Source organism: Acyrthosiphon pisum, chromosome A1, assembly GCF_005508785.2.
Source record: "Acyrthosiphon pisum isolate AL4f chromosome A1, pea_aphid_22Mar2018_4r6ur, whole genome shotgun sequence".
Taxonomy (NCBI): domain Eukaryota; kingdom Metazoa; phylum Arthropoda; class Insecta; order Hemiptera; family Aphididae; genus Acyrthosiphon; species Acyrthosiphon pisum.
Window position 1 is genome coordinate 113108715 of NC_042494.1, and position 70233 is coordinate 113178947.

The following is a 70233-nucleotide window of genomic DNA, read 5'->3' on the forward strand; positions in this document are numbered from 1 at the left end:
AGGCTACAGAACTATTATATATTTGTGAAAGTGCAAAATTAAATAGAAACAAAATAATAACTAAAAAATGATTACTTGACTTATTGGAATAGTTAAAATTGTGTTGAAAAAATACTACGAAATATAGGTATGCAGTGTCGGCCTGGCCCAGGCGGCTAGGAGGCGATCGCCTTCGAGGCCCCGACCCGTATTTTTCAAGAAATAAATTAAATTATTTACCAACATTTACATACTATATAATATAGCCTAGTGGTATGCGTTCGGATCCACTAAATAATTGTATAATAATAATATAATATACATTTTATTATTTTAATGATACTAAAATCATAATATCTTGGTTCGTGGTAATAATACAATTATATGATAATTTTGGAATCTATGATTATGTTGAAATACGTACTGTGATGTTTGATCGATATTATATTAATATACATATATATCGATTCATATTATGTGATAAATATCTATAAAACGTTTTTCAATTATTTTTTTGAGATTTGGTATTTTTGAGACGCCCTTTGAATAATTTGCCTCCTGGGTCCTTTAGATCCCAGACCGACACTGTAGGTATGCGCTATTTAAATTAACATAACGTTGACCAAACCAAAAATACAAAAAATTAAAACAATTGTATGTTCTATATTAAGTATATTATACAAGTTGTGTCTTACCATGTATTTCTTCATAGATAAACCTTTTCGAATTAAAATTGTTGATATGTTTTGATTCGCGTGATTATTTGGGTACTATACAATGAAGTCACAAATTAGAATTGTTATCAATATAAACATTTAAAAAAATTGTTTTTGTTTTTTAAAAACCTAAGATAGCAATAATTATAATTAACTATTATGTAAAAATTAAAATCGAGTACAGTATAGGTATAATGTAATAGTGTATAATGTTATACATATACATTATAATAATTATACAGTATATTGCAGGTGTTCGGGTGTTATATAGCATTATTCATTATAATTATAGTTGATGATTTGTTTTGATGATATTTTAAATAAATTAATATAATTTGTTATTTAAATAAACCAAATTGACGATTAAAATTTATTTTTTGTGCATCAGATGGGAAAATTTACTGTTCTGTCATTATTAGGTAGGTACACAAATTATATCATACTGAGATTAACTCTTGTAAGTTGTAAGTACGTCTCAGAAGCATTTCATACACCAACAAACGATAGTTTATTGCTAAATGGTTGCATTATACCAGATAATTATATTATGATTATTTTGAAATACCCCACAATATGTTGGTGAAGGCCGAAGGGTATAATAAATATAATATGCGTATGTGTAAATAACACGAGAACTCTATTCATCATTGTTTAAGAATGGCCAATAAATGAAAGGATTCTAAATACAAACATGAAACGTAATATCTTTTTCCTAATATATTTCCATTTCATGATATTGTGAGTTTAAATTTTTTAATAAAACTATTATAAAATGAAAAAATGTTCAGTTAAATTAAGTTTAGTTGAAAATCACCTAAGTCAAAAAATAATATTTATCTATTTATGATATTAATTACTAGCAAGTTAAAAAATAAATAATATTTTATATTTGCACAGTAGGTAGGTACTGTAAATTTACTAGATTATGTATTACTATTGTATTAATACCCGGTTGGAAACATGTATTTGGAAATAATTATTTTTGCACTATTTAATTTCATTATATAATCTCTCGTATAGTCATTATTTAAATTAATATCACGCGATGTTAAATATTGCACGAATGAGCTGTTCCAATGAATAAATTCCCGACTGTAATAATATTATTAATATGAATATTTCAATAATTATTACGGAGACTTTAACGAAAGTACCCATTATAATCATGATTATAGTGCACTATGTTATCAAATTATTATATTATCCAACAGTACTATGACGTGTCTATGTTGTTGATGCAGATTCAGGTCATCAAAATAACGTAAATTATTTTACAAAACGTTTTCTTTGAAAACCAAAAACTTAAGTTGTAAGTACCTACTTTAAAACTTTTTTTTTGTTTTATGATAATTCATTAATACTTTCTATATATTATAATATAAATTTTTTCATAATTCAAATTTTAGTATTCTTGGCAGTTATAATTCGGACGTTCAATTGGAATTATGTCAAAAAAAGACAGCAACAATAGAATGTAAAAAAATAGATGGAATCCGGTCATAAGAAAAATTTTAGAAAAAATTTGGAAGTTCCTTGTATCATAGTAATATTAAATCTATCTATATATTAGTTGTCAGAACATATTAATATATTATATGTTTATGTGTAGGTGTTTTATTAGAAATTATAATATTATATTATAACTAAACGTATACAAAATATTTACCGACCTAATTACTAATTATAATGATTGACGACTTGGTCATCATTTTTATAAGCAAATATATTTTAAAATGTATACAATATATTATATAAGGTACTTAGATACCTACCTAAGAAAAAGAAACGTTTATTAGTTTAATAAATTTGAAATCTTAACTTTTTAATATATAAACCTATGCACTTAGAAAAGTTTCATTAAAGCCTTCTTATTACTATTTAAATTATTACCAAAAGTTTAATCAAATATTATTGTTTAAGCTTTTAAAGTATTTTATAGTTTTATCTTTTAAGAATGAGAATGGGGTCTTCGATTTTCGAAAGTATTATGGTACGATTTATTGTAGTTTAAAATACAACGGGGCCAATATAAATGAAAACATATTATATACAAACTAAAAACATAAAATAATTTATTGTACGTGTTTTTTTTTTTATAATTATGAATATTCATTTTTATTAAAATAATAATTGTTATAAAAGAATATTGTTTTTGAAGTTATTGTTAATGTAGTTGGAATTAACCTAAGTCAAAATAAAATATCTATTCATCTGATATAATATTTATAGGCAAGTTAAAAAAAAATGTAATATTAAAACTTTCGTTTTACTTGTAATAGATTAATTATTTACTGACAACCGATTAGCTACTATATATAAGTATAACGTTATTAGTTACCTACGACGATTGAAATACCTAGATAAATATTTTTAATTCTTTAGAAAAAGAAAAAAAGTGATTTAAATTATAAACGATACTATGGTAATAAAATAAAAGTATGATAATCATAAATAGCTTATAAAATATTATTTTCAATGTTAAATGAAAAAAAATTCTTATGATCAAATTTTATATTTTTACGATGTTATGGTATTATAACATTGTTTGCCTTTCCCATCCGCGGCAATTCCGTTGGCTGCACTGTGGTGAGTACGTGAAACGATCTCACTCCGGTCAGACAGGTAGGTATGATCAAACAGGTATGGTGAACAGCAGCAGCTATCAACGTGATACTGCCACGCTACACCAGATCCAAAACAATAACACTGCCCAGTCAGGCATAAGGCGATTCTTACGGCCAATACTTACGCGAGTGCGTTGGTTTGAGTATACAGTCGTAAATATTTTTTTGTGATTATCGATTTTGTTTATTGAATGTTTTTCTCTTGAGTGTTATTTATTGTTTATTTTCGTTCCGTTAGTTAAGTTTAGTAAGTGAAGTACGATAATATTGTGAGTGTGTGATGCATACCATTCGAGTCGCCGAGAGCCGCAGGTGACAATATATTATTATATTCAACAGGTGAGTCTGAACAAAAAGATTTTTTTATTTTTACGTTGCGCGGAACGCTATATTAATCGAAAAGATTATTTTTCACGAATAAAATAATGATATTCTAAATCTTTTTTGAAATGAAATACCTCACATGCACTATGCAGTCTGGAAATTGTTTCATTTAATATAACTTTGTTCTTTGATATACTCAATTGAAGCTCTATTATATAGGTAAAACCTATCCCTGATAACCAGTGGTAACGTACTATCGAGAGTTCTACAAATTAATAGTGTCAAATAACATTAATGAAACGTTTTCGTTCACGTCTCACGATTACGAAAAACTCGATTCTAGAGCGGGTTCATACGTATAGGTATTAAAGATTTTAATGCGCGGTCACGAACACTGTGCACAGTGTTTTTTGTTGTCATAAATTATCATTGACATTTTAAAAATAATAATTTCAATTATTTCTGCCAATCTATAGATTTTTTTGTGGCGAACGTATAAACAATGGTTTAAGGTTCCAAGAATCTGGGAGGATTTTTGTTTGTTTTTAAATTTAAAGACGCTCCGGTATCTTACTTTTTTTATATTCTTGGTTTCTTCATCAGTTAAAGGAGGATTACTTTTTATTGATTAAATTTAATTAGGTAGTTTTCATTTTATTTTGGATTTTTCTTACCTATATCTTATACAAAAACCGCAATCAGACCGAAATGGTCTTTATACATTTTTGTTTGAAACCTCATTATTTTTATACGTATAGAGTCAATATTTTTTAATTCTCACTTAATTCAATAGGTAAAATTCGTAACATTTAAATGTCGATGTTAATTTCCCACGGTAAAAAAATATTATGCTGGTAGGTAATTAACTAATGAATTATAATTTTACATCACATTAGTTATATTTAAATAAATAAATGATCGCAATAATTAGATTTAAAAGTTTAATTTCAATTAAATGATTTTATAATATTCATGAAAATAGCCCAATAGTAGTTAAGAATTAATGCCGTTTTAATAGGTAGTAATAAATTTTAAATTGTTTCGAAACAAAAATAATGACCAATTAATTGATGTTTAAAATACTTTAATAACTCGATGTATAAATTTTATAAACATAAAATAATAATAAATGTGTAATGAAAATAATAATTTAAAGATTGTATTTTATAGAAAGAATATTAATTGATAGATAATACATTTAATATAGATACTAGAATTTAAAATAAAATTGATATACCTACCTAAATATATTCATAATTATTACAACGCATTAGGTGAGTGGAAAACTAATGAACTTTGAAGAAAGATTAATCGATATTTTGAATAGTGCTCAATGGTTCTCAAAACCATTATAGTAATAAAAATATAAATATTATACTATGGTATAATTATTCATGGTATCCATTCATGTTAGAAGTTAGAATACGAATAGAAATACAATTGTATAAATTAATCTCAAAAACATATATTTATACTAAATTAGCTGACCTTGATGGACTAATATTTTTTGTAAGTAAACATCTTTTGTATTTACGAAAACCTCATTACCCACACGGCCACACATATTATGTTATAAACTTATAACTCTTAAAACAAATTTTATTTTCTTGACGTTTTGCATTTAAAAATATATAAAACTATAAAACTTAACTTAGGTGTAGGAGGCATGTCGTATGTATAATGTATTTTCATATATTATAAAAATTGTAATTACATTTATATTAACCTTACCTACTCTAAAAGTGCAATTTTCTATGGTACCTACGTAAAGATTACACACCTATTGAAATAATTTAAATTATTGGATAATGCAATTATAATAATCAACATATGATTCTAACTCAAAGCAAGTTCTCGAATCTAGCTACCTAGTATACTATCTAAAATATATGTATGCTATATTTCTATAATATTAAGTTACATTAATAAATTGCCGTTCGTTGCTGGTTAGGTTAGGTACACTAATATGTAATATCAAATTAATATATAATATATTTGAATATTTCAAGACACGTTTTTGGAATATAATTATTTAATTATTATAAATGTATTCTATTCTTTTCGAGACAACTGTAAATAATATTGATTGACGTCGACATACTCATACATTTTAATAATTATGAAGATAAAATTGTGTGAGTTAGGTACTATAAATATTAACCGTTAATTGTATTGGTATAAGTCATCATTATAAAAAGTTATATTATACAAAATAAAACTAACTTTAATAGTTGAGATATGGTTTATTTGGCGCTGGTCTTAATAGTAGTATTAGAACTATACATAATATTAAAATAATCGGTTTCGAACGAAGTATAATAGGAGAGAAAATACGAACATGAAATAAATTGATAACATTAGTTGTAAACATGAACATTGTATAGGTGGGTACGTGACTGCGGTGGGAATAAAATATAATTTGTTTTATGGAAACGGCGAAATGGAATTCGTCCCGGTTTTGAAAACTTTTACTAAAGATCAAAATATGGTTCGATTGATAACGCGTTATAACAATATACCTACATATTATAATAAAATTGAATCAACTAGTAGTTCTGCGTTGCAACTATTTTGATGTGTATTAATAATTATTATTATTATAATCATTGATAGTATACCTATAATAGATACGTATTATAATATTATATTATTATACTGGAATGTTATTTCGTTTCGAGGAGAGGTACAGTATTTTGTTTTTTCTCATTTTTATAATTCCCCGATAATCGTTATAGCGTTTAATTACCTACGTACCTACCTTCTCGAGCCGCTCGGCACTCTGATAGTCTGATTGAATTATCAACGCTTATTTGACGAACGGTATAGTGCAGAGTGTCGCATTCTGTGCGATCGATTTAGGTCGTCTGGCCATTACCGAACATCAATTCACGTGACTCCCAATTATTATAAGCCACCCGCGGGGCCATCGATCATCCACCAAGCATAGGTTATAATAATAATAATAGTGATAATAATAATTATAATAATATTATATCGCATATTATACCTTTAGGGGAGAACGCGCCCTTTTGTACGTGCTGGATTGTCTGTATGTTAGTGTGTGCCTACATAATATACGCGTCGCGGCGCACAATGGGCTCATGCGATCCCGTAATGCTCGTGTTCCGAATGACAATTACTTATTATTATTATTAGTAGTAGTAGGTAGGTTAGACTGTGAAGGTATAGTGCATTGGACTCTGTATCGCTTCTTGTGTTTCCGTGCTACGTTCGGTCGTCCTCGATACGACGATAATATTATTTGCGGGGAAGCGTTGTCAGCGGCGGCGGCGGGTGGGCACGTCGCAATCGCCGACGTATTATATAGGTGTAATATATAGGCGTAGGTCAAGTGCATAATATAATACTAAAAAATGCATACCGGACGTCGTCGACAATAATGCGTTGTGCGTGTGCTGACCGGCGATAGAGGAAGCACGTCGATCGCCATTATTCCGACAGGAAAATATCCCGCAGTCCTGCAGTCTTTGATTACGTCTCTCTTTTTTTTTTTTATCTCTCAACCGTTTTCCATTTTATTTCGTCGTAATTTGTTCACCGCCAAGCTGCAGCCCTGCAAGTGTGCACGTATATTTTAACTATACACGAACGGTCCCAATCCTTTCGTCATCTGAGGAATTCCGCCGACGACTCCGAGCTGCACATCATAATGCATTGTATATATGTAGGTAGACGCGAGTATATTTATAATATATTATAATATGTAAGCGCGTAGTAAATAGTAATCGAATTTTTTCTCGTCGGAATTCAATACACCGCAAAATCAGTCCCCTCGATTGGCGCTAGTCCACTGATTCTCTCCGTCAAAATAATAACGACGACGTACAAATGTCAAATCATCTAGACCCAGACGATGAACGGATTCATCGAGCGGAAAACGTGCAACCGAAATTCTTACCACGGTATTCTAATTTATCCACCAGTCGGGTTATGCGCCGATAGGAAGTGTCTTCGTGTCGTTGAGGTTTATCTACTGATTTTTACAGTATTTTTATCGTCAGAGTTCATTACACCGCGAAATAAGTCTCTACGATTGGCGTGAGTCCAGTGATTCACAATTAAATCATCTGGATCCCGACGAACGGATTCGTCATGCGGTAAACGCGCAAACGAAATTCTTACCGCGGCAGTATTTTAATTTATTTACCAGACGGGTTAAGGTACTATTACACTATCACCGTGTTAATATTGTAAACCGTGTGGTCCATGGTGTATTTTTTTTAGTCGGTTTAAAACTTTATAACTATAGTATATTTAGATGTACATACATTTATTTATATGTAATTTTGCTTTATGATTCATTATTAATTGATCAACAGTTGGTTGCAATGTGTGGTACTGTGGTAACGTGTTAACTAAATTTTGTTAATACAAGTGAATTCGGCTAATAGGATTTCTTAATTCAACACGGTCTACCAAGGAACACGACGATAGTGTAAACTGTGTACACCTTAAAAAGTATATAGCTTTAGGCACCGAGCAAACGTCTTCGTGCTGATGAAGCTTATCTACCCACAATACCCATCGTTATACGTGTCGTATACATCTATCCTTTGCCAATGTTACCTATACCTATATACGAGTTTTAGCGATCTATGATTGACAAAACCGATCACGATTAATACATTAATTAGTGAACGTCTGTAATGGTATGCGACGTGTACTATTGTAAAACTATGTTTACGAACTAGTACACTAAATTATATATGACTTATGTATTATGTGTACATAAAAATGTTAACAGTTAGATACGCATAATATTATTGCACGCGTGCAAGCCAAAAAATGAAACGTTATAGGTAATATCATCGTCCCGATAATATGATATATTTATGTCATGATTATATTATATTATACTGTAATTCACCAGTTAAGTATGCTCAATCCCATTTTTCATTATTATTTAATTTTTCCAAATTCTGATTTTTGGAATTTTTAAGCATATTTAAGGACCATACTTTCAAATACTTAGATTTTTTATACAATTTAATTAGAGTTCGGGGATATAATATAACTTATTTTTTTTTTCAAATGAGAACCAACCTTATTCACTGTACATTTTTTAAAATATTGATGTATTTAAATAACATTTTGAATGAGTAGTTTCTGAGTTATTAAATTGTAACACGATATTCGAGTCCTTAAAAATGGTTTTAAAAAAATGTATAATTAATGTTTTATCAATTAATCTAGTATATATTATTTGGAAAATTTTTAACATTTTTACAAATTATAAAATTTTATTAAATAAATTTTAAATACTAGGTACATTTTATAGCCCCCATGGCCCATATATTCCAAACCTATAATAATTATAATCCACCTCTTATCCTTACTCCTTAGTACACGAAGTTAAATAATTATAAAACTACTCGTTTGAATTTCGATTTTGTTGCTTCAATATTTTCCAAAACGTAAAAGATTTTATACAAAGTTAAGGGTAGTTTTCATTAAAAAAAAAGTTGTTATCGTCACAGGATAAATAGGTAGTATAAAAAAATCTAAGTACCTATTTGAAAATCAGAATTTCAATTAATTTATTATGAAAGGAAAAATAGGGGTGTGCTGGTGAATCAGCATAAACATGCATCATGCTCAAACATTACTCTATTGATTATCGTAGTATCGTCTATTCGTCTCTATAGACTATAATACGGATGAGTCATTTACAAAGATTTGCACACTTCTGTACCTATGCATTATAATGATCTCACGATATATACTAGTTTCACTTAGCTTTATAAAATATAATGTTATTCATGTTCGTGTGAATAACGAATGAAAACTCGAACATTTTCAATTTACAATGTCGTAAATGTTTTACATTAAATTGAATTACTAATGAATTTGTTTAATGAACGCACCATATTCAGTAAATACATGACTTTTCATTTGTATACAGTACCTAATGATTTATAATATGTAATATATTATATTATTATACATAGTTGATGTATATAAATCACAATATACTAGGTACCTACGTACTTTTTATGAAAATACTTATAATTTTAATTTTCTTAATTTTTTCTTAATTTGATTATTTCAAACTTAATATGTGTGTGATTATAAAGTACCGAATTATACATATCAGTTATGCCTTCACTTTTAGTGATTTCCTGTTCCTGCAAATGTTCACACTTTCACAGAATAATACCTACCGTAATATATTATGATATATAAATATCGTTTAGTAGATTATAGAATAGTATTAATTTCTCTTACGACTCATTATAAATGTTAAAATATACTATTTAATATAAAGTATACAACAGTATTAATAAGCTACAGTTTTAATATACACTATAATATTATCCAAGATTATTAATTAATTTCGTTTACTTTGTCTTATGCATATTTCGTTATGTTATATGAATTTATGAAATAATTTTGGGTAGATTTCAGAAAATTATACTATATTCCAATGAGATTATTATTTTTAAGTAAACGCCAATGAACAATATTCAATGTATTTGATCTAAATTGTACATTTTAATCGTGGTATTAATTATAATTCGATGATATTTCCATGTATTATTCAGACAGTTGCTACCTGTAGAGTGTAGAGTGTAGACTATAGTTATATAAACGCAAATTAAAATAATATTTAAGTTGATTCGATACAGAAATTATATAAAAAGTTTTTAGACTATATAATTAGGTTTTAATATGATTATATAAGGCATAAGGTAATGATATGGTATATTATAATAGTATATTTTAACTTTCAGCGAAATAATAATCGTGTGATTTATTTAGGATAATAGCTGGGAAATATTAAATAAAACACTAATTTAGTTTAGCGTGACAGTAAAAAACTCAGTAGTTTTAATAAACAAAATAAATAAACCCTTTTTTATTACTTTCTACAAATGAAATATCTATATTAAACCGTAATATAGTCTAATATACCTAACTACCTGGGTACCTACTAAATTTGTCAAGTCTTATTTGTATCCACTTTCAAAGTATTGAAATTATATTAAACATTTTTAGAACTAATTTCATCATTCAGTAACTAAATCAGTAGATTATAATGTATCACTATTTTTATGTTTTCTCAAATAATCGGTAAACCGTACCGAGTACACCTATTACAGATAATTTGAGGGGAAATTAAAAATAATCAGATGATGATATAATAAAAACCAGAACTTTAATTTAGTGCAAACAAATTGTTCAGACATTAATTTTCTTTCACCTTAGTCAATAAATGACACCTTAATTTTTATAAATTATAATAGATAATATTAATATATACATTTTCAAAATTCCTTCCATTATTTTGAATGTTATTTCATCTGTATAGTATGTTTCATTATTGGTACTTGCATAATACTAGCAAATATTTAAAAATATTACTTTTTCTGTATAATAGTCCGACCACCCAGACAGCATTTTGTAACAATAATATTATAATAGTATTATAATAACGTTATACTAATATTATTCGTGATTATAATGTTATAATATTATATTGTTAAACAAAAAATTGCTGTCTGGGCATGTATTTTTAAGGATACAATGTAAGTACGCTATTTTGTTATTTGTTATTCTAGAAATATAGGTAGAGAAACATCATTAGTATTATGTTATACTCGGTATTACTCAATGGCATGGTCACATATGGGATTGCATTTAATAATAGTAAAATATTAAGTTAAAACGTTCTTGACGAGATTTCAGACTTATGTTCTTTATTTTATAGCTACCGGAATAATACTATTATTTGCTTGAATTACGTATTTGTTATTATTTTTCATTATTCATCAAATAAACATAAGTATAAACAGATACCATCACTTTAAATTAAGACACACAATTACAATTTTACAGTAATATTATACTAATACCTAGATATTCTTTATTTAAAAAAAAAAAATAAGTAAAACATTCTTGTTGGTGATTGCCAATAATGTTACAATAAAATTTGACAAGTGACAACGATATAAAATAATAGTAAACCCAAATTACCCGTTACAGTACGACCAATATCTATTATATGTTAAAATCTTGAATTGACCAATTTGTTATAAAATTAGTAATCACCATTATTATACCTACCCTATATTATGAGTCTCACATTTTCCATAGTTTATTTATGACCAAAACTTAGATATCACGTTATATATCGTTGATTGATATTTAGGTATTTTTTAAATGTTTTGTTTTAGGTAGTTACATTTCTAATACATGTGAACCAAATTCAAGTCACAATATATGTATATTTAATTTTTAAATTATACCTAATTATTAGGTGAAAAATTGTATGTTATGTAGTATAAAAAAGTATAGTAGGTATTAACTGCAGCTTGTAAGCTATACTCTTATGTCCATATTTACTACTTTATTCATGTTCTTGTATACGAAGTTTTATACAACTAGTTATGAACTACATACCAGTAATAATTAAAATACATTAGTAATTAGCAAAAAAATAAAAACATAACTAGAAATTTATTATTAGTAAAAACTATCGTAAAAACAATTCAATACGAAATACCTGCTATTATTTGCATCTAAGTACAGCGTGTTATAGTATTGAATAAAATATATGATTCGTTTTAGGTACTAGAATTATATTTTTTTTTTGTAAATTGTATATAATTAACACCATGTAATAATATTATAATATCTTGTAAAATCGATTTTTAAAAACGTTTATGTTTTTTTTTTCTAGTAATTTTACACAATAGACCTACTGTTGAGTGGTAATATTACATTAATACAATTTAATAGTACCTATCTAGTATCTAATAATCATCATTATTTGTGACGTGTGTCGATTGGTATTTGATTACACTTTGAGTTTATGTAAGCCACGTTTATTGGCCCAAGTTTATAGGTGACCATAATATAATTGTAGGTATGCAGTTCATAGGCGTACATTACCACTACGCTGCTTAGTGCTTACATTCATGTGTATTATATTAGTGTGTGCATTATTGCATTACTCTGAGGTCAATTGGTTCTACGGTATTAGACTGTACTGCATTATAAATATTATTATTATTCAGCGCCCTTGAAACTTGAAAATATTTCCAAACAACATAGTATTATGCATGTACCGATACACATATTATAACACTATCTTAACATTAATTCATTTAGCCACATTCATTTTTAAAATAGTGACATAATGACAAAACACATTGTTTTCATTTAGCAATGAACTTATAACTTATATCAACTTATAGTTAAAATGAAAAAAAAATGTGGAAATAAAATAAAAGGAATAGTTATGATTTTACCGTACCTACCTAATATTTACATGACCGCTTTTTTCTACAATCGTGTTATAAAGGTGGTACTTACGTAGGTATATTATATACTTTACGCAATACATAAATAATATATAATTATATTCGAGTAGGATAATAAGATTTTCACAAAAAAATCGTGTTGTAATTCATAAGTAGGTAGATACTCCAAGTTATACAAATATAATTTTTCAAAAACTTAAAAATTGTATTTGAAAATCAGTATTCTTATTTTAAAAGAATTGCTCCGCAACCTCATAATATGTATTATATTTAATTTTTGCATCAACAAAATTTCTCTCACCAGAAGAAAGAAGTCTTTGATAGTTGTTTTTTTTATATATTTGTATTTTTACATCTCCAATAGGTCGTAAAACTATTGCAATGCAATCCCCATCATCAAGGTTAAGGCCGCTCCGGGTTTTTAAACATCCTATACAGTATTATAATATAGGTAGGTACGTAACGGAATTCGAACGATTCGGATATAATATCACATCCAACTACACTCGGTGGTTCGTATATTAATAATCATTAAGCGCTCTGTCGCCATATTACTATGCACAAGTCGCAACTATAAGAGTAGCGTATATAACGGTTCGGAGATGTCCCAAGAGCCGGCGCGAGTCGACGACGGCGGTTGGAAATTCTTTTAATATTTTTACACTCCTCGTGAAAGGAATGTCGCTATTGATAAGTATACAAAATAATAATAATAATAATAATAAATAAAATAAAAAACCGGTTCCACAAGTGCACGCTGCTGCTGCTCTCTCGTCGCTGCCCGAGCCTACTAACCTTGTTTATTAATGTTCGTGAGTGTATCCACGCAGCCGCCGCCGCCGCCGCGGTGTGCCAGCCTCGCCAAACCGGCAATTATTCCGAAATCGAAAGGGAGAAATTTCTCAAGTACACCGGTGTGAGTATTAGTGTGTGCGTTTTTTTTTTTTGACCGCTGTTTCTTTCTTTTATCGGCTTTTACTTTCTAGTTTTTACAGCCCCGAGGCTTGTTATAGGTGCGTAAAAGTTTTCGAGAATTCCTTTGAATTATGTTTGCTTTTAATTTAAAGTCTAATTTTCCAAATTCTTGTTACATTAAAAAAAAAAAATAATATATTTTCGAAATAAACCGAGAACGTTATTTGATTTTTTGACCTTTTTGCTATAATTCTATTCATTTTTCTTTTAAATAGTAATTACATTCAACACACACACTCTCTCTCTCTCTCTATATATATATATATATATTTTACAATATAATACTCATTCAAATAAAACTAATAAAAAACAATTTTATATTTCAAAAATAATTTTATAAAAAGTATCTGAACCTTACATAATAATAACATTTTTGTTACAATTGGTATAAATATTGTGTATGTAGGTACATCGTTATTATTTTTAAATTAAAGTTTTCCGAAAACTATTTCTTGTTATATTTGATGCTAATAATTACAGACCCTGTATTTAATATTTTACCATCTCATCGATATTAAATTAGATTTAATTTTGTTTTTCATTTATGAAAACACGGGTTATTGAATTTGGCGTTTATAGAATTTCCTTATTTCGTATTTAATGTCTATTCTTTGAAATATTAATAATAATTTGCATAATATTATACCATACTAAGAATAGTTTTATATGTTAGAAAAACAAATACAAAATTGTATGTTTACATTATACATTAATGTCCAAAATAATATATTATTTCCAATACACAGTAACAAATCGTATTAAATTTAGATAATACCTACCTATAATATAATACCTATGCCTATGTTGATAATAATTCGATGAGATGGAGAAAAAAATCAAAATTAGTTGTAACAGATGATTATAATCATAATATGAAAATAACGACACGTTATAATAAATAGGTACCAAATTCTTTATTTCGGAGCCGCCCGATGGAATCCATGGTACTATGGTAGGTCGTAACAGCTGCAGGGAATGGAACTAATAAAATTAATGGCCCATTGTGGTGTTTCGATACTGTATATACGTATAACTATTATGATAAAAATTTATATTTCGGGTTTTCTTTTTTTTTAAACGTCTGGTACGAAACATGATCTCGATGCAGCGGTGCAGTATAATAGCGCCAACGATAATAAAAAAATGCACAACTGCAACGAGGAATTGGTGGCTACCACAACGACGATCGTTTGTTTCGCAAGATCGAAAACTCCGTTTAAAACCCATAATAATATTATGCGTATATAATATTATAATGTATATGATCTTTGACATTTTGCAATAACGCATAAATCAGTGCGTTGACACACAATTGTTGTGCGGAGGCGTTTGTTTTTTATTTTATTTTTTTTCCTTTTCGATCGCGATTCGTGCAGCCAGCAACACCCGTAAATACCTTCCAATGTGTTTTATTGCAAATACAATTTCAAATATTTTTACGTCCCTACAATAGTCTGGCGTGCCTGTGTTTTCGATAAAATTCACTCGAGAGCGTTATAATCAGCGGCTCGCTGTTATAGGACTTGAAGCGATAAACATTCGTTTGATTTCAATTGAATTATGTCGATACAAAAGCGTACCTCATTCGATTTAAGCGTTGGTAGGCACACATAACATCGCACTTTATTATAAACACCAAGACTTCTAAGTTCGAAATTATTTTTACATTTTACAGATATTTAATGATTAAATACAAAGATATGTCTTTCAGCGGAAAATGATCTCCGTATTTTACAACTAAAATAAACGTATGTTTGGTCGTAAATTACCGAGATAAAAATATTATTTTTTATTTATTCCATTGTATTGACTCGTAAATCGTAGAAGTATTTATGAGAAATGATTTTTAATCAGTGTTTTATGACGCAATAAACTTGTAAAATTCGAACTTAACCCTTTTTCTGTTTTCCCGATGATTGACAAACTTTTTTTTTTGTAATCAGTAGAAAGTTTTTTTTCTAAGCCAAATCGATCGTTTCGCCCTTCAACCACATTATTTGTTCAATGACCGTCATTCGATACTATTTTCAAATACACTGAATTTATGTACGTATGAAAAAATAATAGAATAATATGTATATAATATATAAATATATATTATTATGATTAATATGATAATACGCTCTTATTTTTTAACTACTAACTAGACATCGTTATAGTTTCCTTTTTCTGTCAAAAATAATATTTTCTTTTTTTTGCCACAAAAAAAAAAATAAGTACGGTTAAATTCGATCATAAAAACATGAATGTTATGACATTTAATGATGTTATCTTTCATTGAAAACATATTGTTCGTATAAACAAATATGTATATTCCATAACAAAATTAATGTTTTTAGTATTTTTTTACGTGTGCTAGACAAATATATTTAATATTATTTATACATACCGTCACTATAAACTCTATCGATTTTATATAATATTATATGGTGTCAGTAAGTAATAAAATTATTCATGAAATATATGTTTTTACAATATATATATTCAACCTTTATTATTATAGAAAAAAATGGGTTGAAAATGCGGAATGATATTTAAATATATGAATAATATCTACATACACATGCATTTAATGTTTTTATAGATTTAAATTTTCTAAGAAGTAATTTATTTTTAAAAACTACATATTCAAGCTTTTATGCATTTTTAATGTCAACAAATATTTTTTTCTTAGCAAGCACCTTGTTTAAGTTTCAACAAATATGTATATCTCAGTTTTTCACTAATATTCATTATAGCTAACAGCATTAATAACTTTGATAAATTTATTATTTTGAGCTATGGCGTAATTTTTAGTTAAAACCTCGTACATCTAAGACCCGAAAAATAATTTATTTTTAAAAACATGCCTATTGACTATTGTAACATAATAATGATATTATTATTATTAAATTGAATACAAATTATTGATTTGGAAAAACTTTAATTTATTTGTATGTGTTATTAAGTTAAGATATAATCATAATGTATCAGTTTAACATTGTAACTTCATTTAATAATTTAATTTAAGTTTCGATAAGATTTCAATATATATACCCAATTTTTTTTTCTCATAAGCTTTAACAATGCATATTTCAGCAAAAAAAGGTTGGCATTTCTGTTTCATATGATGGACCGAACGGTGGTCTTTTAATAATAATAATATGTAAAACAAGTTTTGTAAAAATAATTTGCAACTCAAATTCTGTATGTAAATAAATTACAGCCCGTCGACTTGTTATGCGAAATACCGAAATGTCCAACTGTCTATGGGCTTAACAGTTTATTGACAATTCTGCAGAGAGGCGTTTCGGGTAGAATAAAATAATATTACACCCCAACAGTTTCACTGATATTAAAAGAGGATAGAATTAGACATCCTTTGTGTTGTAGTATAATATATAATATATGTAATATAGGCGGCGCTTATATCAACGCTATTGTGTATCTTACAATATTATAAACTAAGTGAATACAATATAATATACGTTTAGTATATAATATAGGCACTTGACGTTTTAATCTAATAATATTATATTACTGTCTCGACTGCGCTCTTTGAATCGTTTCGTACTTGGTTTTTTTTTTTAATTGTATAAATACGCGTTTTTCACGTTTACGAGATTTAATGATAGAAATTGTTTTCATTTTCAGGCCAACAGTCTCGAGATGTTAATGGCATGACTGGAACTCAAGTCACAATGTCCACCGCGCAACCCACGCTGACACTCAGCGAACTCCAAAAGGTACGGCTCCAAGTATTATTTCATTACTAACATAATAATAATAATATAATATAGGACGCTGCAGAAACAATGCACACATCGACGTCTCTTTGAAACTATAAATACACAACAGTGTATATAATTATATACATATAATTGTGCGTTGATCGTGTAGGAGTAACTCGTGTGTTAATATTTTACCTTATCATAATCAAATATATAGAGTATGCACTGAATATACTTACATGGTTTAATGGTTATATGCTCATATAATGTACCTACATTTAACCGTGTTTTACTCTATCCTGTATCAGTTTAGTATAATATAATATGTGCATAGTGTCTAATTTCAAAAAAACAAATTGGACATCGTGAGCCTTGTCGAGGATAATGGTCGCCGGATTCTTTAACTTAATAAATAGCTTTACTTATCTGATTTGAGGGGACGTTACGGACTTACAGCTGCAACACGCGTGTTTTATGACCGTCGTCAGCCACACTCGAGCCTTAGAAAAAACGAGTCCACGCAGACCTATTTTGAATTTGGTCTTGGATATAGTATCATAAATAACGTCTAACCCGATGATATTAAAATGGTAACATGTTTTCAAGACTATGCGTTATAATACCTAATTGCGTGACTAAACCCTATAAAATAAAAAAATTAGGAAAACAGTCACACCGGGCAAAAGTGACTCAGAATGGCAAAAACGGTCTTCAATTCCTTTTTTTATTTAAAGAATTTCATGCAGTTTGTACAACAAAACATTAGGTAATGAATAAGTTATTCATTCAATTTATTGCTCGACTAATTTTTATTCTTGCTTCGCTTGAAAACTAATTATGTTTTTTTTTAATATCAACAATATAATACATACATTAATTATATTTTCATTCGGACTTCATTCCACAAAATAGTTTTATTCAGGCCTAAACTTAAAGTATAATTGTATGGGTTGTTGTTCCAGAGGCGTGTCCAGGATGAAAATGCAGGTTATAAGAAAAATTTGAACAATATACTCATTTTTTTAAGGGAATTTTTAATATATTTTTTTAAATGGTCAATCAATCATAATATAAGCTAATATTAATATTATATATATTTCTAATTTCAATCGTATAATATTATGGTTGTTCTGTGTGTTAATACAAAAAATAAATATACAATTTTTTGGTTTTTTGATTTAAAATCATTTATTTAAAAATTCATATTTTGTGTATATTATAAGGGTTAAAAATCAGGGTATAGTTGTATGCTCGGGCCTACCAAGCCTACCCACTGGCCACGCGACTGTGTTGTGCGTGGATGGAAACTGGCAAGACACACCATGGTTAATCATTTATTCAAATTAACTATATACTAATAAATGAGTACTGATCAATTAAAATGATAACATTTCGAAGATAAAATACAATTATCTATTTTTAACGGAGGAGAAATTATTTTACTTCTACTCCGAGACCTGAGGATTCCAGCGTACCTGTAAAGAATAATTTAAAGGTGACACTTTTTAAGTGCAGTCAGAGGTAGCAGACCTAACCTAACCCCTCATTGCATCCCCCATTTTAACGCGTGTGCATTGTAGCCTGTGACGTAGGTACATTACTGTGTATGTCTTGGATTTTTTTTTTAAGATTTAACCTTAGATAGTATTGTGTATTTACTGTGGTTGATGTGAATGAAATGTATAAGGTATAATAAAGACCGGTTTGCAACATTTTAAATTAATATTATAGCATTTACAATAAACATTAAAATCGTAACGTACGTTTTCTCATACACTTTCAAACAATAACTATTATATTTTATGTGAAACTCAAAGTAAATTAGTATAAAACAATAATTTCAATTCGGGAATAATACGTAACGTAATAATACCAATATATTTGGCATTCCATTTTATGCCGATAGTTTTGCCAATAATAATATATTAGGTAAATATTGTCATTACTATAAAATTGTTATCCAATAATAAGTATTCCGAACATATATTATAGACTTACTAACAAAACTGGAGTGTTATTTTTACCATTACTTGAATAAAATATGATTATTGTGAGTAAAATGAAAGTTAATATTAAAATGTATTATCTTCATTTATAATTGTTTTATTGCTGATCAACTGCTTCAAACAAATTATTAATGTATATTATTGTAAATCGGTGGTTGAGTTACGTGGGCGTAATAGGTTTTATGAGACAGCACTTTCTAACGTTTTAAAAATATATAAATTGGGCATTTTACTATGTTATGGGTCCCTTTATTGATTTTAAGATCAAAATATTAGTCTATCACAAAAGTATATAATAATATATTTTCTTGAATAATTCTTAATTAACTGTCAAAGTATGTTGGTAGGTAGTGTAGCGAGCGCCAAAGGGAATCTTGTATGACTAAACCAACCAATGGCTATAGTCTATAGATAATAACAATAATCAACCCTCACAAAATATAATTTATTATTATATTATCATAAAGGAACGGGTATTTTATAAATAGAACAGGAAGGGGACCCTTTTGCGTAGAAGGGTGGGTCGAGGTTGAATGTAATAATGATCATTGTCTGTTTGATATGTGAGCATAAACAAACGAGCGTAAATTAATCTACACGTTCAACCTTCAGGTCCATAATCGATCAACCGTGAATTTAAATGTTTTAATTGCTGCAACCGCGTAATCATGTAAGCTGGCAACAGTTTTAGTTCAACCGAATTAACATAATCAAAAACACGGAAAAAATGTGCGTACCTATAGTTTTAAATGGGCTCGATCGCTGTGTATATGTTATATTAAAAATTAAAAAAATTAAAATTAAAATGATAAATGTTAAGACAGTCCAACCATATATGTTATTCTCGTCCCGATTTGAGTCGAAACGACAAATATACAATAATGTATTATAATGTTTCGTAGAGAGAAAATTGTTTTTGTTTTTATGTTGCTTACACATTTTATAAAAATATAAAATAGTACATGCCAACGACCAATATTAAAAATGAAGATCGGGTCAGTGTAGTCAATGAACATTTCACAAGGATGCATTCTGTTATAACCCATTGCGCACTACATTATACTGATTCTTTTTTATAGAAGTTGGGTGCAGTATTTGAGGCCATGGTATATTTTTATTATTAAAATGTCAAATGATATATAAGAAATCGTTTATAAAAGACCATTTTGCGTGGACTTGAATAGTACATTGTAAATTTGTGTTTTATTTAATTTTTTTTTCTACACTATTATTATACTTTTCTAAGGTCTCTATTATTATTATTGTTTTTATTATTTTTATAAAATAATGCAACAATCTATACTGTATATCTCGGCGATATTAAATTCCAAATGAGGACGTCGCTAACCTGACCTAACCTTCCGTTAAAAAATATATATCGAAACATGTTTTTTACTCATTAAATTATTATAGTCTCCTATCGTTGAGTACCTATTAATTATTATATTTGTGTAAATAAACTGTTTGATAAATTATAAATTACTTAAATAAACACGATTTTTAACTTTTATTATTTTTATTGCGTTTTACGTTCATTAATCATTATATCTCTTAAAAGTTATTAATTTTTCCCGGAAATTGAATTTGTGTATTTATGTATTCTTATTTGATTAGTGGTAGTATAATATTATCTTTTTTTCCATTGAGAATAAATTTAATTCCAAGTCATTAGCCATTGACAGCATTAATTTGAAACACTATAGTCTTAATCATAACTTTTACTGTTTCTTTGAAGCATTGTGTTCATTATATACGTTGAATATATGGGATCAGAACTTACTGTCTATATGATTACACAACGATTTCTTTTTGGTATTCCGTTAGTTGTTTATTACTTGAGACAGTTAATACATATAATAGCCAACATCCATAATTTAAAATCATTCAAAATATTTGTTATATTTTACTAATAAATTATTCTTAATTATCATTATCCATATAATTGATCTCTATAATTTCAACTGTTGTAAATATTTTAAATGCTATCTTTATTTGTAGAATGTAGATACGCGTTAATGGATAATGACTTTCAATATTAATCATTTTACCAACATATAATATTCTTAAAAAAAAATATTTCCTTAATGACATTTATATCATAATATAATATGTAGTTTATATAAAATGACCTATATTATTTCTTTAATAACTAACAGAGTTTCTATACGATGAATATAACATTATTTGACGTCAAAGACTCGGGGAGAGAGATGTGTAGACGATAACTCGTTTTCTAAACACAAATATGCTATATACAGCATCCTTAATATGAACTCAAGTTAACTTTTGTTAAGTAGTTTTTCCTATATCAGATAAGTCTTAGACAGCGAGTAATATTGGTAGGCATTGTTAAGGAGTATAATTTTCGGATCAGAGGGTTTGAATGGATGATTAATTTGTCAAGATTTTTTTAGTAGTGTGCCATATTATAGTAAGTTTGTCAATAGACGGCAAGTGAAGATCATTATGCAAGGGAATGTCCGTTATATCTTATAATATACCGCGAAACATCAATAATAAGCTTTTATGAAATTGGTGGGAAAACTTATTGTGGGAACTGAAGTCCGATCAAAGGTTTGGTAGACTGAACGGCCAGACATAGTCAATTACAGACTAGTGATGTTATAAAATATCATTATAATTCCTAATTTAATTTTAGATCTCACAATGGGATCAAAGAATGGTGAATTTTCTATTTGTTCGCGTATTAGCTTTGATGATGACTTATCTTGTTTTTGTGTAATAATCACCATGTCAACAATTATACGTACTTTAGTATTTCATAATAATATTTAAGTTAAAATGAGAATTGACGTAAATATATTGTATAGTAAAAACAATGAAATAAAATTTACAAAATTTACAAAATTTACAAAATACACCATATAAATATGGATGTGCAATGTGCTTTATTAAATATATGTATTTACGCCATATAGATACATACGATATCTAAACGATTGTATACTATGAATGTAAACTATAATTATTGATATTGTTTGCTATCAACTAATAATTATTACCGAAATATATTAGTATTAATTACGTAAATAAACTAGTTAAAAATATTTTAATATTTTGTGCTATTTGCATTTACAAACATAATCTAATACTAAATAATTTATTTTTACGTCATCATATTATTCTAAGTAGTCGTCTGATACTTACTAATATGATGTGTACTTTACTGACTACTATACCTATATTATATTCAATTCGGTTTAAGATGGTTGGAAAAATAAATATTTTTGACTTCCCAGATGAAAATTAAACGTGGAAGTAGCAACACATTTTGACTAGAACTTATACTTAAATTATTATTTATTAAGTAGGTACTCGTTTAATATACATTTGATAAACTATGTTGTAGAAATATTAATTAAATTATTTATTCTTGGTATTTTCTGAAAATATCAACACAAACGAGATTTGGCAGTTCCATTAAAGCAGTTCTTGAATATACATAATATATATATTATAGTTATTGCATAATTAAAATAGATATTTATGTATTTGTTATTACTGTACAGTACCGTAGCCAGGGAGTGGGCACTGGGGGCACGTGCCCCCCCCTTCCCCCCGACATTTTTTTAGCTTGTTTTATATTATATTATATGTTTGATAAAAATTAAAAGTTAAGGCTGTCGAAGTGAACCATTTTGAAGGGGTCGGATTTAGGAAATATTGTACATCCGCATCGTTAGTTCTATATCTATGTGTGTAGTGACTGATCATTAGTGTGTGCGAGTTCCCCGAACGCTTTATGCAATTTAAGATCAATGAAGGCTAAGATTCTTGAACCCCAGTAAAGTACATACGCGCAGTCACGTCATTATATTTTATGATAAAAAAATGTTCAACTTACATGTGCCACAAAACTCCCAAAAAGTGGAAGACAAATTCTCCCAGTACCAATAGCCCTTTTGGCTATTTTAATTTTGAAAACATATATTTGAATTCCTTAATCTCTTTTCTAGATTATGTAGGAAATGGATCTATGATCTGTAGTATTGTTTAATTAGTATTATAGTACCAGAGTAATTTTTTTTTTTTTTCAATATTCACTTTTAATTTTGAATTACTAAAAAAAAAAAATCACTTTCAACAAAACACACAAAAATCAGAGAAATTGTTATGTTTTTTTCGAAATTAAAATTGTATTTTTGGAAGTACATTTTTTCCGCTTATTGACCTAATTGCACGAAAAAACTACCATCTTTCAACAGTCCTAATATATTCTTGTATTTTTGTTAGTAAATTTTAATAATATTCAAACCAAAAATGAAATGTTTTGTTTACAACACATTTTGATATAATGATAATAATATTGATGAATACATTAACCTATTGTTTACAATAATACTAATACATTGTTATATTAAAATGTAGCCAGTGTAGGTACCTACCATACTTGTAAACATAAATATAATATAGTCGTAAAACGAGTAGTAGATACACTTTATGAACAAAGGGGTCATAATTAGATATTCTAGCATTTCAAAGGCTAGAGAAAAAAAATTAAGTGCCCCCCCCCCCAACATTTTTTTCTGGCTACGACACTGTTACTGTATATGTGTATGATACGCATTTAAGGTATGGATAAAATTAAATTATATGTAAATTATCTTAGTAAACACGTTTACTAGTAAAATATTAGGCCCGTTGTATATGCAATTAATAACAGTTTAATGAAAAAATGCACGCGGTGTTGTGACATATTTTAATATCATGTTTATTATAATTTATAAAATTTTACACGGTTCTCCTCGCAGAAGGCAGAACATCACTCAAACTCTGTGATCTCATAATATTGTAATCGCGAACAGGTCGCGTTATCCCACTTGAGGTTATACACTTATATCTCATGTTAATATGTATAATGTATATAGGTATGCAGACAAAATTGGGCTAAATAATATTATTATTATGTTTCAATGTCTGTTAGATTTTCAATAAGTTACCTCCCGGTTCCCATTAATCTCAAATGTTTGTGTCAATGCCCAATGGTATCATTTTCTCAAATTTAAATGTACTCGTCACCTAACTAAATGTTATTTATATTATTATATTTAATTATTGCTAAGTTAATTTCGTAATTGTTTTGTGTTCTGTGTGTATAATATGCCACCCTTTATAATATTAATATTATGATTAGAATACTTGTCACTTGTAAATTTGGCATTACTAGATTTCCAGTCGACATTTTAATCAATCAAACAAATTTGTTGGCACGTTGTTAGTGATTATTAAACAATTTTCCAGATTATTTGGACTTTAATTTCGACGCTAGGATTTATTTTTTTTACTTCAACCTCGTTTCTTGGTTTATTAGAAATGTTGGACATCTTTCAAAGTTTGTTGGTACTTATTTTCGACGCTCGACAATTTATTATTTGTAATTTTGTGTTTCTTCCACAGTAGCAGAGCAATAGAATAAATGTACATTTTTGTGCTGTTACTGCGAATGTAGCATCGCAAAAATTGAAACTAACCTATAGCTTCGAAAATAATATTTGTATCAAACTTTGAAAGTTGTCTAACAATGGTCTCTCATAACTTTCTACCTACCCAATTGGTTGGACTTACTTAAATATTGACTGCTAATGTTACGCGGCACATGGGTTTCATAATATTTAATTTATACAATATTATTATATTGTTTCGATGATGAGGTGGATACAACAACTATGTATAATTATTTAGAGCATCGTACGACGGCATAACTCGTGCAACATTGCATTATTTGGTACGATATTGAATTTTAAACCATTTGTTATTCCATGTTAGTGGATTTTATTTTATTTTTTTAATCGTTCACGCTCAGCGTACCTTGACTGCTGCCGCCACTGTAGCCACATGCGGGTTCGTCATCCCCTCCTCTCTTTCTCCACTCCCCACCCAGATGCCCTTCCGCCCAGAGACCCTTGGACGATTTCCCGTTCGCGTTGTACAGACCGAAGAATCGCGTTCATTAACAGGTGTGCACCCACGCACACACATAAACACATGTTCATAATATACATATTATATTCATATTAATCTATACATATATATATATATATATATATACATATATTACGTTGTACATGGACTAGCACGCACCATCATTACATAGGTACATAATATTATCATGTGTAAAACCGTATGCCGACCCATCGGACGCGCGCCAGTGTGTGTGCCCGTTGTTTGATAATGATAACAATTATTATACGGTTCGACGTACTTTACCGTATATACGCGCATAATGGTGCATTATTACATAGTTGTCCGAAAACCACACGTACGTGCGCACGTACGCGTTCGCGGTTCGCGTTTCGATATAGTATGATATAGTTCGTACATAATAATATTATAGTAATATAAATTTTGTTAAAATATATCCCGCGCGCGTCGGGGTTGTGGAAATGTGTGATTGTCGTACTATGTTCTAAACACTGACGAAAAATTACGGGTTTATGCGATAAAATATGGTTTTTTGGTAAATAAAAAAATTTTAAATATCGTCCGGGACGTCTCCTCCGACGTACCTCGGCGGGTCGCGTCGTTTTTAGTGCGCGTTTGTTGTTCCGTATACTATAATAATATTATGTATAATATTTTATTGCGACTGATCGAAACGGTGGCATCGGTTATAATACCTACGGCCATATTATAGTAACAATAATATTAATACTAAAATCCGAGTTGGGCAACGATTTTCCAATCGCGATGAATTGCGCCGTCGAGTTGTGCGTATCTATAATAATTAATAATATCATAGTACCCTATCGTAACCTATCGTAATACTCTGTACTATTATATTATCAGGTGAAATTTAGGTTTTCCAGTACGGTACGCGAAACGCTGGCGCGTAATCACGTTATTCGATCACTCCAAAATCATGTATACATACGTCTTTTACCTACGTCATATTATTATTATTATAACGCGATTTATACGTTCCAAACTTGATTATATGCGTCGGTCGCTGACGTTCGAAATTAAATCGTAACAAAACGTATTGTTTTATACACCAGGTATATGGTTTACAGACCAGGTTTATGTTTATATCACGTACAATTTTATTAATAATATTATTAACCCTGCCGCCCCCAAAACGACAGTACTAGGCGATGATGGCAATGCGCGAAGTATGGTAATATATTTCATATTATAATGGCATGTTTTATTATTTATGGTAAATAATAATAATTCGCCGAAAAGATCGATTTGCATTTCGCGTTTTCCGGTTCCTCTGCAGTGCACGGCGACGACGACGACGGTCACGCGCGCAGTCAGCTCTTGTTTGCCACATAATAAAATTATTATGATATTATTATTGTGCAGATATACAATAATAATTAATATTATTATACCATTCGGTTCGTCTCGTTAATGTTCTTGTAGTCTTATTATTATATTATATATAGTATCATATTATATACACGTGCGCTATTATTGTAATATTATTATTCCTTTAACGGTCTTTGGAATACGCTGCAGGACACGTCGTGTGCGCGCTGTTATAATATTATAGAAAGCGAGTCTTAGTCGTACCATGTAATAATATATGTATCGATTTTGTAACATTATAAAATAATTTCCTCCGTTGTATTAAATTATTAAAATTACATCGAAATTAACTACATGCTATACATATTATACAAGATGCATTATACTCGAGTCTCGAGGAACCAGGTTAATTGATATTTGATAAATGATATACTTGATATCGATAACCGAGATAACCTGCATAATATTATATCGTCGAGAAATTCAAAATCTAAAACACTACCGAAAATAATCAAACGATATATAATTCGACCCTCGTCGTGTAAGATCATCATCCTTTTTTTGGGTATTATTAGAGCAACGTGTACAGCAAAACACATTACCTACAATCAGTATAATCTATATTATATTTTAGGTATACCTACTATTTTCATGGAAATTTCCACCGAGTATCTCGGGATTCATTGATTATTGTAATCTTGCAGAACGTTTGAAAAAGTTCATTGTTGTAGAATGTATCCCTCCATTTTATTAGAAAATTTAAAATACAATTCTAGCAGTGTTATCAAATAGTGCTTTACTGCTTTAGTTATCACTATATGTATGTATATGAATCAACATTTGTATATATATTATATATTATTTGTTCAAATAAAATATCACTCGAACACATAGTCGTGGAAAACACGTTTTTGTTATTGACGGTGAATAAATTAGACTTATTTTATGAATATCTCGAATATGTGATAGTAGTAATTTGTAAGAGGGAATATAATGCTTCAGTGATAGCCACTCGAAAAGTGAAATATACTCAATAAATATATATTTTATAATGAACACTTTAACTCAAATTCCAATTTGTTGAATGGTTACGATTTTCAATACAATTATAACATCAATGTATAGGTATAAAACGAATTTTCTCTATTATTAAGTAAAGAAAATGACATTTTAACCGAGCGTTATGTTCATAAAATTGATTTTCATTATGAAATCACATTTTGACCTACTTACTGTGTTTTTGCAAAATAACTGTGAAAATTCCAATAATTTTTTATTCACGAGAATAGCATACCAGCTTATAAGTTTTATTACCTATTCTATAGTTTATAAATTTAAATTTGATTTAAGTCTCATAAAATATTTCTGAAACATAATAATATATCAACACGCTCATCACCACCGCTGTACACTCTATAAAGCTACACAGTCATGATATATCTTTTGATATTATACAAATATAATATAAGATTATGTTATTTAAACTTTCATAGATAAATACTGTGCAAGTCAGATCAGAGTATACTTTTCGCAACAATTTCGACGAGTGTCGTTCCTATCGGTGGAACCCCGCTTTGCCACAGAACGATAATCGGGTGTACCGGGAGGAAGAAACCTTTCGGGGTAAAGATTTTCGCATTTCGCTACTGGTCGACTACAAAGTGAAAGCGAAACCACTCGGCGCAGATAACAGCTACACCTATAATAGGAGCTGGAAAGAAACGCGTATAATATAGCGGCCACCGTGTCGCGTCACGGACGTTTGATTCGGTTTTAAAACGTTTTTTCAACACCGAATGGGTTCCACGAGTATATTATAATAGCATCCAAGTATTGTTATATATATACATATAGTATATTCACGTAGCGCCTCATAACTCGCACCGGGCGACGGCGACATGACCGGCATTTCCTTCTAGCCCGAACGGCTCCACTATAATATAATATACCTACCTACGTCATAACAACGTCTCGGCGAAGTTCCGGTCTCCGAGGCCGATACAATAATATTGTACACGCGATACCTACCTGTATACAAGATACAGAACGCATTACCTGTTGTACACGAATACACCCTACGAGATCGATGTAATGACGTCGACACCGGTGTAAATAATATAATAATTTAACGTTATTCGGCGACCGATATCGATGTCCGGCCGCGGTTGGGGTGCGGTGAGAGAGGACAGATGAAACGGAACGCGATCAGCCAGTGGGAGCTGTCGGATCATTTCTGGGCGGAAAGCGATCCGCCGGAACCGTGCGCGGCGGCTAAGAGCTTTCTGCAAAAATGTGCCCGACAGTTCGACCGGTTGATGGCCGACAACCGCCGGGTCAAGTACCGGTTGACCGCCGGCGGCCGCGACACCCTGCCGGAGCCGACGACCCGTCCTCCTCGTCCGCCGTGGAGATCGATGGACCGTGTTCACGGTTGCGGTTGCTGCGGTATTGACGGTCGGACCACCGGTGCCGCTACCGATAACGCGATTATTTTTGTCAACGATGGCAGTGGCAATCGCGATTACAGCAGCAAAGACATGACGCCACTGCAGCCCCAACACCCTCCGCCGTGCGTAATCAGACGAGCCGGCGACGATTACGCGGCCGCCAACGCCACTGACCGCGGTGGAACCGGAACGTTTGATACCGTCCCGTACCGCGAGGTTAGTACCTATGCTTACACATTATAATATAATATTATCACAGTTATATTATAATATGGTTATGCACATAATATAACCAGGGCTGCCTATTATAGCACTTGCAGGGCCTAAAACTGTAGATTAATACAGATGAAATAGAAAAATAATTAAATGTAGCGTACTGACTAAAAATTAAAATTAAATTCATTATTTGTGTGATTATAGTTAGTAAAAATAAAAATGAAATTAAGATAATTTATCCCTTTAGATTTTAGAAGGAATTTATCTACGTGAAAAACAGTAAACTTCATCATATAATTAATATATAATGATAAATTGATAATAAAATATCGTACATAATAATATCATCGTTATATTATCGCGTTACTCCGCTTGTAATTCGCCTATTATCAAATTGAAAGGTAATATTATCTAGACCCCACGTAGATGTTAAAATGTTGATGTAACTTTGAGCGTTTTCAAATTTATAAAAAATGTACAGTTTTAAAATTCTCATAATAAATTTTACATTGAATAATTTTTAACTTAAATTAATAGATTATAGTAATAAAATATTGATACTAATATATAGCAGTACCGTTGCTGTTCAGAATTAATATGATGTCATGTACGATTTATTAATTGATGTATTTAATCAATTACGTTTTATTGAATTTAACTATATCACGTAGGTATAAAACCGGAATATATAGTTGCCTATCAATCATAATAAAATATAAATACACATGTCTGCATGTTGTGTATTTATTACATTAATATGCACTATGCACGACTGATTTTTTTAATTATAATTATTCAACTAATAATATTATTACGTATTTAACGTTTCGAATATTGTTCATAGCGTATACCACTGAAATACTGAATATAGGTTAAACAATCCATTTTCATACGTATATCATGTATAAATACATGTTTATCGTCTGTATAAGTTATTTATTAAGTAAAATTACCCGTCGTATAATATAAAGGAAAATTATGTGTGATGTGTGCTGAAACAATCATTAACGAAAAGAGAAAACAAAAAGTGGGTGTACCTTCGTTAGGTCGGGTTCGGCGTTCGCTGTATACCGCTGGCGCCAAACTGTTATACCATGTTATCGCTATAGACATAAGTCGTCGATATTTTTTTCCCCTATTCGTTCTCGATTTACGATCAGCGTGATACAAAAATTATAACTGTGCAAGCGACGCGGAGGCCTATGATCGTCGTCGTTTTTGTCCCTCGGGAAACGTGCGAAAAAAAACGGGAACTGGGACGGTCGATCGTCTTTGCGATTCCCCTTGGAAAATGATAGTTAAACCGCTATTATTTTGTACTGTTCGTTCGTTTGTTTGGTTTTTTATTTTTATTTTTTTTAATCGGTTTTTGTTAATCCTAAGTGAACAAAACGACCACGAACGATTGTATAGTTATAACTTAAATTCAATGTATTGTATTATGTAGAGGGATGCGAATGGCATCGTTTCCGAGCAACGAATTGTGAAATGAATGAGAAAAATTAAACTATAACAATAAACTATGAAGGGTGTATATTGTATGCATACTCATATGTATAATATATAATTGGTATATGTGACATGTGTATATACTATATACTATATATTAATCATACGACTAATAACTGTTCGTATTATTTTAAAAGTATGATGTTGTTTTTTTTACCGCTTATATTTTTTATATTTTTCAAAAGACGATTTGATTCAATTGTTTCTACATTATCGAGTTTGTTGTCTAATATCAAATCCATTTACGAACTGCATTCATCCTTCATACGTTCTTTGAATTACCTTATCGATGGTATTATTTATCGTTCAAAAGTTAGCCGACCGATAGATTTTTTTATCGGGATTTATATATAAATGTTTTTTAATATTATCAATTTTGTCTCATATACAACAAACAATAAATGCTCGTAACTCTCAATGTTTTCGTGTATAATATAATGTGTAATATTATCCAATTGAATAATAATAATATCTTTTTTATATATTTTTGTTTAGTTTTATATTTTTCATCGATTTTGGTTCATATGTTCCGTATATAACGTAAAATGTAAGTTTAATATTCATTTTGTTTTCATGGATTATGTCGCTTAAATGTACATACAATTTATTATTATTATTTTTGCGGTGTTATTCAATCACTTTAACAGACGTTTTATTTTCGAGGATTTTAAAATATATTTTATCATATCCGTAAACATTTTTTAATAAACAACATTTTAAATCCATGCATGTAAGATAAATTATTAAACCATATTTATGATGTTTCAAATGTGTGTAGTCAATTTCTCTACGAGCATCCATTATTCACATCCATAATATATATTGATGTTATTTGGCAACAAAAAGCACAAATGCACATTTTAGATTATAACATTTAACAGAGTAGCACTACAAACTGACTTCATAACAACTCATTTATTTACAAGCTTGCACACACACAAACATATATTAAGTGGTGTGTGGTACACTCTATAAATAATATCATACTATAAATAAATGGACAAATTAAATATAAAATATAAATAAAGAAAACCTTTTGAGTTTTAAAACGTTAAATAATTATTACTGTTTTTTAGTACATTTTTTGAAACTCAACTTTAATAAGTTTATGTTTTTTTAATGTAATATTATAAAAAGTTTAAAATAAAAATTAATTCCTATGAGTCACATACACAAACAGTAAAATCTGAATTTCTCTTGAGGGTTTGAATAAATAAGTTAATTTACCATTCCTTCTCATGATATTTACACAATTTAATTCATGGGTTTGTAAATTAAACATTGTGCTCGATCGGACGTCTAAATAGCCAACAAATAAACAAATTATTTACTATTTAATTAGTCTCGTTTTAAACGAATTATAACTTCCAAAAACTAAACTTAAAACTGGTATATTTAATAAAAACATTTAAAAACATATTTGTTTGGTTAAATACATGTTACAAACTAAAAATATATATGTATATATATATGGACCTATATAGTACTATATGGGTCATTTGTTGGAAAATCAACATTTGTACTTAATCATATCAAAACTTTATACAAGAACTGGGATACATTTTTAGGTTTAATAACGATTAATTTCGTATAAACTTGTTTTAACTTTTGAAAAGTTAAAAAATTTAAAAAATATTATTTAGGTAACATAATACATAATAATATAAAATACAATATGATATAATAATAATATAAAGGTTAAGTCATATAGATATATTTTGTTGCAATATTAACAGCATACACAAATATTTGGATATAACTGAAATGCGTTTTGCTTGAAACTTTGAAACTGTGTAACCATTAAGATTTGTTTCAATATCTCCTAGGGGCTTTGTAAACTCTTTCGACAGGACTCGCATTTTACTCAAAAAGTATTTACAAATAGTAATAATAAAAAAACACATCATTATAAAACATAGTCTTCTCAGATATTAAAATGTACTTATTTGTGTATACAATTTTATAACATCAACAAAATAAATGAAAATATATTCCTTTGATTCGCATTGAATTTGGAACGTTTCGTAACACGTCATTACAATGTGTGAATAATTACCATACTACATAAAATAGGCACTATAATATATATATATATATATTATATTTATTTATTTATATTATATAAATTACCTACAATTGAAATAAAAATTGTCATCTAATAGTATGTAAAATAAAGGTAATAAATAATAATGTATGACTATTGAATAATAAAAAATACTTACGTTGGGCCACTATGGTAGGCACTCCCAAACATTTTTGGAATACAAAAAAACTATAATGTCTTATGTATACATATTTAATTTTCATAAAAGAATCTTTTAAAGTTTATCACTTTGTTATTATGAAACCACTGGATAACTATTATTCTGACTTATGAGGTACACCCGATGTGATAAGCTTCAGCTAATGATTGGGTAGGTATTAATTAACTTTGAATTTCCTTAACTTAAAATTGTAAAGATATTCACATCTAATAGTTTCATACATGGTTTACTACATCGTATACTCTCCTATAATGGCGTTTAATGGCATCACTGTATATTTTTATACAAATAAAAAATCTAAATAAATTCAAGATAATCATACATTTTGTGGACAATTGTGTAAAAAAAAACTACAAAAACCATCTAACATTAAATTTTGAAAAAGGATATTTTTAAATTTTTGGAAGATACGATCACCAATAATACATTTTATTTTAAAAGTTTAACCTGAAGCCGTTTTTAGTATCTATGGTTCCTCCATAATAAATTAAAGTAGAAAATATACTTTGAACAATTAAATACTTACACATGCGGTGTACGAATTGGAATTGCAGGATGTACATTTTGAAATCAAAAATATCATAGTTTATATGTAGGGAACATTGTTCAATTTAAATTTAATTATAAATAATTGTACAATATAAAATTCTAATTAAAATTCTCTTACAAACGCACAATGCACATATATCTGTTTTATTTTAGATTCCGAGCGGACTAATAATTTATTGATTTTACAATGATGCGTGTTTTTATCTCATAGGAAAAAAACTCTGATCATCAACTTTGATGAATGTTACTTGTGGCAAATTTGAAAATAAAAATTGAAAATTCTCAGTACTTTTTGAAATAATCGTGATAAACAAAAATAATTGGAACATTTGTTGAAATTGTAATATAATATTATTAGAATAATTGTTTGGTAAACTTGGGTACAACAAAGTTCGATAGTCTTCTTTTTTTTCTTTATTTTTATGTAACTTGACACCTTCTGTATAGCAGAGCGGTTACCAACTTTTTATAATTTATTTTTGATTAATTAAAAGAAAATTACAATTTAATTTGTTTTTCAATTATAGTTTAACTATGTATTGTATTTGAATATCTAATTGAAATACACCATCATAACATACCTCTTATAATTAATAAATAGTTATGGATTCTCTTGAATTGTTTGATATTTCTGATCATTCATGAGTATTCCCAGGATTAAACTACATCTAGGTTCCCTCCAATTTACTACTCTAGGACTACAGTGTCTTACCGTTTTACTATTTAACATTTTTCTACATTTGTGATGTGATATTTTATGTATCTTCAATATGCATTTATTCATTACTGAAAAATGAGATCATAGGTTAAACTTTTCATTAATATTTACACAGTGTGGGTATTGGGCAAAGCACTTCACGTTAGTCACATTACTTAAAAATATATATTTAAAATATTTTCTAATTCATTAACTTAAAAACCAAATTTAATTCTCGACATGATTCTTTATACGAAGTATCTCCCGAGAATTTCCTAATTTTGAAATGACAAACTAATGGAATCAATATTGCTCTGCCACTTTAAATTAGCATACTCTCGTGAGACCTCTGTATATTGTAATTCTTAAAAAAAATAAGAAATACAGTATAGGTATGCATTTAATGTTTACTTACAAAAGCAATTATTAGGTAATCACTAATAAGTATCTTTTGTTGGAGAATTTTTTAATCACTTTTGTTTACCATTCTAATATACAATTTGTTGTCTACGATTTAACATAAAAACGTCTAATATTAACAATATCATTATTATATTTATAATATAAGTCTTAAATCTTTCTAATTTCTGGATGTTCTATAAAACAAAATACCAATTAAGGCAGGTACTTAAGATAAATTAAATGCTTCAAATATTTTATTGCGTAGATTTTGTACACTTTCATCGCTATGTATTGCATGAGCAATGAATATAAAATGTATTGCTATCATGCCATGTTAATATTTACGTCAAGTTGTTATTCATATAAAAAGACATTTCGTGATTGCGTTGAGTGATTAAACTCATTATAGACCTAATTCATGATTAATTTATACAAATAAAATAATTTACACACTGATTATTATCAAGTGTTTATTTTCTATAAAGAGCCGAGCCGTTAAGAAATCCAAGTACATACTCAATTTTTAATTTATTGGGTCACATATTGTTAGTTATTATTTGAATTTCTGGTACGAAGATACCTTAATTAGTTAAATAGAAACTGAAACAACAAACTCCGACCATTAAAAATGCTTTGACTTAAATTTTAAATGATATATGTTTTTAATATTAAATTCATAACTTAACTACGTGTTAATAATGATAATATTTGATTATATTTAATTTGTTTCGATATTATAGTGTACTTGCAACAGTATTACATAAATTCACAAAATAATGATAGTTTACCGTTTCAATCAATATAATATGTGTCCGTGAAAAATGATATTGGAATCGCAACGAGTGTATATTTTTATATTTTCCACTTTCCTATTATTGTTTTAGAAAGTTAAAGCTGAAGTGTTATTCAGGTACCTACTCCCAAAATGATATAAAATCTAAACAGTATCTGCTGGGTGTTGGAAAATGGTTATACTTATTATGCTTATAATGTATCTCTTACAATAGGTACCTAATGCAAAAATAAATTAACATCCTTTATTACTATCCTTTCTGGAAATTTCCAAGCTACTTATCATTGTTTTTAAACATTTTTATTACCAAGACATTTTGTGCGGTCGCCTAACAACAGTAAAAAATTATACGTCCCATAATTCCCGAGCATGTTTGTATAACTTCAACAATATTTCTACGTATTATTATTATTATTATTTTTTTTTTTGCTTGGAGTTTCCGGCTACTGTCTCGTGTATCCGGAATTAAATCGTTGATACAACCGTTATTTATTTAGAATTATTATTAGATAGGTCTTGGGTCTAAGGCCATCTGTTATTGTATTATACGGCTCAATTTGTCATGATATTTATTGCATCCGTTTTAATGATCATATTACTTGTAATCGATTTACATTATATAAAAAAAAATATTTCATTCTATAAACATTATGGGATATATGGGTATTGCGTATTCTGAAGTTTTATCTATCTACAATCTACATAGCCCCGATAATAATTGTATTTCAAATCGATACCAAACTGCAGTTTGCAGTGCAATAAGTATACGTTATTTATTGTTATATTTCGTCTGAACTGAAAAAAAAAACTGTTTTATTGTTAGCATATTTTTACGTAGTAGGTATGTATGAAAATGTAAATACCATATATTATGTCCATATGTAAAAAAATTTAAAAAAATATTTGAATGAAATTTAAACCAATTGAGTTAAAAGAAAAAAATATTTAATTATAGACCTCGGCGATGAATGTACAAGTGCATATTATGTGTGCTTGTTATTGCATTTATAAATCAAATAAAGATATAATGACCAATTATTTCGAAATGTAATATTCCACTTATATTTAATATATAAGTATAATGGTAAATAAAAATCTATATGTATGGTATAAATGTTATTATTATTTATGGTAATAATACTAAGAAGAACACAGAACCACTTTATCATTATAGAGTAAACGCATATATTATAAATTATAATATTCGAATTTTGAACTTATAATTATGAAGTAAAACATACATTTATGTGTAAATGTCGTCTTGAACGCATAAACGGAGAAAAACATTTTTAATCGCTACATAATATTTTATTATTTGTTTTAGGGTGAGCTTGTGTGGTTTGACCCAGGTGTTGGTCATGTCTTACCAGGAGAAGTTTTGGAGTACCACAAGCCTGCGCAAGTACTCACTGTGCAGGCTGTTATTGCGGGGAAAGTAAGTCCTGAGTTAAATATTTGCTTTTGCGATCGTATTATTATAATATTTTTAAACTCAACAGACACAAATTTTCTCACTTACAAGTTCCAACGGTGTTAACCGGCGGCAAGATCTTGGTCAAAATGGTATTGAAGACATGATTCAACTTACGTAAGCATTTTTTTTTTAAATAACAAAATAAATAGAGTTGAATTCTTATACGTAAATGTACTTTTAGGGACTTGAACGAGGCTTCGTTATTGTGGAATTTGAAAATTCGATACGACAAAGAACTTATATATGTAAGTATCTGAGCTCATTATAACGTACGTGAGCAATGAACATTGCTCGTTTGTAAAAAAAAAAACAGTTTAAAAAACAAATGACAAAATTGACAGAATCGTTCTGTAAGGACGATTTTTTTCTGGAACATATTGTAACTGCACCTACGTATATTATATTAATTTATCGTTGTTTTTTAGACGTATACTGGAAGCATATTAGTGGCAGTGAACCCTTACAAAATGTACGACATGTATGGGTTAGACATGGTGAAAAAATACGAGGGCCAAATTTTAGGAACATTACCACCGTGAGTGCACTCATAATCGATGTTAATTATTTCATCAGAAATGAAAAATTATTTTATGCTAATGAACAAAAAATTTATTTAATCGGTTTTTCTTTCAGCCATTTATTCGCAGTTGGTTCCGCAGCTTACGGAATGCTTCCTAGAGGAAATCAAGTAGTCGTAATTTCTGGCGAATCTGGTTCTGGTAAAACGGAATCCACTAAGCTTATTATGCAGTATTTAGCAGCTGTTAATAAATCGCCATCCAATCTCATTACTGAACAAATTTTAGAAGCGTCCCCATTACTGGAAAGTTTTGGTAACGCCAAAACTGTGCGTAATGACAATTCATCCCGGTTTGGAAAGTTTTTAGAAGTCCATTTCAAACAGTAAGTGATAGTTTTAAATACACTATAATAGTTATATACCAATTATCGCGTTAATTGAAAATGTTGGGTGAAACACGAATACAGACAAACGATATTTTTTGTGCCTCAAATGACACGAATATGTATACAATTTAATGCAATGTTTTCGCGTTGTTGTATCGGTGAAAGAAATTCCATTTGAAATGCACTTAAATTAAATTTAAAAATCAGCAGTTCACTTGCACTTTGCAGTTATAACTAATGTTGGGCACCTAGTTACTTTTAGATTGCAGTTATGAGCACTTAATATCTGCTGCTCTATTTGTTTGTATTGAGTATCATTATATGGATATGCTCAACGAGACTCACAAATGTTTATCAAACGTCATTAGAATACTAATACTACGGTTTTTATTTGCACCTATATACTAACCAGTTACTATTTTATATACATACAACCCATCTTACCGCTTACGTCTTAATCGATGTATTTCTATGTTGACAAGAATTAAGTCTTCACCACGATCCGATGAAATTATTTGTTTTGAATTTTCCATAATGATATTAAAGAAAAATACTAAAAAATTTTTTAGTAATTCCGTTTTCATAAACATTTTGATATCAGCTTAGGCCTTGGTGCTTAAAGGCTCTGTCAAACAGAACGCGTAATAACGTCGCGTTGTAACAAATTACAAAATCACGTGACGTGAAAATAACGCTTTCTGTTTGACAGAGCCTTAAATTATGCACTGCATTATAGTACTTTATTAATTTGATATAGTTTATAGGTACTCATAATCGTAGCAGTAATATACGATTAAACTCGTACATGTTTATAAATTTAGAGATGCTATATAACAATTTGTCCGTTATTGTGGATCATTATTAAAATGTTTAAACCTTAAATTTGATAAAAATAAAAATAATTATTATTTAACGATTTTGTTTAAAAAACAATTAATATAAAATATTGAAATTTCAGAGGAGTTATATTGGGCGCTAAAGTTACAGAATATCTTCTAGAAAAATCTCGAATAGTAACACAAGCTCCAGAAGAACGAAATTATCATGTGTTTTATGAACTATTGGCGGGTCTCGCTGACGAGGAGAAACTTAAATATGGTTTGTTATCGGCTGACAAATATTTTTATTTAAATCAAGGTGGGAATTGTGAAATTGATGGAAAATATGATGGAGAAGATTTTCAATCACTTATGTCTGCGATGCAAGTTCTTGGATTCACATCGGAAGAACAAGACACAATATTTCGAATACTTGCTTCAGGTAAAATATTATATAAAATAACAGTATTTTCTATACATTTTAAATGTTATTTTATGTGTGTATTTGATTTTATTACTTGTTAATATTGTTTATTTATAAACATTGTAATAAGATACAGATACAGGTATTACATAAAACTTTTAAAAAATGTGAGATACAGAATTTGAATTATCAATTAGCCCATTGAAAAAAACTTTTCCAAAAATAACCTTTATTTAATATAGGTACCATGTTTTGGGTTTTTTCTGTATAAGTGCTGTATAAAACATATTGAGCTTTTTATATTGATCCAATAACAGCGATTCTAAAAACATACACATACAAAAGCATGCACCATTGTAATGATGAAATAGCCTCCTCCTTCTCCTCAGAATCTAAAATGTATTAGACCCGTGTTAAATTATAATAAAATAAATTATAAAGGGTTCTCGATATGAAAAAAAACAAGTCACGCAGACGTAACACATTTTGAATAATGCATATATATAACTACATATATTTGTTATACGCATACTCGTATCAATATTTGCACTTTAATTACGGACGAAATTAATATTTATTTAAATTTGTTGTACATAGTTCTACACTTGGGAAATGTTTATTTCCATCGTAAACAGCTAAAACACGGACAAGAAGGCGTTGAAATTGGTTCTGATGCAGAAATCAGATGGACAGGGCATTTACTCCGATTGGATGTGGATGGTATCAAAGAAGCATTAACGACCAAAACCACTGTTCGTATTCAATTATTGACGATCAATTTTTATGGATCAATTGTGTTTATTATTTATTTTCTGTTTTACGCAGGAAGCTCGTAATGAACGTGTGTTAACAGCACTAAATATTGATCAAGCATTGGACGCTAGAGATGCATTTGCTAAGGCATTATATAGTTCACTTTTTACGTGGCTCGTGGCAAGGATTAATCACATTGTGTACAAGGGAACTAAAAAGACAACGGCTATATCGATTTTAGATATATTTGGTTTTGAAGATTTCAAGGTAACGTTATAAACTAATGTATTTCCCGAACAAGATTGACTTATTAAAATTTTGTTTGACTACAGGAAAACAGTTTCGAACAATTATGTATTAACTACGCCAACGAAAATTTACAAGTATACTTCAATAAACACATATTTAAACTAGAACAACAGGAGTACGCCAAGGAAAAAATCCAATGGCAAAACATTGCATACAATGTAAACACAATACAATAATAATAAACTTACATACGGTATATTGTTTTTTTGAAATCTTAGGTTTAATGGATTATCTATTTTCAGGATAATTTGCCAGTGATTCAGTTGCTATCGAAAAAGCCTGTCGGAATATTGCACCTTCTAGACGACGAGTCTAATTTCCCACGCGCCACTGATGTATCGTTTTTAGAAAAGTGCCATTACAACCACGCGTTGAACGAATTATACTCTAGGCCCAGATTAAATGGTCCAGAATTTGGTGTTCGCCATTATGCCGGACCGGTGTGGTACAACGTCGATGGGTTTCTAGACAAGAATCGCGACACGTTAAGGCCCGATGTCGTGCAACTATTAATATCGAGCTCTTTACCCGTGAGTATTCGTGTTCACTGTACAGTGATAAACGTTGAGATTTTTTGTATTGTTCATCCCTCCACCATTGCTTATAGATGTTGAGTAAAATGTTCAGCTCTTTACGGAATAATTTTGAAGCTTCAAAAACGTTAAACAAGGCCAACGGCAGATTCGTTACCATGAAGCCAAGAACGCCGACTGTTGCGGCCAGGTTTCATGATTCACTACAACAGCTCTTGGAGTCTATATCTGGGTAAGTTTTTTTTTACGTGCGTTTCAATTTATGTCCTAAACACTGCCATTTCGTGGTTTAGGTGCCATCCATGGTTCGTGCGTTGCATCAAACCAAATTGTGAGAAGGTATCGATGAAATTCGATATGCCCACGGTATTGGAACAGCTTCGATATTCGGGAATGTTGGAAACGATACGGATCCGTAAACTGGGGTATCCAGTGCGCATGAAGTTCAGTGAATTCGTAGACAGATATCGCGTTTTGGTGCGAAAACGAAAACTTCCGCCGAAAGGCACGCCAAACAGGTATATTATACTAAATCATTAAATTATTAGTTTAAAAATGAATTGATATAATTATCAATTCATTTAGTATAATGATAATATTATTAAAAATATATTTTCTTGTCCGGAAACAGAGAAATCTGTCAAGCAATATTGGAAAAACACTCGGACGAATATCAGTTAGGCACAAGTCGGGTGTTTCTGCGGGAAAGCCTAGAACGGCACTTAGAACGAGAAAGAGCTGCCATTCTGAACACGGCGGCGATCACACTCCAGCGGAACGTCCGAGGATTCCTTGCCCGGACCAGGTACACCGCAAAAAGGCAGAGCGCTATCAAGTTGCAAGCGTCCGTGCGCGGATGGATGCAAAGGAGGAGATACGAGACTTTTAAACGTGGTGTGATTATAGCGCAAGCTACTTTCAGAGGTAGACAGCAGCGAAAACAATACAACCAACTGAAGGTATGTACACATATGATTAGTATACAGTTGGTAAATTATATTAAATGTCGATGGTGTTTAATTTAACAGGAGGAAATGAAACGAAAAGCTAGCTTGGCAAAAGAGAGGGCGAGAGTGAAGGCCCAAAAGGAAGAACAAGAAAGAAATGCTAGGCCACAAACAGTACCAACTCTGAATACGTTGGATATCCCAGCAGAACTCGCGTTAATATTTAATAAAATCGAAGGTAAACAGTTTTCAGACTTGATAAAACCTGATAATTATTTAAATGTATGTTCATTGTATTATTTACCTAGGTAATTTGTTCATTTATTTTATACGTCACTGTAACGATCCATCGAGAGCGGAGGTCACTTCCAATATTTGCATTCATTTTGTTATTTGTAATACTCTAATTTTGTTTTTGTTATCTATATATCTTGGTTAGACTTATTTCCCGGAATAATTAAATAGTTAAATAGCGACTACATTAACAATAATGGTTTAAAACGTTTATAATTTATGTTTAAAAAAGGCTTCTCTAAGTTTTAATTTATCTTCAATTGATATATTATTGGTATTTTCTCGTAATACTTGTTATTGGATAAAACATACATATTTAATTTATTATTGATGTCCATTTTAATAAATAGGTTCTTTTCACTATTGGTGTTGTACTTACTCATTAGAAAACGGAATGAAAATATTAGATTTTCGTCTGTAGCGTAACGACTATTCATTTTTTATAACGTAGGTATAATAATATTCCTTTAACTTTTATACGTTCTTAGAATATTAATTATATAAATGCTTTAAAATATAAATTATCATTTAGATCTGAGTGGTTTTATCTGTCTCTCTCAATACGTGTTTCGATCTCTTTTCTTTTATCTTAAATCCATTTTAGTTAATTTAGACATACTTTTTAGAGGCTGTGTGCAAAGTTTGGAAGGTAGATTCGGACTGCAATTTATACCACTATACGCATACAATGAAATAGTTTATCTTACACCACCTTCCACATATCCACTGTATCATGCTATAAAATCATTATGCGACTAGTTTTATCTTATCTAAAATAAAGGGAGGTTAAATTAATTTCCTCTGGCCTAATCCCAGATAAATCCCTAATGTCTGAATGACTTTTATTCCTTTAAAAATAAAAATATAGGTACTATGCTGATAATTGTTTGTCCTAGTGTAAATAAATACCATTTTCTGATAATACGTTTTATAATAATCGCTTGAAAATGTTGACTAATACTTTCGGCTTATAGAATGGCAGCCATTACACAATAAAAGGCAGTTGGTAAAAGTTGTCGGTCCAATCGTTGAAATTCAAGAACAATATGCCTTACCAAATGATATTGATCAACATGCATTTTCGAAGTTCACAAATATCTATTTCAAAGTAATATACATAATATATATTAAAATATTATATTATCATGTAATATGTTTGCAAAGAACAGTATTTAAACTATATTAATTCTTGTTTCAGTCACATGTTTGGGGAATGAAAAAAGAACCCATAAAAACTCCATTTCTCCACAAAAGTAAAGATTCCGATTACATGGATTCGATTGCGATTTTCAAATTAATACTAAGATTCATGAACGACGTGTCATTATCTCCCAAAAGAGAACAGGCACTTGCAGACTACATCATTCACAAAGTACATTATTTTTGTTTATTTAATACCTAACGATTTATTTTATTATATTATTAAAAATGATAACAGTTACAGATGATAATATTTAAAAACTTACACGATTAACCAGTTGGTTATTGATGTAAAAACATTATAACCTATTTGTTCCATAACATTGTAATCGACCGGACATTAACTTCCTAAATATACACCATTATTTACTGTACATTTTACAACCAATTATGATGTTATTGCTACATCGACTGATTAACAGCGTTAATAGCTATTTATTAAATAAGAACCTATCGTTATAGTCTTGTAGGTATTAGTAGTATATTATAGTTTTAGATATTAAAATATGTGTATAGAATTGAACTAATAATAGCATATTTTAAGTTATATTTATTACCTACCTATAAATGGAGTATTGTTTAATATCAAATGAAACGTGACCATAAAAAACCCGAACTCTGGATAATAATAAAAATATATATATATATAAAACCACGGAAACACTTAATAACTGGTAAGAATGTTAACATTATTCATAAACAAATATTGTGTAATTTTCGAAATTGACTGATGATTACGTCACTGTTCGTATTACCACCCATTAACCTGTAGTATAAAGTATTGTTTTTATCAATATGTACCAGGCTATAACTTTATTGTTATTATTATTAGATGTTGGTCGATTTCAGAACTTAGCTATTTTTATCTTGAGGATTATTATTGAATACTAGATAATGTCTCATGGCACACACCCGTGTAGTGCTGCTTAGATTCTCAGTCCTCAAGTGTTGGTCACTCATCTAAAAAGGGACAACTATCTAACGAGTAACGGAGTACCTGCCGTGTACACGTTTGTCCGATTTTGTTGATATCATCGTTAGTCGTTATCATTAACCAATAACAGTGTTAATCATAGATGCTTACTATATTTGTCTCAATATACATGACACGTATTACATTGTAGTTTTAGTCAAATTACTTAAATCATTATATTTATATAATATATTTTGTAATTTATAATCAATATCCAAATTTTCTTCTAGGGGTTGGCCAACGAACGGCTGAGGGATGAAATTCTGTGTCAATTGGTGAACCAAACGTGGCGCAACGACGTAGAAGCAAATAACGAAAGATGCTGGCTGCTGATGGCCAGCTGTCTGTCGGCGTTCCCTCCTACTGGACCGCTGTACAAATACTTGTTAAAGTAAATGAAACACACGCTATACAAATGATAATAATAATAATAAATGTACTGTTACGAAATCGTAGTCTGTCGTACGGCAATCGTTTAAAACGCATCCCAAAGTCAATTCATTATATCTATGTACATCGTCGCAATTGGTTGGAAAGGTTTTTTTGTAAGAAAACATATTTTCCTCATTTATCTACAGGTACGTTTCCGATCACGGTTACGACGGCTACAAAAGCGTGTGCCAGAGAAAGCTGCTGTCAGGGCACACTTGCACGCCACCGGCACGGTCTTCGGCTCCATGTCTACTGGAGTGGCGGGCTAACCGGAAGCGGTTCAACACGGCACTGGAATTCGCGATGCCCGACGGTGAGACGATGACCGCCGGCGTCGAATCATGGACGCGGTGTCACGCTGTGGCATCCGCGCTGCTGGCCGAGAGGGGCATCGCCGAGTGCAACGGATGGACTGTGGCGCTGGACAATGACCAGAGAAACGGGTTTGATTACGTGTTTGACTCCATATCCGAAGTGGAAACGCCACCTGGATATCCGGTCGGCAGACAGCCGCCCCACTCACCGCAACCGTCGTCGCCGATGACGCCCGTTTCGAAGGTATCGTGTACAATTACTGCGTGTTTCTTACCTTCCGTTTAAATGCGCGCACGTGTTATCTTTTATATATCTGATTATTTTTTACCTTTAAAATAACAGCTTTCAAATAAACTTTCTGTTTCGTTTATATACATATCAACATCGGCTACTCATAAGTATCTTTTTTCCATCGGGTCCTCTTCGATCCCATCTTCCTCCGTGCGCATACCCTGCACACAATATTAATTTTCTTTTTAATATTTATTTTATTATGTTGAACCCTTAAAAAATCAATAATGTGCAATATACACGCACGCACTAATTTCCGTCCGCGTTCTAAAATCGTGTTTTCGATGCCAACAGGTGGAACCCGTGTCCGTGAACCGCAGACCGACCGTACCGCCACCCCAACCACCAGTAGTGAAACCGGTAAGTCAAAAAGTTTGATTTAGGACGTTTTATCATAGATTGCCATGATGTGACGTAAAAATGGTTTGATATTGTACAATGTTATAACATATTATTTGGTAATACCTACCGTTTACTACGACATATTATTTCAGCTTTTATAAGACGAGAAACTATGCTATTCAATTCGTTCTAAACGCGCGGAATAACTAAATTGTCTTCGGTTAATTACGTTCGTCCTAGAAACAAATTCGTAAATTGTAAAATATTTTCTGTTTTAGTTTTTCGTTGGCCCATCTGTACATTATATGTATACGAGTATTATATGAATAGATGAATGATATTCTAAAGAAACGTCCAATAATACTTATATGTCATTATATAATGAGTTTAATTCTTAAATTTTGGTATCTCAAGGTGTTGTGTGTTTGGCTTAGATACATTTTATTCGTATATGATATAGATAGACGTTGAATTAATGATAGAGAACAACTAAGAGATTTACTAATATATATAGTTATATAATAGTTTAAAGGCGTGATACAAATGTTTTACTCATAGTCATAGGTTATTATATCTAAAAATACATCTTGCTAGGTTATCTGTTTCTTTGGTTTAATTCTTATATCAAATATTTAGCAAAAAGTAAGATCAGTATCTCGAGATCATAGCGCAGAAAACGGTCTTTCACGGCAGTCTGCTTTAAATGACAGATACTTTGAGAAGACTAGTCGATCCAGAAGTCTCGACAATTTAATAACACCGGTGAGTTATGAATTCGATCATCATACCTATGTAAGACGTAAACATAACATTGCAATATATTTACTACAGGTACCGCAAACCGCTATTGCTCCGAAAAAACTAGATTCATTGGGCCTATCGCATAGCAAGCTGAACGAACGATACATGTCAATGGAGCGTATACAAGAAACTGAAAAAGACACAGACAGTGAGGATGAGAACGATGACGACGACGACGGGGACGATGATGACGACGATGATGATGACGACATCGCCAAGTCTGTTGATGACGATAATTTAGAGTCGGTCAGCCAAAGGGGTGAAACGAGAAACTATAATGGGTATTTTTATTGTTTATAATAATATTATGTCTTACTACTGTTATAAGTGTTTAATTAATGAAACAATTATTATTGACGTTTATCTACGATTATCGAAATAAATCACTATTTTTTGTGAAAACTTTACAGTGCATCGTCAGACGTGATGTCCCATAGTCAAATAGATTTTGACTATCCAGATATAAATGCTAGAAGTGAAGACGACAAAGGCTCATACATGAAAGGCCATCCCAGGTAAATAAAAAATACATCTCATTACTCATAGTAGTGTGATATGATATATTTTAATATTTATAATAAAGACAATGATTACTAAATAGAAAACGTGATTGGATTGGATTACACAATATAAGCTTAATATTGCTGGGTGATATCGACAAAATAATATAAAACTGTTATTTTTCACAGATTTATTAAATCACAGTATGCGGGCAAACGTGGTTCGCATTCTATTAAATCGCAAATGGATAACAAACATTCTGACAAGTCTGAGGCGAGAAGCTGTGCCATGTCTGATACGAGCGAAGCTCCGTCTTTGGGTAACTATAAAACATATCATTATTAAGTTGTATAATAGTACAGTTATTATAATCAGTCCACCTGACAATGTAATGTGAATACAAAAATAATTATTATTACGCGTCTACTAGCAAGATTTCGGTAAAAAAAAACAAAACGATGCTTACGAATAAAAATAAAATGAATTAATTCAGCAAAGAGAAAAATTTAAGCATCTAATTGACAATTGTTTTTGCGAATCTTAAGTTTTCCTAAACAAACGAATCCAGTTATATTAGAAATGTATTCAACTTTTTGGCTAACAATATTCCCACAGTCATGTGAATGGTAAACAGGCAGTGTTTGCGGGTATTTTGACCTTGCGTTATACATACGTCATACATGTGTATGTAAATGTAGTACATAGTAGTAGTATTATTATTATAGTTGCATTAAATAAGTGTTATTTCTAAAGACGAGCCGCAGCGTAGATTCAAGGCGATTTTCTTTGAATTAAAACGACACACTAATTTACAGCCTTCCACTTTGTTGTTTCCTTCTTGCCACAACTATAATAATTAATATTATTAATGAATTATGTCGATTACTGTTTCGGATCAGCTTCGCACGTCAGACGGGTACGTGTACCGTCGCAGGCGTCGGACGTGGATCAATTCCTCGACGATTTGTTCAATCCAGTTCTGGACCATATGTCTGACGCCAGATCGCTAGCCGCGTCCATCAAAGGTTCGTCGAAGAGCAAGTCTGTGGAAGACTGTGAGTCTGTGGACTCTCGGGACTTTGTCAAGAGGATAAAGGGTGGAGGACAGTCGACAGGAACTAGCCGGGCTTCGAGGTCCAATGAGAGTCCGTCGCAAGACGGAGAATTTGATCCATCGTCGTTAGACATCTCGATGTTTGCAAGAACCGTGAAGGGTGGCGGTCGGGGCGTCGCTTCCCAGCAACAGGTATTAATATAAGATATATCGTAATATATTGACGACGGAGAAGAATAACGAGGTGGGCGTTTTGCACCCTATTTCGCGTACGGTTGACACGGAAAGACAGTGTTTCCGTAATCTGTGGTGGGTGTATTTGCACCGTGACATTTTATAGGGGGGAAAATATATCGTTTTTGCTCATTGTATTAAGCTTTGATTCATTGAATATTACAACACAACATTTTTTTTTGTTTTTAATCATTATGCTCGAGCTTGAATTTTTCTGAGTTACTTTTATATAATTATTATTTATTAACTATTAATTTGTCACTAAAATAGTTTATATTGTATAGATTTATAATTGGTAAATTATTTGAAGAGTAGAAGGGTGTTACCTGTTCCCTCACTATATTTTTAGATACAATAAGTAAAAGATATGTATTATATTACCTCTCCCTAAAAAGAGAAATAAAATTACTCTCGAGTTACGCCACTGGGTGATTTCCACCCTGTACTACCATGTATTGTTGTATTCAATTGTATCATTACGAGTGTGTCTTTATTGAAAACTGCATACAATATTTATATTTTCTAAATATTTATCGTGTACGTTTATGTTTTCGCAGAATGGTTCCGGACAGTCCGGAAACGCTTCGTTCGGCATGTCACCACTGATCGGCTCGCCACCGGTGTTGCCCACCATCCTTTCGCCGCCGTCGTTACTCATGCCCCCCATGAACTCACAGAACATGTTCAACACTCCGAACGGCGGTTAGTCTGACGCATTGTTTGCGTTCGGTTTTTTTTTTATTTCTAAATGTTAACAACGACAGCGCGATATACGCAAAACGATACCATTATTATTATTATTATCATCATCATTAACGCGGTCGCACAAGACGAAGACAATGGCCTGAGAGAGTTCACATGCAGACGACGGACGCCGCGATGCGTGCGCTCTAAATAAATTTCTCCTGCAGCCCCGTTTCCTGCTGGCTACGCACCGTCGACGTCATTCGACGGATCGACGCGCAACGCCGTCAACGCGTCGCGTACACAATAATGATAAACAATAATAACACAATCACTTAATAATAACATATTATCGAGTCCCGTACGTTACGGCAATACTAATAATAATAATAATAATTATATCATTTTGCGATTTTTTTCGCGTTCGCAACGATTGTTGCCGGTTTTTTTTACGTTTCGTTTTTACGCCCATTGTTTTACAATAATAATAATAATAACGATAATATGGGATTTGATTTTACCGTCGCAGGTCTCGGCGTACCGGCAAACGCGTCCAACAACACCAGCAACGGGTCGTCGGGCGACAGCATGCTCGCGTACCAGACAAACTTGCACCAAGCGTTCTTGCAATCCGCCATGGCGCAAAACATCCAAATCCAACAGCAAATACTCGCGCAGAACCAGGCCCTCCACCAGTTACTCCAACAGCAACAGCTTTTGCCACCGGTATGTGCTTCGTTCGAGAACATAATCGGGTGTTATTCGTGTGATTCGGAAGTGCAGTGTTAAATTAGACTACCTACCCGACGATCGTCATTTTTACGACATTTTTTATCTTCATAATCTACCCGTGACATGCTTATATTATGTAATATTAAGACTTCAACAGATCAAATAGTTTAAAATAACAACCTTATACATTATCTCGTAGGTCTGTTTTAAAGTATGCAATAATCAAAATTTAATTTACACGATGATAAAAACACTTGAATAATACAAATAGTATATCTACTGTTATCAGTGTTATTATATATTGTGCATTATGAATTCAAACATAAAATACAATTTATTAATGATAAAACAGTTATATATCGGGGGAAAACATTAATTCAATCATTTGTATTCTGTAGTAGTTATAAATATACACGTAGGTATATATTATTAATTACACAAGCGTATATTAAAAAATATTCTATAGTAGGCACCAAATAAAACGTTATTAATAATATTTTAAAACAATAATTTAGTTTGTTGTTGTTCCGGGTTTTTAGTTTCAACTGAACAAGACTGGAAGTAATAAACATTGAAATTTGCATACGAATAGTATTATGTTTTTATTTATTTTACTGTCTTGAATGAATGGTTGTAATAATATTTAATTACACAATCAAGTGATCAACGCATTTTATTCCAGTAAACACAATAGTAACAATTCCCCAAATTATTTATTTAAATATTATGATTGAATACTAACGAAAAAATATTCATTTTAATCCAATTGTAATGTAGGTTGGTCCTGAAAATACATCAGGAGCTTGGAACAATTCACCTCCTAAACATAAGTCTACGCCCACTAATAAGTCTCAAGTGAGTACTCAAATATAGTCTATTACAGTATTACGTACCAATGTTATATATTGGTCATGATATAATTTTTGACTAACGCATTCTAGGGACTCCGCGCAGGATCACCACATTCAACGTTTACAAATGTTTTGAGTGAGTTAAAGAGCAGAAAATCATCCATGGATTCTAACGTTGGAAAGGTAATAAGTAATAACATTTATACCTGACAGTGTTAGGCTATCACATTGTTGTTTTCATTGATGTTTGAATATTATATATTATTGTATGTGACTATAATTTCTATACATTTGAATCGTATAGAGTTCTGTACCTCCGCCGCCTCCCATGCCACCGCCACCAGACTTATGCGATCCTAGCGAGGTAAGGCCGTTCATGGATCCGTATGGCCGAGCGAAAACAGTGCGCATTGGTAAATGGAGATGGCCACCACCAAGCGATGGCACTAGCAATGGAGTGCCTGGTGACATGAACGGTTTTCCGTCACACCAAAGTTTTTTGCAATTTAAAATGTCCAAACAACAACAAATCCAAAGACACAAGCAATCACAAGTGAGCTTAAATCATAATGCCTGGATTAAATTTAATTTTGAAACCATAGTACTACGTACCTATTACAATCTTTAGACAAGTTTCCTTAATTAACATAGTTTAAAATACATTCGATGCATAAACATTAAATATATTATTATACTATAATATAATACCAATAATAATTCACCTCGGTTACTCGAAAGTCGGGATTGACTGATCTAAATATTATAATAACATGTTATATCACATTCTGTGTTTAGGATTCGAGTCAAGACGGAGAACTGAATGGAGTGGAATGGGAGGAATACGAAATACAACAGTCCGAAGCAATGAAACAACCGTCACCTAAAGAGCAAACAGAAGTCCACAAATCATCGTATAAATCATTGGAAGTTGGCGCTTTGAGACCTAGTCCGGGCAGCGTGGGCAAACTAAGGATCAGCAATGAAATGAAGCACAAATTGGAAATGGTCACAGCAAACCACAGTCTGCGATCGACGACCAGCAAACCCAGACCGCAAGCCATGAACAACATGCCGACGCCTTTACCAACAGCTGGAAAACTAGACACCGATAGACGACTGTTGTTACAGCAACAACTAGGTAAGAAAACTATTATTGAAATATTTAAATTATCCATTCATCGTGATCAGGGTCTTCCTTAGGGGAGGTGGGGAAACTCACATAATCTGGGCCTTGCATTCAATAAAATAAAATTAGATAAATTGGTTTCAAACATTATATTATTTCAAGTATTCAAAGACACATACGCAACAAATTAATTTCTTGGAGTTAAAGTAGCTATAAACATTGTATTATATAGTAAGTAACGAACTGCCGTGGTTAAGCATAATATAATGATGGGGTAAATATGATAGAAAAAAACCAAGGGGTTCAGTAAACACTAAACCCTAGAGATTTGTTTGCTCCGTGCACTGCTCATAGCCTTAATTTACTTTTTGGAAATATGGTATTGTCCATACCGTGTCTATGACTAAAAATGAAATTCAAAGACCACGCACTATATTTTTTGATTCTCCCGAAATATGATAAGCAATTTTCAAGTTCGTTTCTTTTAAAACCGTTAATATGAACAGTAAAAAAGTGGGTATTTTAAAGACACATTTATTGTAAATAGAAATTTATGTTTGGCTTTACAATAGAACCTAGGAAGGTCCTAATCGTAGTATTGTAGTTTGGCAAAAAAATATACATGGGTAGGTATATTTAAAGTGTATGAAACTAAATGTAACTTGCAAATAGAATTGTTTTTTGTTCTTTCATGTAACGACAATATTATTTTTAGCCGGGAGATGGGGTAGCGTGGACAGTGTTGATTCTCAGAGCGTGGTCAAAGAGGACGCATCTGACGTGCAACCAAACCACATGATACGAAATCAAGTGGAACGCATCGAGAGCTCCGGCTGGCGGTTGCCACCACCACCAATCACTCCATCAAGATCCAACAGCTTTTACAATCAAAACATGTGAGTCACAATCGATAATAAATGATAGTAATATGGTGTCGTTATAATAAATTGTTATCACATTTTGGTCGTCCATTCAAACGAACACCTATTGTAATAATATAATTTGGATAAAATTGTATCACTTCAAAATCTTTTTCGTTAGGAAAAAGAACAGTACCAGTCCTCCGGCTCCCATACAGCCCGTGACTCGCGAATATGACCAGAACAATATGTTCCGTAATGCGGTACCAAACAACTACACCGCTGAACCACAGCACGAGGTCGAAAAAGGCCCTGAGTTCAACGGTCGTCCCGAAGCTAGAATACAATCGCCGACGCAAAACGAAGACGGACAGTCCACGAAACTGCTGCAAACGCCGGCCAACTCTTATTTCACGTATAACCGTGTGCCTTGGAAGTTAAACATCCGGAAGGAAGTAAGTAACCCATGTGAGACCTGAGTTACGGACTCCGTCTAAGTGATACCTACGGGTGTAATTATATTATACTAACGATATTTTCTGTTGTTTTCGTCAGGTTTTTACTCCCAAAGAATCGATGTCCAGTCCGTTGGTACTGCATTTAATATTCTGTCAAATAGTCGGCGATATGTTTAACAAATTCCATTCGGTCCACGCCAGAATATCCGCCGACGAACGCGAAGAGATGTTAGACGTATGTGTATATGTATAAAAATAAATAAATTTATATATTTTAAAACCGTTCAAAAATATTATTGTCAACCTTTAAAATGAAAATAATAGTACCACATAAAACTGTCTTCATGTCGTTATCGTTCTTTATTTATTTATAACCGAATAACACGTAAATGTTTTAGTTATTGGATCGTTTTGGAGTAACGGCCAGCAACATGCAAACGGGTCACCACAAAGCCAGCACCAAACGCTCCATCGTCGAGCTGGCTCGTCAGTGGCCATTGTATTTTTCACGCATATTTCCTGTCTCGGTATGTTTAATATTGTGTGTTATATTAATTATCAAAACTCACGATCGTTGATCGGTGAACGATAGAGTGATATTAAATGTCTTGCTTGTTATAATGTTATTGCAGTGTGGTTATCAGCACAGAGATGTCGAATACTTGGCCATTGCTCACGCGGGCCTTCATTTACTGCGCAAAGAGGAAAACCAATATCAAATCATGCAAACACTAACGTAAGTGAGAAATCTAGTCGTGTTTAATGTTTAAACAATTTCAATAATTTCTATCGATTGTATATTATGTAATATAATATACTAATAAATATAATTAAAACGTCGGATTTTCGGTTTTACCAGTTTTGAAGACATTGCCGATGTCTCGATGGGCAAGGCTGGAGGCTCTGTACAGCTCACTATAATGTCGGGTGAAACCATACCGTTCCATTCAAATAGATCCAGGCAAATACACTCAATGATGAGCTCATTCTGGAAGGACGCGGCACCACTTGGTCGACTTCCCCGTCAAGCGGTAAGCGAGTTAAATATTTTTAATTTATTTATTCACAAGCTCAAAACTATGAGGCATACACGAAACATAGATTTTAACGATATTTCCACATCAAGAGAAATTATGTGTATTACTTTTTCTTCTCATATTTTTATTTTTTTTTATTTCTATAAATTAAATCATATACATTTTAATTATTTTAGGATGAAAAGATCCGAACTGCTGAACACAAGGGTAAATAAATAAAATTGTACTTCATTGTAGTCGCTTGTAATAAGCTATATAAAATATTTTATAAACTTATATGGTGTAGGTACAATTGTTACATTACATAAATATTTTTATTATTTTATTTTTAGGGTGGCAACAAACAAACACGAAGTATTCCAAACCAACTTCGCCGTATAAACAACATGAATCACCACCACCTATTCACTTTGTACGAACAAATTATCCATGTTTTTGAAAAAATAAAAATATTCTGACGATTTTCACTCATGTTTGCATTAAAATGTTTTAAATTTATTTGTATACAGGCTGCAGATGACGGTAAACATTCGTTACTTCAATTCGCAATGTATAATTTCAGACATAGTTCGGAGAAGTAATTCAAATTATTTATCAAATGTTATTTTACAAAAATATACTCAAATGTTTATCGTTTGATGTGCATCTAGGTTTGACATGCTGAAATCTGCGAATGGTGAAATAAACGGTTCGTTAAAAGTCATACAAAACTCAAAAAAGAAGAGTGACGATTGGACGTGGAAAGAACAACTGGAGATGGTAAAATACACAAACGTCCCGATACCCGAATCGCTGTTAAAATTAGACCCAGAGTTAGACGCACTAGCCATCGAATGCTTCGAGTGCGTTATGAGGTACATGGGCGATTTGCCTACAACGCCCGAGTTCACAGAAGTCAAATGCGTTTACACCATTCTCATGGTAATATTTTGGATACCGTGTAGAGTATAAACTTTATAAATAATACAACATTTTTCGCGTGTGTGTTTAGCATTGCCATAAATTTGAGAGCTTGAGAGACGAAGTCTACTGTCAGCTAATGAAGCAAACGACCAACAACAAGACGGAGACGTGTCAACGAGGATGGCGTTTGCTCAGCATCGTTGCGGCGTATTTCACGTGCTCCGAGAACCTGAGACCTTTCTTACTCAAGTATTTGGAGACAGCTGCTTACGACAAGAGGAGAGCTTTCCACGGTAATAAGTAATAACTATAATAACGTATTATATATTGTCGTGTTGACGCGATGACGTATAACCATCGTCTAATCATCTAGTTCATGGTAGGCTATAAAAAGAAAAAGAAATTATATTTAATTAAAAGTTAAAGTTTGACATTTCCTTATCACCAATAAAAAATTGTCAGGCATCCGAATTCAGTTGTTATATTTTATCTCAGCTTTAAACTGCTGTCAGCACTTTGGAGGAAATATCTGATAGGGCTAAAGAAAATTTTCTTTTGTTTTAAGTAGTTCCAAGTATTTGACTTTATTTATAAATTATTGTCATATAATATTAACACGTTAGATATACAACTTTAAACAACTCATCATTATTTAATTATGACAATTAAATTAAATTAATTTTAAATCTTAACTCATTTACGGCCAACGATATGTTTAGCTGTACATCATACTATGTCGAGCCAGTTGTGCGTGATATTAAACGCGGTTTTTTTTATCCAGGCACCGCAAACGTGTGCCTGCAGAACTTACGGAAGACGTTAAGATACGGTGGCCGGAAAAACGTGCCCAGTGTTGAGGAGGTGACCGCCGTGTCTGCCGGTCGTAATTCCAAGAGACAGATGTACCGGTTGCCGGGTGGCAGCGAGACCGTGGTCAACACGAAGTCCACAACCGTGGTAGCCGACGTAATCGCCGGCATGTGTTCGCTGATCAATGTCAACGACCCGTTGGAAATGGAAGAATTCTCATTGTACTGTATCGTCGAGGGCGATGCGTTCACGATGCCATTGGCCGCAGACGAGTACATACTGGACGTGACTACTGAGCTTCACAAAAACCAACAGGTAATTACCACGTGGGCCAAGATCTTAAGTCAAATTATATTTTTTATTGTTTTTGTCGTTGTCGTTCAGGTGTTTTACTTGATATTCTGCCGGTCCGTTTGGTATTTCCCGCTGCGACTAGACAGTCAACTGTACGTCCAAGTGCTGTTCAACCAAATCGCACCCGACTACTTGGAAGGCCTACTGTTGGTTTTGCCCTTCGGCCAGTTACCACAAGATTTATTGGTGAGTCGGCGTTATAATTAATATATTTAATAATATTAATTAGGTAATTAGTTTATTTCTCCATACTCGAATAACGTGGAATTTTGATTTTTTCCCAGTACGAAGTGTGCAGAATAGCTGCTCTGCTTCATCGAGCAGCTGACATGGTTCAGCCACCAACATTAAAAGAAACGAAATTCCTTTTGCCCAAACCAGCACTCATGCAAAATGAAGTGAATCCTCAGCAGCTGGTGCAAATGGTTCAAAACAATTGGCCGGAAATCGAAACATTACACAGCGTGGAAGCTAAAGCTCAATTTTTAGGTAAGTAATCAATAATTATCGAATTCACAAATAGCTGTCGTGGAATCGCAGATTTTCCAGCCTAAATTAAAATGTATTATACTGTCATGTTAATAGTTTAAATTACAATTGTGTATGCAGACACCCTTGAATAGTACTATATTCTTGACTTTTACCCTATTAGATAATCATATTAATATAAAAATTATAGGTACTTAATATCAAATTATTTTAATTATTATACATTTTCATATTTTTAAACTTTTAAGAATTTTCACAAAATTGTATGGAATAAAATGTTGTACCTATATTTTAATGACATCGATAAATATTTAAAACCCAAAAATAATATAGTAAATTAAAAAAAAAATGATGACATGATTTACATTTATAATAATTTGATTTTCCTTTGATCAAAAGTATATGTGACACAGCGTATATGATCTGTAACTTAAAACACATTTCCCTCCAAATTTAGAATAATTTATTTTAAATAAATGTATACTTAATAATATTCTACCTAACATATTTACATATTATGTTAATATTCTGATAAGAATAAATGCATAGGTAATTTTAAATATTATAACTGTTACACTTTTAATAAATATGTTGTTTTTTTGTATTTTAGTTAGTTAATTTGTTCATTTTCTGTAATAAAATATTTAAGCGAGGTTACGTAAGGTTACTCGTATACTGTAGGTACTTACTACTGTTTATTGGTAGATAAAATTAATAGCCACGACATAGCTAATTTCTGACCTACTCTGTGTATTTTATTGTGATTACACGACACTCAACTGTTTTTTTATTATTCCAAAACTGTAGAAACTAACACGGCAAACTCATCATTCTTATGCAAGCCATCATATTATACCTGTAATACTGCAATTCTTATGTCTCGTTTTAAATTTTTTGACGCTGTGTCAATGTGTCTCTGTCGTCTCGGTCTTGAGGATATTTTTAGTCAGTCAATAAACGGTTATGGTCTATTGTCCTGTGTGGCAGACTTTTTGGGGATGTAGATTTTTTTTTTTTTGCACTTTTTCAGTATTATCTCGCATCCTTTTCTTGGCGTTACCTCTACCCTATAGGAAAAATATACGGATGGTCCAGGGTTATCTATAGATACTCGAATGTTAAACATTTTAAAACAAAATATCGAAGAATCTTTTATTTTTACGTCTTAGTATTCATTAAAACTACATTATCGAATGAAATATACTGTTTACTGGGTAATTCGAGAAAATCGATAATGTCGTGCTGTTGAATGTATATAATATTATGTACTTGCCTCATTTGCGGATATTTATATTAGATATTCCATCACTGCTGTTGTGGAAAATCAGTCGAAAAAAATATTTTATTTCTACTTAACCTATGTTTGGTTAATTTATGAGTCAACATTGAACATATTTATTGCTAAGGTAATATTGGTGGCATAGTCGCTTAGGTATCATCTTGATTTCGTATTTTTATTCATTATAAAAAAACCTTATAATCCAACTAAAATGAGTAATGTCAGAAAAATATAACTTAAGATACGAATAAATCTGCTGAATTCAAGTTTTCGTCACACACGAGGTGTAGAATATCACTGTAGGAGTAGGAGTAGGATTTATATACAACTTTTACATAATAGTAAGATATAGAAATAATTTTGTAAACATTTTGTAAAAACATAATATGTAAACATAATACACAGTTAAATTGTAACTTTTAAACGTCAAACACAATGATTTATTATGAATTTAAATATTATAAAGTATTATTTTAAAAGAAACCAACGTTATTCAAATGTAATATACAATGAAATAACAAGGTACACCTATTTTCAGTTTTAAAAATTACCCATGGATACGATTCTTAATGTATTATTGTATTCGTTAAAGCTCTATTCGACATCGTTGGATTTTATTACGAGTACTTAAATGCTGTACATTCTCCGGGAGATAAACTATAATGACAATTTTTAAACACTGTACTTATATATATTTGGTTAGACTGTAATGTGTTATTGTCTCAGCTGACGCGTCACCACTGTTAAAAGTTTTAAAACATACCATAAAATGTGAATTGTTCATGTATACAGTTGAAATATAAAATATTCATTACCTAGGTATACTATTCGAGGTACGCAAAAATATGCAAAATGAAAAATATGACACTAGTTTCAACGTGACACGATTTATTGACATAACTTACCAAAATGCATATTATATTTTATAAGCTGGAAAACCCTACTTATAAGTTATAACGTCTGACGTTCTCGATAACCTTCGACAAAAAAAATTTTCAACATATAACTGCATGGCTTTGCGAGTAGCTATTCAACTAAATTATCTGAATTATAAGTACTTTTATGTTGAGTAATATGATAATAGTTTATTGTGTAAATTTTTGGCAGAATTATTAAGCAAATGGCCGCTGTTTGGGTCCAGCTTCTTTGCGGTCAAACGCAGCGGAGATCAACAGATATTGGCTCTGAACAGAACCGGTGTCCATTTCCTTCATATTGTTACCCATGTGAGTTATTTTTTCACAAATTGAATAAATGAACATAATATTTTATACCCTTTTATTATATCTCTAATACCTACAAAATATGTAATAATTCTACGACGTTTACGTGTTTTTAGAAAACCTTATCGACAGTGCCATTTAGTGAAGTGATATCGACTAGAAAAGTGAGAGCTGGCGAAGGTGCCACTCTCTACTTAGAGCTCAAGTGTGGCAACCTGTTCCAGCAACGTGTGGCTAGACTACAAACTGACCAGGCCCATGAAATTGCCCGGCTCGTCAGACAATATATAACCATGCACCGACGTGAGTTTCTTTAATAATACATAGGTAATTAATAATTCGTCTCCGACACACGTACCTATACCTTATAGTTTCGTTCGACAATGACTTTTTGTGTTTCGCATCTAACGCTCTAATATCGATACGTATTTATGCGTTGATAATACCGTTGTCAACTCGCGCGTTTTATTTATTTTTGAAATACCTAGCTAGGTACTTTCTTTATTTTCTTCTACAAACGTTTGAGTTTTGCTTGACTATATTATGATAAGTATCGAACTTCGTGTAACGAGTAACGACATAATATGAAATGTGTAATAAAACGATAACCATTGACAGCAGGTAAACTGTTTGGCTTAAAAACTAAAAAATAATTTCAGATCAATGTGATGGGTGAACAGTGTAGATAAACGAAAATATCGTAAAAGTTTTACTTTGGATTTTTCAAACAATAATCGTATTTTTATTTTTTAACTTAAAATATTCTCGGTATTATTTTATTGCGTTTGTCCCACTCGAATATTCGATTGATTCTTTATTTTTTGCTCCGATTGTTTTTTTGATTAACCTCTGGTATAACCTATATATTATTTACATAAAATCAATAACAATTTAATTAATATAAATAATATTAAATCATCGGTGGCAAGGAGAAAGAGCAAAGAGGTATCCTGCGAGACACGAAAATACTAGTTTCAAACAAATTTTATCCACACGTAAAAACGGGTTATTTAAAATATGGTTTTTATGGAAATTGTTTTATGCATATAATGATATGAACTATGAAGTACTAATACATATTCAAACGTCTTGCTTATTTTATTTTTAGACAATGTCGGTGGCCATTGAGACAACAGCAACAATTCGAGGAATGAAAACATTTTTAAGGTTGTGCTCAAACAAAATATAGTGTGGTAATATTAAATGTTTAAATCCAGGTTTGCACCGTTCAACAAAAAAAACTCTGTAAAATATCATTGTTGGTAGGTACTACAAAAGAACAACGCATCTTTTAAATACAACAGAAATTTGTATGGTGTTTTTTAAAAATAAACAGGCCAAATCCAAAAGTTAAGACTAAATTATTATACTAATATTGATACAAAAATGATTACCTAGTTGTGTAATATTAAATAATCATAGAATTATTATTTAAATTTATTTATTTATTATTTTTTTTATTTCATGAAATAAATCAGTTTATATTAAATTACATAGAAGTTATATATAGGTACATATTTAATATAGTAGATGTTGTTTTAATTTTTTACCATTTACAATAAATATGAATAGTATATTATCATTTTTAAATTGTATGTGTCATATTTTATAATACCAACCCAAAATTCTAAAGCTGTACCTACATACCTAATCTACTTTTCGGTTATTAATCTGGTATTGCTCACATTTTTGTACAATTAAAAATTGATTATTTTACAGATGTGGAGTAAAAAAAAAAATAATATTACAGCACAACAGCAGGTACCTTTCAAATGTTTTAGTAACTAAACTAGAAAATATATTCTAAGCCCAATGGCCAGTACATCGTAAGTATAGCGATTAATGCTATCAAAATTTCAAACTACACACCATCAAAATTACTATAGTTCTTATACTTAAGAGGATGCTATACCCGCATGCGTTGTCTCCGTCTTACGTAAACGTGATATTATGTCGAATAACATAGCAAATTGTTCATTCTGAATAATTCATCTAACTTTGTTATGTTTATTTTAAGGTGAATCGACATATAATCAAATTTTGAAGCATAATAATATTGTCTAGTCGATGACGTAAAGTTTTTTTTTTTAATTAAAAAATCAAAAAATCAAATCTATGTCATTGACTGGATAATATTCTCATTTCTAAATGTTATAATAGGTCAATTCACTCCAAAATTAAACATATTTGACTGAGTTCAATGATTAATTCGGAACTTACAACTTGCTATGTTATACGTATGTAAGACGGATACAACGCATAACGTCCTTTTAATCATAAACCGTGTTCGTTTGTGCAATTATTTTGTTTTGATCCTCAAATTCTCGAATATGTTCACAGCCATTTTATTTCACGCACTAACTAACCTATTATAAGTCCTTCGCATGTCTACATTTCCTGTATCTTTATCAACTAGTTGTTTTTTATACGCCCTTGGGCTATTCTAACTGTAACTCAACCTTTCCAAACTCGTCTCATTAAACACTAAACACATACGAAATTGATGGAAGATATTCAAATTTATTAAGGTCATGTATTTTTGCGGATGATTTAATAATAATTGTACAAAATACCCAACCATCATGTAAAACATACCTGTTGCTCATTAATTAATTGCGTATTATCGACAACTTACTTACACATATTGACATTATTTCTATTAATCCTTGGACACGTAGGTACATATTATAATATATTTTGTATTTTTGCATCTATTCTTAATAACAAGTAGGTACCTATTATTGAAGACTGTAGGTACATTTTATTTTGGATGATTATTAGCTTTGTTTATGTACTTACCAATATAAATACGAATGCGTTGGTATAACGTACCTATACAGTCAATGTTTAATTGTATATTTAATAAGCTAATTCACACAGTATACACTATAGAGTATTTCTAAAGATAGAAAATATAATAAATTATTATTGGTTTTTTTTTTATAATATTAATTTGCTATGCTTTTTTTTTCAAGCTCAAAAATATATTGTTTTCGTATAAATACTTTATTTCGAACATTTTTTTCTATTCTCAAATGTAACTTACCTTGTATTTTGGTTGTTTTATATAATTTATGCTGGTTTAAGAATATTGCGTTACTAGGTATAATTTTACGAACAGAAAATAGAAATTAAATATTAATTCTAAAACATATCACCACTCTATAGCAGTTTGCAGAGTACAATTATAAACGTATTGCTATGATAATATAGTATGTATCCATATAAATAACTTATCATTACAGTATCATTTTATTAGTCGTATAGCTTAAAATCAATAAATTCAACCGGTCTTTAAATTTAAAAAAAAAAAACATTTATAAGCAAGACTTACGAGCAACGTTTTCTAGTAAATTAGGAAAATGACTTTATCCACAAATTTAAATTAAAAGTTTTAAAACTTGATAAAATAGCTTAAAAATTATATTTGTATTACGAACTAAACTAAAATCCAATAATCGGATTCACCATTATTTACTGGACCAACAGTAATAATTTATAGTTATACGAAGAAACATTTTTTCAACATAATATTTCAATGGATTTAATTGATTTTCTAATTAATTTTACAAAATAATGATAAATAAATACTGTTTTTACAAATTTCTAACTGCATAATATTATTCTACAAACATTTATTTTAAATTTTAATGTTTAAAAATTAAATGCTTTTTACGTTTTTTGAGACAATTTAAATTGTTTACATGGGTTTCTCTGTTTCGGATTACGCGAATGTTTCAAAGGTCCTCTAGTACTGTGCCATCAATAAATTTGAAATTTAACGCAGGTTGAATACTTTGAATAGATAATTATAGTTATTACCGCAAATTAAAAAAATAATAAAAGTGAAATATATGGCACCATTTCCGTTTGTAATGATATCTATTTTGTTTTTTGCCTTAATCACCTATTCATACTTACAGAAAACAATAACATTTACTATCTTACCCACTATATGTCATGTTTCATCGATTATTAATTATTTTATTTTTGACGTTTTATAATATTTTGAACGTTAACATAGTACATAATTCTAACTATTATTCAAAACAAAAATCCCGTGTCTCGTATATTATATAATTATTTTTTATTTTTTTTTGATAAAATCTAAACGAATTTACCAACATTTGTATTATTATTATAATTTAAAATTTTGTATTTTATTTTTCTATCATGATTAAAATTAATCATTTCCATTTAACCTTTATATAGTATTACTTAGCATTTAATTCGGTATTTGTTTAATCAATTTTCGAAGACAAACAGTCTTCAGTCGTTCTCTCAAAACACTCGTCATTCAATCGTTTTTCGTTTTATTTTCATTTGTACTTGCAGGGTAATATTTTTAGCAAGTATTTCATATAAAAATACCTACCTATAAGATTATATTATTATTATACAACACATATTTGTGTACACCTGTTCAGTATATTATAATATATTATTCAATATTTCCGGAAAACCTTTAATCATAAATTTCTTAAGTTCAACATTTTATTCACCCCAGTAGCCATCTCTCATTTTTTATAATTTATACTACATTATGCGTTTAAACCGCATTACATCGAAGTAGTAACAACAATTTTGAACCCAACTTCGGAAGTATACGTACATAAAGCATGTTATTACACCAATACGATTAGCTAGGTATAGATTTTAGTATGTACTCTTTATATATATATAAAGAATACATACTAAAATATGTATATATATATATATATAAATTTAAAATAAAATATAAATAAATAGGTATAAGTTCTATCTGTATAATATATTATTTGACAGTAAAATTAAATTCACTTTTTCATTTTTAAATATTAATATTCACTGACAATCTTTATTACGGCATTCCAGACCACAATCACCTACCTATACCGGTCGACCAGTATAATATTACGATACGCCATTTCGGTCATTGAATCGTAAAAACATCGAAAAACGTATCCGAAGAATTTAGACAAATGCAAAGTTAGAAAGAAAAGTTTAACTGAGTCGTTTTTGCTGTCGTAAACCCAGAATTACATGAATTTCCATAAAGACGAAGCAGTGAAGTGAAATGTAAGATAAAACGAATATTTAATTTCGCATTTTACCGTATCCCTCTAAAACAAATGTTAACTTATTATAGGTACGCATAACATTATTACAGTGTACAGCATAGAAACTAAGTCCGGTTCAAACTATTTATTAAACTTCTCAATAAAACTTAAACGCATGCGCATATAACAACATAAGAAAGTTCCTTTAATCTACACAACGTTTTTTTTCCCACACATTTTTGGATATTTGACCGTATTAGCCGCCGTGCGTATTATACGTAATATTATATCATTTAGCTTTTTGTTGTGCAAACCTGTTGTGCAAATCATTATACCCCGACGAGCAGAGGCACGATTTCAATGAAAACACTGGGGATGCTGAAGCCCTCCAATTTTTTCGCTTATTCATATGATCACAGATTACATGGTGATCAACTTTAACCCCTCTGCTGGCCACCCGACATTTAACAATCGTAATTAATTATTGAATAATGGCTTTGAACTGTATATAATAATATGTGTTTATATAAAAGAAGATCTATAAATTCTACAACTACATACAGCGTGGCATCAATTATGAGGGCTCTATTTTCAAAGGGAAGTACTAAACACACTCAACCCTCGCCCTCCTACCTAATTGTGCATCCTCCAACAATTAGTTCTAAATTTAATATCAATCAAACACGCTATCATAAAACAACACGGATTTAGACTATATTAATCCGAGTAAAACGGTGCCGCGCACTATTATTATGGTCCTTTGGCTGAACAAAACCCGAACTATAAAAAAAAACGTTGTGTAAGCAAATAGGATAAACGTGACAATACGATAACTAGGAAAAAAGACAACAAATTAGCGCCGCGACTCTTTTGACGCGGCAGAAAAAGAATAAATATCCATCATATTGTATACACACAAAATAATGTTTTTAACTCGCCATCCGTAAGAAAGTAACGAGCCCTAGCTACTATAATATTGTGTACCTAGTAGAAAATATTATTATACCTATTATATTATCGTGTCCGCCTCGCTGAATCCAAATACAGACGAAAAAATTTCTCTTTCTCTGATTCGTGTAGGTATATTGTATATATATTATGTATACAGGCTCGGCACAATATATGAGTACATAATATTATATATTATTATCGCGTCCGGTCGGAATCGTAATAACACCGTCTTCGAATTCCATGTTAGCAGACGAGTCTCCTAAACGAGCAGGCTAGACGACGGTTATAATTTTGACGAAATTCCTAAAACCAGACATCGTCGTTTATGTGAATTTATACTTATTACGATATGGACATATAATATGGACACCTAAAATATTTTAATACGTCGTTCGCAGGGCTAGTTAATATATTATAATAATATATAATTTGGCTGAAATGCATATGGATATTTAAACATGTCTAATACATTTCCCAATTTTAGACATCTGGTTAGTTTTAACTGTTTAGTTAATAATATTCTTAGAAACACAATTTATGATAAACTATATCACAGAAAATTGAAATATCGTAAAACAAAAAAACCAACGTACAAATAGTTGTACAATTAATTTTCTTACAACTTTAATTTTAATATTAGATAAATTCACTATAATATTAAAGCTAACAACATAAAATTGGTTCTGCTGGTCACACAGTTACTATGTTGAGCGTTGATCAGAGACAGAAAACCAGTAGTGTCCTTACGTACTCTTAAATAATATAAATTCATCGAAACGATCGGTTATAGTTTCTCGTTCAAATGATGTATGCTTTGGTCGTCTAAATTTTGGGTCATTCGCCCAAATTAATTACACCCCCCCCCCCCCCCCTGAACCATCAGAAATATTATTATATAATACCAGTAATTTATTGTAGAATAGATCCGTGTTTGCCGTAGTTGCTCACAGTAATCATAACTATCGTGGCGAATAAAATATAATATTGTAATGCGTATTTGGCCTAAAACGTACGGAACGATGTCATATTTTCCAGCCAATCCGTTTTGTTTCGACTGTTGATTTAATTTTTTTATTAGCTTAATCCGCATTGTCAGATCACTGAATCCATAGTTTCAAATTGTATACATTTAACTAAATAATATAATTTCAGAATACGAATTATACATCAACTTCTCTAGGTTTTTCTCAATTTTGTCTATTAATCCATCAACCCAGCTTGACTGGAGTTCTAAATTATAGATCCAAAATCTAATAGTGAACGGATCAATGCAAAGTATATTATTATCATCGGGTCGTACTAATAATGAATATTATTTTTTTTTACACCCACACACGGTTCCAATGATAATCGCCACCCGTGACCGATCTAGCCCGGGGAAGTGCGCGAGATTAGCCTGCAAAGCACTTTCCCTGACGTTGATTCGAGCGCATAAGACGCGTGTCACTTTTTGAAGAAAATTCGAAACCACACGACTATTTTAAATTACACATTATCAGCGCGTCCCAGTCGTGGCTAACAAGAATGAAAGTAACCGATTACCGTGTGGGCGGTATACAGGGTTATTTTCGCTTTTAGATCAATATACCTATTTTATACGTTTATCGCGCCCCCGCAATTATCGTATTTGCGTCTTAATCGAGCAAAACTACCACCACTGCACTCCACCATCGATAGTTGCGTTAAAAAGACGTAGTATAAAATCACTTCACGGCGGTCTTCTGTGACATTATTTTAATGACAAATATATGGTTTCACCGAAACTTTTTTTTCTTTGAAAAACTATTATTTAAACGCCGCCTGGCTGCAGGCATGCCTATTATTATCATTTATCATCCTTTCTAAACACATACGCATCAAGATAATATCATACCGCCGCGCCGTTGATATGTACTGCAGCCATTATACAGTTTAAATATATGCAAAACAAAACAAATTCAAAGCGGGACGGCGAATCCGGTATTGAGCACTCAGTCTCGTTTTAGCCGCCTCGGTCGGTATTTATTACATTTGAATAGTTATTTATATACATATATACAGCAGGTAGGTATATAACGTGGGAATTATTACGATTTGGGTAGGTCATCATCATTTGCAGGTCGGGCGTGTTAGAGGTATGTCGTATTTTAAAATGTTAAAGCGATTATTCACCGCATTCTTTAAAATGGTTCCGAACCAAAGTCAGCGGTGTATAATAATATTATATTATATTATATAGTCACCGTAATTTATATGTGTTTCATTTGCCACCACGCGTAGTTTTGAAATATTGTCCCCGTTAAATTATTGATATTATTTGCAATAGTTTTGGACGGCACTCCCTGCACACTGATGTCACGTTACATTTAAAAGTGGTCCTGATGGAGATAAAGTTGTACGTATAATATATGTGACAAAGTTTGGTACCTATATGTATGAACTAGTTAAAAAGTTAAAAATGTAATTTTCAAAGTAACTTAATAACTTAACTAGATTAAACTTCCATTGCAATAACTTATCTTTTTTCGGTTATTTTGAAAAATAATATGTACGTTAAGTAAAGTCATGTTCATACCTGTACTTAGAATTTTAAAAATATTTTGTGTTGTTTAATTACGCTATAGACATTGTTTTGAAATGAAAGTAAAACAATTAGGTAATATTTCATGATTTGATAACTTAATGATGTAAACATACATTTACCTAATCCACTAGAAATAGTATAGGCTTGAGGTTTTAAACATTTTTTAACAAAATGTCAAGTTAATTTTAATAAAAAGGGAAAATTCAAAGTTATACAATCACTTTATTGTTGCCTTTAAGTTGAAATGAAAAAAAAAATTAAGTTAATATTTAAATATTTTTTTCTGCTTTAACTTTTTTATTTAAATATAATATTATTTGGTTGCTTTATTAACCGTTTGGTAGGTACTTATAAAATAGGTGTAGATAATATATAAAAAATAATATTATATTCGGCCACGCATTGGAAGCATACAAAACAATAAAATTCAATAAAAAATTAATCAAATATAAAACACGAGAAGCGTAGTGTATCGTGTATGTGAACACTTTAGGATTACAATAATGAATAAAGGTTTAAAGCTCGGTGTTAACTCAATTGCAGTTATCACACACACACACGCGTGCACGTCATATATTATTTATAAATATAATATTTTATTTAACAGTGGAAAATGTAGATGGTAAGTTTTTTATTTTATTCCAACTTTAATAAAATAATATGTTCTGGCAAGTTACAGAGCCGTAAAAAGAAAACAATTATACATTTAATGTGAACGTCGTTATATATTGTTTCAGCGAATCATACCCAGTCTGGTGTAAATATGTAATTAATAAGACAGGATATAACCATGAATAATCGTCTTAAACTTTAAACGGTTATGCTACATTTCAACACTTGTACAACAAGCACTAAAGGTTAGTGCTTATGGTGTGATTAGTAGTAAAAAAAAAATTTAGCTTTAACGAGAAATTTAGCACAGCGTTACAATAAGGGTACCCACTACCCATACAACAATTTAGAGATTAAACCATAAGCCTGCCCCATTGGCCACAACATAGTTGCACTAAAGAATAATATTATGGTAGGTATATTTAAAAAAAATTTTGTTCCAGCTATAGCCTACAGTTCTTAGAGAATAGGGTTTCTTTTATGTTTATATTAAAATTGTATCAATTATAATTAATCTGAAACGTGTTCGGTAAGTATAGTATATAAATACTGCTGCCTATACCTACAAATTACAATTGCATACCTACTGAAATATGCAAAAATTAGATGAAAATTAGTATGTATTAAATTAAATTAACAAACATTAATTGTTTTCTCTTTCAAACAGTCCACTATAATTAATTCGAAAAAAGAAAAATTAAATTAAATAATTACACTTTCTAATTAGTTACCGATGAATCCCTAAATCGTCACATGCCGAGTTTTCAATTCCCGCCGATAAATTACGATCTACAATGCGCGTAATAAAAAATTGTACGATTCGTTTATTGTGAAATTATCAGATAAGGCAATAACCTAAAAGTTCGATGGTTTATTTATTGAATAGCAAAATATAAATTAAGGCGAAACAATTACTAAATGTATGCAAATGTAAATGTAATATTTATTATTATCGTTATCAGCCGTATTTAATAATAAATATCATAAGCTGTATTGAAATCAATTACATTTTAAAGTATTTAGGGTCCATTCCTATAGAGTGAGGATTCCTGTAGGGCGTAAACTTGAAATTTGTATTATGCTGAGTAAAGCAATAATAATGTATTGATTTTGTAACGATAATATTATGGTTTTTATTCTTTAGTTAATTAGTTTAGTCCGTTATTGGATTTTCTAGTAAGAAAGAGTAAGTACTGCGAAAGTTTTCAGGAAAGTTTATATATTGTAAACATAATATTAACCAGTGACTAGTTGATATTTGAGATGTTATTTTTTGATCTTTTAAGCAGTTAGCCTGTGAAAAAAATTACAAAATAATATACATTATTCCATTTTAAACAAAATCAATTTTGTAGGTTATTATTATTGTTATCTATAGCAAAACTAATTACCCCATAGATTTATAATAATAATAATACACCACGGGCCTGCGTTCAGATCATCGCCATGAAGCAAGTGCCCAACACCACACTTGATCTCTAAATCTTATCTGTTTTTAGTTTTTGGTTTGAGTTTCCCAATCCACAATGTTTGCGGGTTTTTTTTTAGGCATTTGATGACATTGATAAGTTTAATTTCCAATACAAAATGCGTCGTTCGATATGAATTGTCACTGCAAATTAACTTGGGTACCTATGCGTAGGTATATGAATATACAATCGACAAATGTTAATGCAATATTATGTTGACGTATATACTCTATCCTTCAAACGAGAACGCAAATTAATCGAATATAATATGATATCCTTAATAGTGACATGAATTTGAAAGTTATTCCGTAAATATTTGTAGGTTCTTACACTAAGAACAGAAAACAAAACAAAAATATAAAGTGTATGTACAATAATATTTCAGTCAAAACATTCTGCATGTGCTTAACATATTTAGTATTAAG

The 70233-nt window shown here is 30.6% G+C and overlaps 1 protein-coding gene across 3 annotated transcripts; it reads left to right on the plus strand.

The window, feature by feature from the left end:
• The first annotated feature begins 3325 nt into the window (after nucleotides 1–3325).
• Nucleotides 3326–60608, plus strand: LOC100166524 (myosin 15). Of its 3 annotated transcripts, XM_003244837.4 has the most exons (49): nucleotides 3326–3658; nucleotides 17536–17627; nucleotides 37092–37202; nucleotides 37267–37355; nucleotides 37423–37486; nucleotides 37667–37776; nucleotides 37875–38144; nucleotides 39106–39407; nucleotides 39987–40141; nucleotides 40215–40409; nucleotides 40475–40609; nucleotides 40694–40981; nucleotides 41059–41216; nucleotides 41278–41502; nucleotides 41616–41943; nucleotides 42013–42169; nucleotides 43200–43333; nucleotides 43424–43597; nucleotides 44629–44789; nucleotides 44977–45388; nucleotides 45731–45796; nucleotides 46415–46540; nucleotides 46610–46860; nucleotides 46990–47094; nucleotides 47269–47399; nucleotides 47980–48326; nucleotides 48926–49070; nucleotides 49582–49778; nucleotides 50562–50639; nucleotides 50726–50818; nucleotides 50940–51188; nucleotides 51431–51773; nucleotides 52477–52657; nucleotides 52803–53076; nucleotides 53177–53314; nucleotides 53478–53606; nucleotides 53712–53815; nucleotides 53939–54110; nucleotides 54293–54323; nucleotides 54449–54528; nucleotides 54626–54693; nucleotides 54767–55037; nucleotides 55108–55312; nucleotides 55801–56144; nucleotides 56214–56369; nucleotides 56468–56672; nucleotides 59059–59177; nucleotides 59291–59477; nucleotides 60283–60406. In XM_003244837.4, exons 2-49 carry the CDS (start codon nucleotides 17562–17564, stop codon nucleotides 60300–60302), a joined length of 8349 nt encoding a protein of 2782 aa, XP_003244885.1. In that variant the 5' UTR covers nucleotides 3326–3658; nucleotides 17536–17561; the 3' UTR covers nucleotides 60303–60406. The 3 variants fall into 3 exon arrangements, with proteins under 3 accessions (XP_003244885.1, XP_016660303.1, XP_016660302.1); XM_016804814.2 differs by lacking the exons at nucleotides 3326–3658; nucleotides 17536–17627 and adding an exon at nucleotides 28377–29553 and having other exon boundaries at nucleotides 59291–59501; nucleotides 60283–60608; XM_016804813.2 differs by lacking the exons at nucleotides 3326–3658; nucleotides 17536–17627 and adding an exon at nucleotides 28378–29553.
• The last annotated feature ends 9625 nt before the right edge of the window (nucleotides 60609–70233 follow it).

Bases quoted from the DNA above. Each gene is read 5' to 3' on its own strand.
- LOC100166524 (XM_016804813.2), top strand. From the start codon at position 29,080: ATGAAACGGAACGCGATCAGCCAGTGGGAGCTGTCGGATCATTTCTGG. The intron at 41,217-41,277 runs GTAAGTTTTTTT...TTCGTGGTTTAG, and splicing joins CTCTTGGAGTCTATATCTGG to GTGCCATCCATGGTTCGTGC. The intron at 54,529-54,625 runs GTACGAACAAAT...ATTTGTATACAG, and splicing joins CACCACCACCTATTCACTTT to GCTGCAGATGACGGTAAACA.